Consider the following 71,541-nt stretch of genomic DNA (forward strand, 5'->3'; position numbering starts at 1 on the left):
GTTTCGGGGTGCGGTGGTGATTTTCGTTGAAATCATAGCAGTTTTCCCGGAAAGCTCCACGGGATCTCAGTCAACCTTAAGCAAATTTTCTTTTCAACCTAAATCAAAATGATTAGTAAAAAGAATAGTGTCCTTATTTCTGACCCAAAAATTGTTGTAGAAAATACATTAACAGACCAGGAATGAGAGGAACTGCAAAATTTAATTGGAGGGAACTAATGGATTAGTTGGACATGGGAACAAGCATTATTTCTTTCCCAGTCCCCCCTTGACAATCAAACAATATGACTGTCAAACAATGTTTGCGTTTGTCAGAAGTACACGAAAAACACGGAATTTTACCCTGGTACGGTGGATCCTCTATTTCTCGTCAAAATGAATCTCGTCGAATCAGGTTACTGGAAAATTCCTGCGTGACACTTCAAAAACAGCTTGTGACGCTTGGTTAGCCTGTGCGTTATAGTGCTCTGCGGGCCGCCATTTTGGATTGGTGTTGAGACAACTATCTTCGGTAAGTTTTTGTTTTCTTGGTGAATCTGGACACTTTTGCAGGCTGTGTAATTCTAAATTGCTGCGTAATAACACATGCCGTGGTTACTCAATTGCGAATGTTTGTTTCTTTGGAACTATTTTGACGCAGTTTTACAAAAATATCAAATTCTTGATCCATGAGCTTTAGTCTGGCAATTCACCGAGTAGTAGTTTTGTATTATGGAGGGTGAAAATCACCCCACGCGAGAAACGGCGACACGCGGCGGGGAGAGAGAAAAATGAGGGACTACAGACAAAGCCCAAGCTTTTGAACTAATGTGTTGCTCTCACAATGCAAAACTCTGATTGGCTCTTCCATGGAAATCTGTCAACATCTGTCAAAAACGCGCCAGCCGCTATCAACACTCGACATAATCTCAATTTTCAGAACAAATAACTAGAGCAGAACTAATGACAGCAAAGAACAAATAACTAGTCAGAGTTGCTCTTGTAGAAGCAACTAAGAAGAAAGCCAACCCGGCAACTGATGAGGTTCACGTGGAGAACCGAAACCATGGTCTTGTCTGATCACAAAGTGGGAATTGAATAACAGAACAGTCGCAAGGCTGTTAAGCTTATTCAAAAGCTATCACCAAGGGAGGAACTACGCACTCCGGTCCAAATACTCACATTGTCTCCAGAAAAACAAGCGGTAGTTAAAATTCATGAGCAGTCATGACTGAGTCACATCGCAGTTCTCCATAGTTGATGTAGTTTTAGTTTAAGCTGCAATCCATTCTTCGAGATTTGGATATCGCTATCTGTCCTGCTAAAAACGCTAACGAGCTGGGCCCAGCGTGACAAAACATTGAAGGAAACCGTCACATTCATGGCCAAAAAGAAAATCGCTTAAAATTATTCAGATCCAGGAGGCAATCGCCGGAGAAATTAAACAACCCCAAACCCTTATTTAGCCGCATTGAAGAGCTTTACTTTTCAAAAAAGGTGAAATAAAATGCTCTTGCATTAGTGGGCAAATCATGCCGACCATAAACAATAACTGCAGAAAATTAATATGCGTGTCACGACCGCTCAGTATGAAATAAGGGGCAAAAATCACATTTGCTCAGTCAGAACGTTTTCCTCCAAAGCATAATCTATCCGTCAAAGAAAAAAAATTCATTAGAACAAGCAGCATTTTGGCATGAGTAAAAGTCGTGTGTTGCCTACACTATCCAGTTCTTCACGCGAAAAAACCGTGAAGAAAATTAGTATCTGGGTTTTCTTTTGCTTGCAATAAGTATCTTCCGCAGTTTACCGATGACAAGAGCAACGACAGCTCAATGAGGGAAGGAATCCCATTGGATGCGCTTAATTGATTTGGAAGGGGATACGAACTTCACACTCCGAAATCAGTCGGCCGTGAAGGGTCAAAAGATTGGGCTTTGTCTGTAGTCCCTTATTTTTCTCTCTCCCCGCCGCGTGCCGCCTTTTATCGCGTGGGTTGATTTTCACGCGTGCTCGCGTTTTGCTCACTCTACTATCCCTGAGGAAAAATGGGGGACTACTCGTAGTCTACGCCCATGAGGTCTTTCAAGGCAACATTTCCTCAAAAAGTGGCAACAAACTCTCAGAAAGCAGCAACAATCAACATAACAGGAGAAAATGATTGTGACAGCAACAGTCCATTTTGTAGGTAGTGAAAGCAGGGCTGTCAACCCCCCAAATCTTCAAATATTGAGAATTAATAGGAAAGGAATGATAAATCAGATAAATGACATCTTAATGGGTTATTCCAGAAAAAAATCCACACCCCCATGACGGAAGGCATGCTGGAAAATCTCACTGGAGGGGGAGTTAATGGCTCTGGAAATCCAGATGGGAGGGGGGCTCTGAACCTAAACATATGTCCTCCAGAGTAACTTTTGATTTCATTGATGTTTCAATCACTTCAATCGATAAGTTTTCAAGAAATATATTGCTTTGCCTTTTAATATTTTATTGTTCTTTCAAACTACAGACCTCTTACCACATTTATTTTAAGTTTCCATCCATAGGCTCACTCTTGTTACTAAGTAGTAGAAACGACATGCGATAACTTGAAGATTTCAAGAAAAATTGCATAATTCATAAAGAAGTGCTCCATTCAAGGAAAGCAAACAATGATTTTACCTTGAATTAAACATTTTTCCAAGGTCAATGCTTTTTCAGGGTGATTTACCGCTAGACACACCTTACAAATAAGCGTGCATATGGTGATTGTTCAGCGGCCATTTTGAAAAGCAAGAGTTTAGGCAAGCGGTATAGCGCGTGATGTAATATCCCACTAAGTGTCCTTTTTCTTTCTTTCGCAGTCACTTTTTATCGACAAAGAAGACAACCATTTGTTCGAGAACATAGTTAGTTTTGAGCTTTATTTATTTATATTTATTGTATATATTGCTTTATATTTTGCCTGTTCTAGAAAAAAAGAGAAGTTCCCTCAAATACGAGATAATTTGCAAAAGTGTAAGCCTGTTTAAGAAGACACGGAAAATTGAGACTTATTTATTAAAAAGATCATCTAAGTACCTAAAAGGATTCTTCTACATTGAGTGTAAATTAAAATTACGGTGTCTAACAATTTTATGGAAATCCAGAGGGGAGGGGGGCTCAAGCAGTTTTAGAAATCCAGGTGGAATGGGGGGGGGGGGTAGGGCAAAGAACCTGCCTTCTTTCGCGGGGATGTGGATTTTTTCTGGAAAATAACCTGAAGCACAATGCCATTTGTGCAAAAAATAGTCATTGACTCCTATTGTCACAAATTTGTGATGATATAGAATGCACGTAAAAGATGTTGTTTGCATTGTGTTTGACCCGATTGGTTTACTTACCACCAATCACATTATTGCTTATATTACAATGGCTGGAGTTTATGCTGAAACGTTTGATGTTAACATTAAAATACTTCAAACAATGCAAAATAGTTGATATTTTATTGTCAGAAAGTTGAGTCCTCTGAAGAAATGGCAAACTTTGGTGATTATCCAGGAGATTTCGTACTCTAACTGGAGAACAGGAGAAACGGTCCAAAATCTGGAGTCTCTCTGGATTATCCTGGAAAGTTGACAGCTCTGTGAAAGTGAAAATCTGTTTACTTTTGCATAGCACAAATAATAAACCTTCTAATTTATTTGCAAGCATAATATTTTCCTCTTATTTAATTTGTTTGAAATGTTTTCTTATTATGGTATTGTTCAAGAACGGTCCCCCAAGGGAGATTCTTAATTCTTGTCAGCACTGTAAATTACTGTGAACCAGTGGTGAGGTTTTCTTCCTAGCTAAAATGCCACAGTGCCCTTTTTTTTTACTTACCAGGCAACAGGCAGTCTCAGAAATGACCAACAATGCAACAGCATACCTACCGTACCATACCTACAGCATACCTACCCCCCTTCCTCCCCTTGGAAAATCTTTTATATGTACAATTTTTGACAGAAAAGGCACCCCTTTTGTGTAGCTTCTATTTACAAATGGTTCCCCTTTCTTATAGCAAGTTTAGAATGTTGCATCCCTTTTAACTGCTTAAAATGTGTCTGATTGACGGCAGAACCAAGATGTTTTCATGACTTTTTCACAGCTACAAAATGCATCTGTTAGCCCTTTTGGGGCTTTTTACAGACCAAAATGACAGATTTCCCAAGTCCTAGGATTTCAAATTCCATGGATAACAATTTTTCGGTTCTGTGCCCAGAGATCATGGGAAACTGTCAGTAACAATTTTTTGGTTCCATGAAATCTCAATGGGAACGTACTTTTATTTCTTTTAATGTACAGAAACATGTTGTTAAACATACTTTTAAATTAAAGAACATCAGTGTGTACTATAATGAACAAAAAACTTCAATGTCCATTACAATGTCAGAAGAATAAGGTCAATTTAAGTGTTAAATGTGTGTGCAGACTCGAGCCTGTATCATTGTCAGTTTCAACAGTGAAATTGTCACAATCGCTGGTGTTAATTGCTAAACATCTTTCATGCGAGTCATCAGTAACACGCAATGCACTTTGGGAATGCTTCAAGATGGTGGACGGTAGAAAAACGGTAGTTTTAAAAGTTTGTAAATACACAAGCTGAGTCATAAAGAATTGCTCTACAAGTTAAGAATCCGAGTGGAAAAATAATATATTTTTGTATTTTGATCCAGTTTAAATATATCAGGATATGTCACTGGGAAACTATTTTTTGGTTCCGTTTCTTTTAAGATTGCGGTAACGACGTGGTACACTGCAGAAACAATTTATATTGTTACTGTGAAATTCCCGGGGAAATTCCCTACCCTTTCATATACAGTTGAACCTGTCTACAACAGCCATTTTTGGGACAGAAGAAAGTGGGCATTTTAAAGAGGTGGCATATTGTAGAGAGGTTAAAACAAGAGTGAATGTATGGGCTGTCCTACAAAAAAAAAAAAATGGCCGTTCTAGAGAGGTGGCCATGGTGGAGAGGTCACCATTAGTGGAGGTTTGACTGCACTTCAACTAGTGAAATCACTACCCTTTTGTATACCTGAAGCTTGGTACATGCGCCTCTTTTGTGCAAAGCCTCCCTGGCCTGTATAGGCTATTATGGGGAGGTCCTCCCAGACCACAGACAGCCCAAGCTCAGTATGAGAGCAGACGCATTGGTGCGTCAGCCTGATGCATGGACTCGTTTTTCCAGACGTGTATTATGCATATATTTTGGTTTGCTTAATTCTGGCCTACACTGTACATGTAAGAACCTAGTGGTTTAAGAACCTACATGCTGAAATTTGGCATTTAAATACCCAAAAACATAAGAACCTGTTGAGCCTGGCAAAGAAAAGTAGGTTCTTATATACAAAAAAAGCATCCCAATTTTGATGGTTAAAATTCTCTATTTAATTGTGTGAGAAACTTCTGACAAAAGCTATAATGTGTATGTTTTCTTTGGGTATATTTGTTTGGATTTTCACCAGAAATATGTTTCCATAAACCATAGTTACCGGTATGCATTAGAAGTACAATATTTCTGCCAATGGTTACACTGTGACAATCTCTGAAGAATTAGAACCTATTAAGAACCTAATCAGCCTGAATAGTGAAAATCTACCATAAAATAAGAACCTGTTCAGCCTGACCTTGATTAGGTTCTTATATGCGGGTTTTTACTGTACTAATATGCATGGAATGTGGCACTGCGAAGGTCCTGGTGTTGAGTTTAAGGTCAGTCTGATGTCACGGTAATCATGTGAACGAATGCACATTCAAGTCATGCAACGATCATTATTTGTAATTCAGTAATGAAGTCCAGAAACTGCCGTAAATTAAGTTTATTCAGGTTTCACTTCAGTGCATGGTTTTTATATTTTTTACGTTTCCAAGCATCTTATGTTGCTTATCATCCGCAAGCTCCAATAAGCTTTAAAATCCACCGGCTGTTTCTTACCAATGGTTACTGCTAGTTGTTAATAAAGCTTTTTTTTAAAAAAATAATACCAGTAAGTTTCAAGAGAAGAAAAGCTAGAGGGAGGCTTATATCCCAGAGGGTGTGTTAATAATCTGCTGTATTTTGCTTTGTTTACAGGTAGATGGGCTTATAGCTTTGAGGGTTCTTATAAGTAGGGAAGCATATAAGCAGCAGTTTGTGGTATGATATGACACATATTTTTTCATATATTATTAATGAATGAGGCTGAGTATCTTATGAGGAATTATGGAGATCGAGAAGGGTGTTACAGCCTCGACGGATAACACCCTTCGAGATTTCCATGATTCTTCATATGAAACGAAAGCTGAATTCAATAATTTATTGCTGTATTAGTCATTCAAAATAATTCCTAGTTTAAAAACAGGTAAAACAGTCCTATACCTCCACTGATGTTAAGTTCATCCTCGATAGTGCACGTTTAGGGTTGTTCAGCTCCGCAAATACTCTCCAAATAGCAGATGTCGCCCTTCGAGTTGTCTTCTTGCTGTTCTTGCCATGTTTTTAGCTATTATCTCGCCTAGTTCTTACTCTTGAAATGGGTGAAATGTCTGCCATTTTTGTTTTCACCACCAAAATAAACTCAACCTTGTCCCCAGGTATTCTCAATTAACGGTGCATTAACCTGCAAGGAAGCTGCACTTTTGAGGTCACCCGTTGATTAATTGCAAAATTCTTTCAAATTTGGTGAGCAGTAGCTGGTTATGGTGAATTAAGTGTGTGCTTTTAACCAATCAGAATATAGGAAATATTTTGAATGAACAATAATAATGATTAAACTCTCATACTGAACTTGGGTTGCCTGTGCCCATAAAAACTCTTATATTGTATTCCCTTATATGCTGAACTTAGTAATTTTAGCAAGAAAATGACTATTATGTGTAAATATACACAAAAATATAATTATGACATTCGAAGAAACAGGTCTTTCATGTAACACCATATGACATTGATTGCTAAAAGATAATATACAAGTTAAGGAGAAGTTTCAAATTTCTTCCCTTTCAAAAGACAAATTTTCCGTGGTTCAGTGTAATTGATTATTATTGGGATGCCTGTGGCTAAATAGCCCAATTAAAAAGTGGGCTTTGTTGTTTTGGGGGTCACAAAAGACAAAATGTCAGGTGGGTCTCCCAGAAGGTGTTGCATGTCTTCCTCCCCCACTTCCTCCCACTGCCATGGGGCCGGTCTTTTGACTATTGAGAGGAAGGGTTGGGTCATTCTTGATATAAACAAGAAAATGGCTACCATCAATTCTACCAAGGATGAACATAAGATAAAGGAGAAACCAAAAAAAAAAAGGAAAAGATAAATTAGACTGTGAGCAGTCTTTCTTTTTCTTCAGATTCAGTAAGGGGAGTGCATGCGCACGCGAGTGGTGAAGCCGCGAGACGCGCGAAACAAGGGCGGCTGCCATCATCATCTCGCGCCATCAGTCAGCGCGTGGCCATTGGCTTGGCTTTGCTTGTCTCGCGTTTTGCTCGACGGACTACAGAAAAAAGAGAGACTGCTCATAGTCTAAAGATAGGTACATTTTGTATTATTTTTAACTGGGACATTTCCGCAATGCACTCTCTTTCCCCAATCTCTCTGCCCCCAAAAATATAACATGGCAGTATAGCATGACAAATTTAAATGTAACCAGAAATTCTCAAAATTTTTTCTGTTCAATCACAGGTAGCCCAAGCTCTACAAAGTTCAGTAGACTTATAGAGCTTGGGCTGACTGTAGTTCTATGCTTATAAAAAATGTCAGGGTCAACTCTTGGTGTTTGAAATACTGGTACTCATTATACTGTCATATAAAGGTAATATTTTTGTTTCTTAGAACTTGTTTTGTCTGATATTGCATTGAAAGCTCTCCTAGCTATCCTGGTGAATATGTGTCTGTACAACAGGTCAGGTCAGGTCAACTTTAGGAAAATGCAGCTAAATATGCTACTTCCCTAGAGGCATCTTAAAAGTGTAGAATTTCATGCCTACCATTGAAATATCTCTACGCGTAAATTTCAACCATTGGAATCCGGCAGTCCTGGGTTTAATTTCTGCTCTGGCCACTTGTTGGATCTATTCTCGGACATCCTGAGAATAGTAACTTTTTCGGGTGGAGAGAAGGGACAACCAGAAATACGCCTGAGTTCACAGGAACTGAGTAACGTAGCCAAGAATTTCCCAGAGGACGCACAGTTTTCCAAATTCACACCCTTCACCATCTCCCGAATTAATTTTCTCCCGGATATTTGAATTATTACCTTTCTGGTTGTTGGACAGTGTCCTGCAGAGTCACTGCCCGTTTGTGGCAAAATCTGGGAAAACACTTCATTATGTGTTTGGTTTTCTTAACCGTAAGATTTTATTAGGTACGCTCGTGCGTACTGGCCATTGGAAATGCGCCTCTTCTGTACAAGTTTTTTATTTATATATTTATTTTTATTTTTTTATTGGATTTCAAGACTTCTTATGACAATAGTTACATAGAAACAAAATTAAAAAATAGAAACAATTTACATTAACAAGCCAAGAGAAAAAGGCAAAATATAAAATTACAGCATATACAGCTACTTCTGTACAAGTTGTTCTTAGCGTGGATTCTACTTTTCAGGCCTATCAATCATGGCGACCGCACATGGGCGTCATATTTTGTTCACGCCAACACCTTTCCTAGGCTCTCCCGCTCCCGCCACAATTCTTCCAAGCCCCTCCTCTGCAACTGGACCAGGTAATTTTGACAGTTTTACAGTAGTTTTGTCTCCAGTAATGTAAAAACAAATGAACAAAAATGGAGACATTCCATGGCCACAGTTGTGGATAAATAAAATTCTACCGTAAACGCTGTACGTTTAATCACATATTCTAAAAGCATTTTATCAGCATTTCGCTGGTACCGTACTCTAATTACATATGAATGGGTATTTACACTCAGCATCTTATACAAGGTAACCCCAAAACTCGTTTTAACCCCGAAAAAGCTAAAATAACGCCTTGGGGACTGCTTTTCGCACGCCAGCTGAGACTGACTAAACGGGCAGTATCAACTGATCGATTTCACTTTTAAGCTTATATTGGATCCTCTTTGGATTTGAACTCGGCCCTTACTGTAGCAGGTACAATAAGATTGATAATACTTTTAAATGAGCCAGATCAGATTATCGCAAATTACACAGGTCGATCACAAGTAATAAGTTAATGATGATGATGATGATGATGATGATGATGATGATGATGATGACGATGACAAGTATAACAGAAATACAGTGGAAGCCCTCCCTCGTGAGCGGAAACCCTCGGGACGCGAGAAGGGTGTACGTAACTTGAGCTGGCCGCTTACGGGAACGAAAAATGCGGAGTTTGTATAAGAGTTAAGAAAATCGGGTTTTTGGGAAGGCGGCCGTAAGTAGAGCTGTCCGCTCACGAGAGTTTCCGTTAGGAGAGTTTCCTCTGAAATTTTAATCAGATCTCCAAGTCAAACCAATCAATCAATAAGATCAAGCAATGTTCATTAGTGCTCTTGGTACTTACAGAGAAGTATATTACAGGCTGACAATTAGCAAAAAAGAGAGCACAGCCAGTTAGAATTAGCAAATGCTAGCGGCGCTAAGTGCCGCTGATGAGCCCTGTTATCATATGTAAGCCAGGTCATCATTTGGACCCTTAACCACCGCGTTAGACATCATACCATAAGCATTTTGGACGAGATCATATTCGTGCTATACCTGTTATTAGTATCAGTTACACTGTACATGGAAGCCATGTGTTTTGGTGGCAAACCACTCTATGAAGGCTATAAACAGTTAGTTGTGTTACTTTATTTCCACTTTCATTATGCAATGAGATACTGGGCAAATTTGGTAACGACAGAGCTTGTCCTGCCCCGATAAAATGGCTCTAGTCATGCTTAATTTTGATCAGTCCAGTCTATCTAATTTAATCTTTTTGATGTTAATGCTGGTTAGCTTCCGAGAGGGTCTTCTAAGACCTTTCCTTTCTTTAACTTTCCAGTCAGCAGTTTTGACCTTGGTGAGAACCAGAAGAGATGGGTTGTGATTGGGATTTGTTTGAACAGACTTTTGTTGCCAGTTCTCCGAACTTTTGTGGCTCAAGAAATTCCCAAACACTACGCAACCCTGAAAAGTGCACATGGAATTGACACTCAAGTCTTTGGACATTTTTTCGATAAAGATGGCTCATTTCTGCTGAATTATGGAAGTATAAACAACAACTGGGGAAAATTTAAGAGAAAAGTTCGTTCGTATGATTATAAGGTTAACACAGCTGAAGACCTGGCCAAACTTTATCTAGAGCCACACATAGCCAAGTTTACAGGTATGAGAATGTCAGGTTCCTGCCTTTCCCACACAAAAATTCGGTCGTCCTTTTAAAAAAGTGAAGAAGAAAGGATTGATCGTATGCAGAATTTTTACTTACTGCAATATGATATCTTAAACGAGTGATAGGGAAAAAAATTGGCACCAAATGAGCAACGCATTTTTACTTTCGCGTGATATAAAATTCAAATGTCACAGATATAAAATTCAAAATTTTTTGCGTGATATAAAATTTAAATGTCACCGCCCCATTTTTGTTGGTTTTCTGCCAAGTTGGCTTTCGGTTACCGTGAACACTTTTGGTGGTTTCGAGCCCTATCTAGTGCAAAAATAGGACAAATAGTACTGAAATTTCTTCAAAACGTTTCTTCAAAATTTGAGAAATAATGGAGAAAAGTTAAATGCAACGGAAAATTCAGAGGGGATTTTTCCATTTTTTTTTCCATTCGATAAATGGGACGTTTTTAAGCTAGAATGTTTTGTCGAATATATCGCATAAAATGTCCTCGTATTACTGTAATAATTATTGCCGAGATTTATAATCACGCACACGGCAAACGGCAAACGTAAGGTGCAAGTTGACAAGTTCTCAAATTGGGAAATTTGCAGGTAAAAACTGTCCAATATAATCTAATGGAGGAACATTTTTGTCTAGAATGAATGAACTCGTGTGGTAAACGACAAGTAAAGGGTCACTTGGTCACGTGGTAGAAACTAACGTTTTCCGTTTGCCCTTTTCCGTAAACCAGATTCTAAAAACTCTTTATTGCCAATTATAGAGTTTTAAGACGACACTTGTAAAAACAGTCACCGTAAAAACGACTCCAGCCGATAAATAACAATTTCCTAGTCATGTACCCTTTAAGTCAAGACGACGATAAAGTCGAAGTTTTTACCCAGAGATTTAGAATTTTTGCATGTTGGAGGTGCCATTTACTGCAGCGAAATACTAACATCAAAGTGAAGAAACATTGGAGATTGCATAATTATCTTTTTTTAGGGTTTGATAACACATGTGACCTGTCCGCAGTGTTAGGAATTCTTGAGAGAGCATCAATTTTTCACGCTCGTATCCAAACCAACGCTAAAAACGTGCGCGCTGAGGTGAGAAATGAATGGGGACATTGCAACTTTGACCATTGGACTGCCGCAGAATTTAACAACGGTTTTCAGCTCATTGAAACGTTACTTCGTTCACTGGGATTACCAAAAGCCGATGTGGATAAGCATCTAGATGACCTTCAGGAGTGGGAGACCAAAGGCAAGTTTTAATATATTAGTTATTCGTAAGAATTCTAACCTAGCCGTAACATTCATAAATAGAACGAAACCTGAGAAGAACTCGAATTTCCTCCAATATTTCTGTCATAGAAAGGGAAGTGCAACCACAATATATGAAATTTCTCTTTGGTTATCTGGCATTAGAAGAACACGCTACCGTATCAGTTGTCGATTATTGTTTTGGGTCTTAGTTCCTACCCATGTTTCCCCTTTTTGAGGTTTTGTATGGCAGGGGTTTTTCGTTGCTTCTGCAGCGGCCTACTACGGCATAATCGACCAGAAATGTTGGTTGTTATTTGTGTGCCATTGTAGGGAAGCTCGTTGTTATAAACAGAAGGAATTTTCATGGCAGAATTCTACAGAATGTTAAATTGATCATTTCTTCTACATCTTTGCACCAAAATCACCGTGAGCTCTTGCACCAGCAAGCAATTGTCTATTCAGTTAAGTCCAAAATCAGACAATGCAAATATCAGGTTTACTTGAAGGTTCCCCCTGCAAAATTGCCTATTTCTTATGCACACGAGTAAAGTACAGATGATAGTGAAACCTCGCAGTCTCACGATTTAGTCACCTAATGATCAGGGGCTGGGAAATCTATTGCTCCCTATAATTTGCTGTACAGGGCAGTTATATTGTCGATAGACCTATTCGGCTACCTCAGTGTTGTACCCAATTCAAATCTCCCGGGGTTAAGATTCTTTCTGTGCTGTATTTTCATTATAATGTGGCATTCACATTTAAATGATATGGAAATTCCTGAAATAAAACATTTTATTCCCAAAGGGTATGAATTGGGTACAACATGAGTTAGCCGAATTGGTCTATTGGGCGCGAAGAATGTCCCGCAGAGTCAAAACTGTAAATTATAGAGCGGCGGTTAACTCTCGAGTTTTTACCACACTTCTGCAGGGAGATCTTACCATTTCTTACTTTTCATGAAAGAAACGTTTTTGTTAGCATTTCCGATCAGAGTCAGATTAACAAACACATGCAAATTTCCACAATGTCTTGAGGTAACTCATCTATGATACATAGAAGACTCTCTAAAACATCTTGCGAATGGCTTTTAAGGATAAAATTTTGTTTTGGTAGGTTTGACGCTGTGTATGGGCTGTCCCGTAGATAAAGATCTGATGAATCTTATTAGTGTGGAGGTTACCAACCTTGAAAAACAAGTGGAAAATATAAAGAAATCAAGCACCGATGAAGCCAAAAGGATTAGTGATGCCCTTCAGATTACCACAGAGGAGGTTCAAAACTTTTATACACGAATTCGCGACATTGAGAGTCGACTGGACGCGGAGCAAATGGAACGTTTAAAAGAATACGAAGCTTTGTCTGGTACAATTGAAGGAAGTTCGAAAGACTTAACAATCACTAAGAAGCGAGTAGTTGCCAATGAGGAAAATATTTCACTCTTAGAGGGAAAGCAAAATGACTTAGAGGCAACACTATCGTCCGTAAAGGAAGAACAAGAAAATCTTACCTCAAAGGTCGGTGCTTTGCAAATCGAGCGGTCTCAATTGGATGCACGAGTAACAGCGCTGGAGGAGGGAAACCTTAATACAATATCGACTACCAGTATTTTCCATGTGCCCAGTCGCAACCCTTGCTTTTGCGGCCGTAATAGCGAGCTAGAAGCCATTGCAGAGCACCTAAAAATTGCCGGCAAAGGCTGCGTTCACTCAGCCATTTGTGGTCTTGGGGGAGTGGGAAAAACATCTCTCGCTGTTGAGTTTCTATGGCGACACGAGGAAGAATATCCAGGGGGTATTTTTTGGATTTCAGGCGAGAATAACAATCTTTTTCAAAGGACCCTCAGTGAAATGGCACGGCAAATTGGAACTTCTGAAAAAGACTGGTATAACTCCTTGTCGAGAACCCTTGATTGGCTGGGAAAACGCGAAGAGTTGTGGTGTCTGGTCGTCGATAATCTTGATGAGTTAGAAATGTCCACAGAAATGTGTAAGCTTCTTACTGGTCACTGGAAGTATGCAGCTCGAGGCCATATTATCGTCACCACGAGAAGGGAATTAGTAGAGTTGGAAGAGGAAATAGGTGTCGAAGAATCGTATTGCATAGAGTTAAAGTGCTTAACAGAAGGTGAAGGAGTTCAGTTTTTACGAATGCGAACTGGAAAAGATTGGAAAGACTATGAGACACGCGAACTGGTCAAAGAACTAGGCGGACTTCCCTTAGCTCTTGATCAAGCTGGCGCTTACATTCGTTGCCTGGACCAAACAATACAACAGTACGTTAACAAATACAGAGCGCAAAAACTGCGTCTCTTGAGAAACAAAAAAGCCCGACAGTTTGTGGAAAATACTCCTCCTGAGCGCTTGGCTGTCAACACTACGTGGAAGTTAAACTTTGATCACATCAGCCATTTCTCAAAGGAAATGGAACTGGGCGAAGTCCCCACTCTTTTCATGCAGGTGTGTGCATTTCTCGGTCCAGATGATATCCCTTACGAGTTGATCAATGAAGCTCTAAATAAGGAGGGCAGTCCTGTAAGGGATAGTGGTTTGTGGGATCAAGCTGACATAGCATCGCTTCTCACCAAGTTTTCCTTGTTTCAAAGATATGGGGCAAATTCCTTCAGTGTTCATCGTCTTGTACAAGAAGTGATCCGAAACCAGTTGGAGAAGGAAACTGAGTTTACTGTTCTTTCTTATGCAATTGATGTCCTTCACTACGCGCTAACAAATACACTCTCGCCGGCGGAAGTGTGCGAAACTGTTGTTGAAGACGCTGTTTTTAGTGTTCAAAATCCTCCTTCTCTGCATCTATGGGGCAAGTTGGCTTCACACACCACCTACTTGCAGGAGCATTTGCAAAATTTCTCAGCAACACATAAGGAATCGGTCGGCACTTTGCTGTATACAGAAAAAACCATGCGTATTTTTAACGAAGCAGGTATATTTTTCAGTGTATCACAAGAGAAAGTCAAGGCACAAGAGATGCAGGAATTGAAACTGAAGTTTCTTGTGAACCTTCAAACGTTGTCACCAGAAGATGGTGCCAGAATGCCTGATTACTTCATCGACATCCCTCTAAAGGATAGGCACTACAAGCTTATTTCCCATTGTTTGAGGCAGCCTGATTGTGATTGCGATCCCTTGGATGAAGCAACGACAGCACAAGAAAAAGCTAACCAACTCAGAGAACAAGGCAACCTTGCCGTTAAAAATAGAAAGTTTAAAAACGCCTTAGAACTGTATTCAAGTGCCATTGATTTGTCCGCTAATGACTTTCGACTCTTCTCTAACCGAGCTCTATGCTACTTAAAACTTGGGCAACCGCAGGAAGCACTAGATGACTGTGAAAAGTGTCTTTCATTAAATCCCTGTTACAACAAGGCTCTACAGCGCAAGGCTTGGGCTCTCCGTGATCTTGTTCAAATTGGCTGTAGTCACCTAACTGGTCAAAAAGAGGCGGCACTTCAAATAGCCTTTCACTTTGATCCCAGCCTTCGCAATGACAAAGTGTTTTGTGGTATGTTTTCAGAAGCTGGTGAGAAAATGGCCAAAGAAATAAAAAATGAAACACAACTTAATTTTGCTCTAATGACGACTCGTGGAAATGAAACCATACTACTACATGATGGAGAGTATAACTTAGCAGAATTTTTGGCCTTCGTCAATCTTCAAATTGTAGGTATTGGACGAAAAGTAGTCTTGACATGTGTGGACAGGTGTACGATTTTCGGCTCCAAATGTTATTTTGAAAACATTGTTTTCCCTAAAGGGAACATTCAGATAACTTGTGAAGGCAAGGAAGCAGCTCTGCACCTGAAACACTGTGAAGTTTCTGGAGGATCGGCTAGTTGTGATGACTTTCCAGATTGTAACGGAGGTGTAGGTTGCGTATCCGCCTCCCTAGGAAAACCGGTTTGTGACCGCACTGGCAAATTTGGAGATCCTAGATCAATTTCCGGTTTTGTTGGATATGCTGGAATCCAGATTTTGCATGGCAGCTTTGGACTTATTGAAGCCTGTGTTATTCACGACTGTGGAGGTGGAGGCGCGCTAGTTTCAGGCGAAGGTTCCCGCCTGGAGGTCAGAAACTGCAAAGTGTATAGGAACCATCAAGCTGGTCTAGAAGCAAGAGAAGGTGGACAACTTTTGGCTTTTGGGAACTGGGTATTCAACAGTGGATATCATGGTGTGCTTATTGGTCCAAATGCTGGAGAATGTGTTGTTAGTGGTAACAAGATATTCGAAAATAGAAAAGAGGGCATTTTCGTCTGCAACAACACTGACAAGATAATTCTACGTAACAATGATGTTCATCATAACAGACCTTTTGGCCTTTCGCTAGACCAGAATTCCTGTCTTTTGGTAAATAACAACAGAATTTTTGAGAACGGATTCTACGGAATTCAAGCCCAGTTACGAACATCAGCAACTATAAAAGAGAATGTCATCTCTGGAAATAAATGTGGTGGAATACTGATCGGATTTAACTATTCCGGACGAATTGTTCTGGATTCAAACATGGTGCGAGACCACAGTGGTCCATGGCTTGTGCATCAAGGAATGAAAGATCTTGACTTTACTATTGAGAATGAGGAGCTTGCTGCTTTCTTTAACCTTCCAAAAGGAGAAAGGGGCGTTTATTCCAAACCGCCTCTTCTCAGTGGGAACAAAGAATTTAACAACAAAGAGGGTATCTGTCATCCCCGCGAGGTGGGACAGCGACTAGTCACTGGTTGCACGTTTTGTCGTCGCTTAAATCTGCGCCTCATGAAATGCCTAACATGCAACGTTGCATCCTATTGTAGCAAAGAATGCCAGCGCCGGCACTGGTCCACCCATAAAACGTTATGTTTGGCCCTAAAAAACCGTTACTCCGTTACAGTTGACCTTATTCCGATTGAAAAGTCAAAGGAAGCGCTAGCCTCGGTGCAGACATTCGGCGCCGAGTCAAAAGGTATTGGAACCGGATCTGCGCCCCGAACAAACAGCCGCCAAAAATTTATTGTTAAAATTAAAACCCATTCTCAGAACACTCACCCACTGCAGTTGCTTGCCGTGTGTGATAGAAGTCACACCATCGTTTCCCATATTCAAAGCCCAGACATCTTCAACGTGATAATGGAGTGTGGTGTGCTTGTGGATTTGCTCGATGGCACAAGCAAGAAGGCATTTTTCTGGGCCACGTTTACTGGGATCGAAGAAAAACTGGTCATATTCCTCGATCACTTAGCTCCTTATCAGGCGTGGTAGCAGTTTTTTTTTTTTTTTTTTTTTTTTTTTTTTTTTTTTTTCATCTCTACAGCCGAATTCGCGAAATTCTCGTTAAGACATGAAAGAATAACAAATTTGTTAAAATTTAATAACGCTATGTGTGCATTTTTTACGATGACTAACGTCGACTTACTAACTGTTGAGATCACTTGGTGCACATCTACTAGAACAAGTATTATTTTCAATTTCGGTGAACAATTGCTTTAGAAATATTTACCTCGCCTCTTTGCTTCTCCTTAAAGTCTGTCACAATTGTTCACATATCTTTTGGTTGCGGTAAATCAGTATGACCGTGTACTAAAATATACTAAACAAGTTTCTATTACCTGATTGATTTATAATTTAAAAGGCAGCGAGTCGTTTTAACGTTGAAATGACTCCCTCGATTTATGGATGGACTAGTGCTTGCCAAGTGGTTTCGGTAGTGGTCTGGTTACCTACGTTATATTTAAATTAGCGTTATATTTAACAATTGAGTATGTTGTGAATGTTCATACAGATCAATAGGGGTTTTATCAGGCTCTGCGATCTGCATAATTCTTCAAATCACAGGCGGCTGATATCATAAGGAAGCCGCATTCAATAACAGTTTTATAATTCATTCAAAACATTTCTAAGTTTTTAACAGCCTTACTTCCTCGTTGTCTTTCTTTTTCGGCACGGTTTTGGGATAGCTGACATCCATCGAGCAATATTTTTTTCGTATTCTTGCATACATACGTACATACAACCTTTATTTATACACGATGAAAGTCAAAGCTTACAGCTTGTGGGGTCTTCAGTTCAGTTTTAGTCAGCAATTGGGCTATTCTGTTTTCGGATACCCGTGAACTCTTTCGCCATTTGTTTCAGTTTACATTTTATTAGGGTTCCACGCCACTGCCTGGAAACGAGGTTGCTATTTTGTATTGCGGCAATATACCATCGTATCGATTATATAGTGGTGACTCTTCCAAATGTGATAAGTGCCGGCTGGTTATGAAAATTAGTCGGGAGATTGGAGCCAATCAGAAATGGCGAATTCCGAAATATGTTAAATGAATAGTCAATATAATTGTACGCAAATAGATGCCTTGAATAAGACAAAACTAATCAGTATTTATATTTAGGCGAACAATAAATGGGATTGTTATTCAGGCCCTATTTTAAAGTCCATTCCAAGTTTGGGGGGAGCTTGTAGACTTTCCTTCTAATGTCACCCACCCATGATACCAGATTCACGTATCATGATATGATTGGTCAGATCGCTGACTGTTGACAAGTGAGCGATGAATACCCACGTGCGCACCAGGCGTGCGTAGGAATATTATTAAGCCAATGCATTCAAGCGTAAAAAAAGAAACATCATAATTTGAAGGGACTTATTATCTTATTGACATGTTAGTGGCATAAATTGTGCAAGGGTTATTTACCTGGAACTAGGGGACATGTGATATATCCATCAGGTGCCGCCCCGAGGGCGCAACAGGTAAATAACTTAAATGCTTATTTTTCACTCGTGAGGTTTCCTAAAGCAAAACGCTTTTGAAAAAGCTTTCAGTTAATTCTCTAGAGATGCTTATTCCCAAGATCCTCGAATTGTTTGAGGTTGAATTCTAAAATATGGAAATTGGTCAATTTCTTTGGAGTAGTCAAACAGTAGTTTTATCAGAAAGAGATGAGTAACTCAGAGGAAGAAGTATTCATAACGTCAAGCCAGAGCAGTTTGGGAAACTCTTGTGGACCTTCCACCGCGGCAGATTTTTGTGTCAGTCGTCCGACGAGTCACATTGCAAGCCAGGATGTTCGCAGGTAGACGTTGGAGATGTTTTGTCAAATTCATTTGAAAGTGGCGCGGCCGCTGATGCGAATTTCTAGTTTAAAGGACGTTGCGCTATGACAGCTGCCGACGACGGAAATGAACAGGGGCACCCAACGGCAATTTTCGGAAGAATATCTATTCGGAAGACGATTTGAGCTCTAGAATTTTCGAAACATTTGTTGTAAAATTTCTTGCTTGCCTGCCTCTCCTAGGATTTTCGAACATCTAAAAAATGATATAATTGCCTATTTTTAACGGATTTTTACCCTAAAAAGGTCACCTAGAATTTTTGGGAGCCTTTTTTCTGGCTAAAATTTTCGAAAAGGTAAGTTTTGATCCCTATAATTTTTGGATCACTAGACTTTCAGCTAGGAAATCCCAACAGATGAAAAAATTTTTAGGGGATAAAAATATGCCTATATCTACCGTTTAAATACTAAAATACGTTTAAAAATGCTGTGTTTAAGTGGTTTTGAACTAAATTCTCGTTGGGTGCCCCTGAAATGAAGTTCAGAAATTGTGGTAAGTTCGTTGAATCGAAATTCAAAATTGTGACTTGTGTTGTTTTATGGGATAGTGTGACATGTTGAGGGGAATATGAGAAAGGGAACGAGAAGGGGAAATATATATTGCATTGTTTTGTTATTGTTATCATTGTTTCAGCCCCGCACTCCCCTGTTACAATCAATGTTACAATCGAAGCCGCTACCAAACTTTTCAGACAGTGAATAATAATGAGGGGTTATGTAATACATTCCCCTAAAAAGAACAAAGGAAACCGAGCAAAGTGAAAAATAAGTGTTAAAGGATATTAAGGGTGTATTCATTTGCAACATACGCGTATAGCTGTCGCATTTTTTGTTTTTACGCCGGAAAATGATAAAAAGATTCCAGCGGGCAAATGCGACAGCTATACGCGTATGTTGTAAATGAATCCACCCTAAATTGCAAGTGGGCGGATGGGCGGCATCAAAACAAAGTCTACTGGCTCTCCCGCATTTATCTCTCTCAAAGGCCACAAGTAGGAGTTGCTCGAGGCGCAGCCGGGAGCAACTGTAGCCTCTTGAGTAACAGTCGTTTGCTTTTCGTCAAACATTCCACTGTAAATGAGCCACCATGTTTGGCTTTGCAGAAGCCTTTTGTTATCTTCTGTGTGAAGAAAAAAGGCTTTGAACAATCTTACGTCGAGATTCCCGTTACAGCGACCCTTAAACTGATGTCCTTATCGTTTCATCATTTATGTTATCTTTTGATGGACCATAACAATCCTAGGTACCGTCCTTTAGCTTGGCTTCTTTAGAAGCAGTACACGTAGCTTTGTGCTCCTTCCAATCTGATGTTTGACAGGCTCTGCAAGTTAAAGAAACTAGCTCACAATGTTTTCTGTCGTGTGCTTCAGTTAATTATGGATGCGTTCTTAACTTCAAATTCGTAAAGAAATAGTCTTTTGTATAAGATACATCAGAAAGTGAAAAATGATGGAATATTGCATTCTTTTCCGTCTCCTGCACTTACAGGATCACGCGTGGGGCGACGCTCCTACCCTCTCCCCCATATATTGTAAGTGGTTCAACTACAATTTCACCTTTATTCGTAATGGTAGCGGAACTGAGAGGTGAACAATTCAGGGAGAAGCCAGGCGTAAATATTAAATCAGCCGTGTTTTGCGCATAGCGCAGTTGACGTTACTCCGAATTGTCCGATTACCAATTATTTATGGCAACGATAAAATGCGAGAAACCCAATAATGGAATACTCAAGTGAAGACACAAACTTGTCACCACAGCTTATGCACAACTTTTGAAGCCAAAGCGTCGCTTACAATGTTCGGTGATGCTATTGTAAACTTTAGCTACTGTATCGTTTGCTTCTTTGATTTCAAATTCTAAAAGCAATACAACTTGTCAATGGACCCATTCTTTTTCTAAATTTTTGTTTTCAAGCTTAAAGTGGACATCTTACAGAAAAAAGATTTGGATTCATTTTGGTTGCCATGGGCTTAGCTATTGAGATTTCACTAACAAGTAACATTTGCTAAATTTTTCCTCTCTGGACAATTTTTTTTAAAACAGTTAAGTTGTGCACAAAAGCCAATAAGAATCTATCATTTGGTAATGACAAAGTTAAACCCATTGTATAGGCGACGTTATGCAATAAAAACTGAGCGATTAAGAACCTGCATTTCCCCAATTAGCGTACACAGGTTCTTACATAGGGCATAGTTAGCACAAATTTAGGTTATTTACAGTAGGTTTTTATAAAGGTTCTTATTTTCTGAAGAAAAAATACGTAATAGCAAAGAGTATTTAGTGATATTCAGCTCGGTCCTCAGGTAAAAATTGTTTACCGTTACAATTGCAGTTGGAGTGATAAGGCACCTATGTCTGTAAAGAGGATCGTGCCACGATGTTGTCTGTTATTTGCCTAATTATACAAAATGAAACCTGTTTTAAATTTTAGGCTTATTAATAATAATAATAATAATAAAACAGGTTCTTGTATGAAGGGGGCCTAACTGGCAAATTTTGCCCTAGCAGGGTCTTAATCGCGGGTTTTTACTGTGTACAATGCACTAAAAAAATCCAGAATCGCGTCAGTTATAATAATACTTAATCAAAGCAAATATACTACGGCTGAGGATAATTTTTGGCGAGGTAAAGATTGCTGGGTGTTTTATTTTTGTGTTTAAATTTGCTACTCACTTGCTGCAGTATTTTTTCGTCCTACAGCCACCGCAGGACTTTAGATCAGTTTCCTTGATATTTTTAGTGCAAGCTTTATTGCCACATCGGGGGCGGTCTGGTAAATGAACAAGTAGCTGATAGAATGAGGAGAGCACATCCTTCCAAGGCAGATCAACAGCGTCTAAGAAAGGCAACCTTTTTTCCTCAGCATCTTGGCCAAGTTCATAATACCTTTTTAACTCCTTCATGTCACAGTTCACAAAAGCAAGCTGGGCAAGGTAATAGCAAACATTTGGGTATGTTTTCCAACACGAAGGTGCTTCCGCCCGAAATTCTTCCAATATTTTTCTGGCGGTGTCTCCTAGCTTTTTAGTGGTCCAGGATCTGTATTTAGAAACTTGTCTTTCCTCTACGACTCGTTCGACACTCGGATAGTACTTGCGCAATTCCGGGGGTGCGGAGTCCTCTCTTTCAGCGCAAACTCTGGAGGAATACAGAGATACCAAACAAAGCCCAAGGCCTCTTTTGCTTGGAAAGTAGGTTGGACAGCACTTCAGGGAACTTTCAAAAGCTTCAGCCGCTGCTTCATAGTTTTCTGCACCGACATAGAGGCATCCCAAGAACTCATACAAAACGTGAAGCCAACTGCGGTAGCTTTGGTCAAACCTAAAACAGTCTTCAATTGGAAGGTTGTTGGGTTCGGCTTTTTCGATGAAACGAATCAAATTTCTCATACACATCACCTTTTTAAGATCAATTTTCCTCGTCTCTTGTGTCTGTTTCAACTCGTAAAAGTGGAAACCAAAAGCTACGATGAGGCCTTCAAAGAAACTTGGTTTATTTTCCATACTTTTCTCACAAAGTTGATAAAGTTTAGGCAAAAAAGGCATTATAAGAGGAAAAGCTTGAAGTATAGAATTTTCAGTCAAATACCCACGAGCTAAAAGAGAAATCCCTCTTTCGTCAGCGAAGTTACTCTTGATCAGAATTTCAAGCCCCTGGTTTACCAGTCTGAAAGCCTGAAGATAAATCCGTGCCGTTGGGGACCACTGAAACGCACTAAGCATTTCCTCTGAAAATGCAACAGGCTCGGTAATCACTAATGGGTGTTGCTGTGCCTCTGATCTTTGCTTTAGTTTCTCGCCCATGATTTCAAATGACTGAGCCAAGGCCTCTTTTTTAGGTTTTGATGCAGTATGCTGCTTATCTTCCGCTTTTTCGCATTTATTAAGAAGCTGAAAAAAAAAAACATAAAAAACACACATATAAAGGCTCGCTTACATTTACCAAATAAGCACGAGTGGAGCCATAAATACAACTGTCACAACTAACACAGTGAGATAAACGTTTAGCGGAAATACCTTTTGGGGTCACGTGTATATCCGACATGAGGTATGAGAATCATATATTTGTCATAATTATTCATTCTTCAATTTCTGTGTAACCAACTGGCAGATTTCACAGCGTTATTGTAAGAGTTAGACAGCTATAATATGTTTTTACACAAAATTATACTATAGAGCGTTTTCATATGACGTCACGGCGGCCATAATGGTGTTCGCAACAACGAAACGGCGGTCACGTTGGTGTTCCTAACCAATCCTGCGGGAGTTGAACTCTTTATATGTAAACACTTTTTTTTGTTCCGATAAATTTGCATAGATGCTAGCCAAGTGAGTGAAAACGCTCTATACCAGATAGTATGCATTACAAAAATATAACCCTGGAAATCCAATTCGGTGTCTAGCAGTACACTGTCCTCATTAAACATATGCCACTCTTCTGAAACTAGCAAGGAAGTTTGGATCTCCAGCACCGATACAGATTTATGTACAAACATTCACAATGTCTACAAGTAAAGCCCGGTATGGCATCATATGCTACCAACCAGCTTCCAACAAAGTGCACTACACTTGCCAGTGTCATTGACATTTATCAGAAAATACATGGTAAAGATGTACCTGCTACTACCCTGGCTCCAGAGGTCCGTTCTCGAAATACCTTTGCCTAGTCTCTGTACGGCGTTTTCCCAGTGCCTATCGGTCAATTCATTTCGGTGACGTATCCGAGGCGAACGGGCGGGAAACGGCCTCACATTTTCGCTTGGACCACGTGACCCGAAACGCTTTGGCCGCGCGGAATAATGAGGCCTAGGGACTAGGCAAGTAAAACCTAAGATGAAATAAACCGTGCTCACGTTTTGATAAAGCTCCCAAGACGCTGTTGAGGCTTCGCCGAGAACTATCAGGAATTAGATAATTAGATAAGAAAAAAATAACCTCTGGAACCCAGGGTAACCTGTGTAACGTGTTCCTCTTAAAAATTTAAAACATGCATGAATATAATGACTTAATGAAAAGTGTGAACACCTAAAATATTTCAGGAATGCTGATTGTGTTGTGACAAACTACAATAAAGTTCAGGACACAGAAGCAAACCTCAAAACACCACATGTTTGGCTTCTTTCTGGCAACACAATAGCATTCCATAAACATTTCTAGTGTTTTTATAGTTAAATAATTATTTCCAGGTAATAAATGTGCTGGAAAAAAACACCAACATGCCTGGGACGTGGAACTTTAGTGAACTATACAGGCATGTGGGCAGTAAAGACCTGGGATGGTTCCTGTTGTTGGAGGCATAAGGTTCCCATAATATTTCAAAACAGTGTCCCAGATCACAGAGCAGGAATCTATGTTCCAGGTAGGTTGTTTGTAGCATATGAGAACCAGTATTGAGCACAGCTTTAAAGATAAACAAGACTTAAATTCAAGATTGTCATTGGTAAAGCAGCTCTGAAATTTTGCTTGCCTATGGCCATTTCACCATTGTCTTTTTAGAGTTAAATAAACCCAAAGGTGATTTGTTTTGGCCCTTGGCTATTGAAAAGTGATCTGTTTTGCAGGAAAATATTCTTGTTCTGGATGACCGGGTAGCACTGATAATGTGTGATTTAGAATTCAAGTTGCCAATTTGACAATTAATTTTCACTATTTGGTAGGCCTGTGATAGGCCCCCGTAAGGTAATAGAGGCAAACACGAGCCAAAGAGGCCTACATGGGAGGCATGCCAGATTCTGTGGCATATAGCACCCAGAAGTATTACCTATTCTTCCCTACATGGTATAGAACTCCATTGCGGGGTAGCCCAGCAGTGTGTCATGGTTATTTTATTTTGGTGTCAGATGAAGAAGGACATAGTAGGGCAAAGTTTCTTGTCTAAGGAAACAGTGCAGAAGTAAGGCTTGAACACAGTCCTCCAGCATTGGTGCCTACATAAAGTGAAATTCCAATGATGCCATGCTGCTTGTTGAATCAATAATGAAATGGTAAAAGGGAGATGTTTGGATCAAAAGCCCTTGTACCTTGTGCCATTGTGTCAGGGAGCCCTTGGAGTTATGAAATCCATAGCAGTTACAGTTTTTGCCTTGTTAGTGTTGTTGCTACCAATAAATCAGTGACAAAATTGTTGACACATTGTACTCAAATAAGGTAACTTTTGAGAGCAAAAGAATCCACACCCCTCCTCTCTCCCCTCCACTCAAAGTTGGGGTGTCTGTTGTTTTCTACAGGTAGCTCGATAAGTCCCCCATCCCCTCCATGCAATTTTGTGCCAGGAGAAGCTTTATTTTTCCCTTTTTAAGTCAATGCCTTAACTAATTTTGTGGTCTATTGAAAATTATAATCCTTGATGCATAATAAATCCCTTAGTGTCCACAATGTGAGTAATATATAATCAACTTTTAAGTTACTTAGAAGAATCGGCTTACATTTAAGGTCATTCCCTTGAAAATGATGCACTATCCAGATTTCTTTCCAACTTGGCACAAATGTCAGACCTATATAGGCTATTCAAATTGCAATAAAAATATGGGGTCACCCTGCTTGTTTGTGCCTTGCATTCCCATAATTCTGAGTGTTTTTTCCTCGCTGCGCGGGAAACAACTTAAACAACCGTCAAAAAATTTTATAGAAAGAACTATGAATCTTACTAAAACCTTAAGCCCTTTTGTTTGTCTGGGCTGTGCTCTTTCGGTAAAGTGACCTCAAATTACCTGATTTTGAAAAAATGTAGAGAAAATGGACAGTTTTAAGATCTTCTTGTACCTCTCTGTTGCTGTAAATCTGGAAATTCACGTCATTTATACCTAAAAAATATAACTTCTATAATCCAGATTTTTTTTCTTCTTGATATATAATTTTTCTTGTGTGTTGCCATAACAAGTAAAAAACACAAATAAAAAGGGGGGACACCATTCTTGTTTCATCGCAAACGACAACAAAGGGACAATTTTGGCTTCAAATGATCATTTTGCACAAGTGGACTGGGGCAAGTTTCAAGAAAAACACCTTTTTAGCTGGGTAGAATTATCAAAATCACTATAACCTCTTTTTAGGCGACCAGTGAAGTTTGCCGCCACCACTGAAGTCACAATGTTATGCACACTAGGTGATGTGCAGTGCAAAATAAGAGAATTACCATAAGCCGCTCTCCAAAAATCCGTCTACAGCTGTATGAGTAGGTTCGACTACCAGCTGTTGTTTGGGAAAATGGGCCTGCACTCCTCCACCAAAAAGACTATTCTCTCAGTGGAGGGAGAGAGAGTGGCAGAGGTCAAGCCTAGTCTCGGAGGTTTATCATGATTTTCCTGCCCTTGGGAGAGAACAAGCCACAAAGCAGTTAAAATGAGTTGCTGCTTGTTCCCTATCATGGAAAAGCACAAAAAAACCTCTGGGACCAGGGTAAAGTAGAAACCATCCACTGAAAAATTAAAATTCCTGAAATGGCTTCTTTTAGCATAATCTTATTCATCTTGTCTTTTGTCATTACAGCCAAAGAAACAAAAGTCCAGCAAATCAATGTTCAGTAAACTGAAAAAACACAAACTATTTGGGAGTTGTGGCCAATTAAGTCAAGTCAAGTAGTCAATTGTGAGATGATGGTGGTGTAGGTAATTGCCTTAGCAATGAGGTATGCTAGAGATGGTAGGTGGTGCAATAAACAGGGTAGTGCCAAAGAGAACATCCCCAAGTACTTACAGCTGTATCTGCAGAGGTTAGCACCTTTGCCATTTCATATAAATTGACATTGTTTGCAATGACAATCAGTGTGATAGACTTCTATTCTGTCAAGACTGGTACCCATACCAATCATAAAGATCAACTCTTTTTTCCAATAAGTGTAACAATAATTTGGCTCAATTTTAATAAAACTTCTACAGGTGCAATTTACAAGACAGTGTGAGTTCCAGTTGAAAACGTTTTTTGAAAACTGACCCATTCCCTTGTAAGATCTATAATTATTTATAGACCCACCTGTTTTGCCACAACATCACCATTTGCAGAAGCTTTGTTGAGCCACCTTCTTGCTCTTGAAACGTCTTTGATTTGCTCACAACTTCCGTTTAAGTATATCTGCCCCAAGGTACATTGAGCCTCAGTATCACCTATTTCAGCTGCTCTTGTCAAATAATAAATTGCTTTAGTTGGCTGTGGACGGCCTTCCGGACATTCACCCTCAAGATAATACTTGTACAAAAATTTCAGAGCCCTTGGCTTTGAGGCGTTGTCGAGTTTTTTCACCGTACCAGACAATAATTTATGCATTGGCCCCAGTTCATAATCACTCTCACTTTCACCAGCGGCCATTTTATACCATTTAAAAGCCTCTTTTAGGTCTTCGTTCACGACTCCTTCAACTCCACATCTATACATTTCTGCAAGATTGAGTTGTGAACTTCTGCACCCCAGTTTCGCTGCCCTGTGGTACATCTCATAAGCCTTCTGCTGATGTCGTATCGTTCCTTTCCGATCTAATAACTCCCCAAGTTTTCCTAGGGCGTTAGGCAATTCATAACCTTTATCTATAGCAGTGCTAAGCCATCCGATTGCTTTGTCGTTATCTTGCGGCAAGAGATTGCCAAAACCCTCCGAGTAAGCCCATCCCAAATCTGCTTGGGCATGGATTTCTCCATTTTTGGCTTTATCGATTAGTTTTTCGATTGATCCATATGTGGCAATACAGTATTTCTGGGAAGCAAGATCATCATTTTTTGGAATAAGGAAATTCATGATTCAAAATGCAGGAAGATCCTTTCCTTGGGCTCTATGGTCAGCGGGTGTTGTCCAAAAACGGGTAGGTACGTCATGTTTTATTATTGTAATGTACCTACCAGGTACTTGGGCTTACGCTGGAGGTTCGAGACAGACGACACCGGGACATTCTGGACATTGTTGTACAGTATTACACGCAAGTATGAAATGCGAAATAAAACTTCCCAGTTTTGTCGCGCGTTCGGAGATTTCCAATCCAGAATGTAAATGAAACTTAATGTACCGCAGGCTTCATGCACTGTTCTGTTTCAGGGAGCGAGTGGGAGAATGGAGAGAGAACGGGAAGTGACATTTTTTTTCCTCTTTTTCTCGTTCTCAGACTCCTCATTGTCGATGTAACCGTTACAATAACGGTTGCTTGCGAAGAAGGCTAGTGTAAACCTAGCCTTGCATGTACTGTGTAGAATTATAATTACTTAGTACAGGCCCGTTTCTCGAAAGTCCAAGTAATTACCTAGCCCCGAAAAGCTATTTTGTTTGCATTTAAGATCGAGTTTTTAATAGCTTTGAAGATAAAACATCTAGGCAGGTAACAAATAGAAACAAGTAATATTTGGTTTCAGGCCAGAATACGTTACCAGGGCTTTCCAGAAACGGCCCCGAAGTACCAGTTGTTCAAAATAGGCACTTATTGAAGGAACTTCATTATGTGACCATCAAAGCTCTCCATAAAAGCATTCACGGGCTACTAAGCCATTCATTTTTTAAAAAATTTCATTTATTTGCTTCTTACACACGTTACACAAACATAGATACTTAAATGCAAAAGAAATACTCTTAATACAACAGAAACAAAATTCATCAACAAATTGATTTCAAGGTTGCTAGACAGGATATAGCGTAGAAGAAATATTTTCTTTTATCTTTTGGAATCTGTTCATATTGGATTTACTCAAACAAATGCCTTTTCTCAATAATTGATTTTCCCCTTTTCTTCAAAATTTTCCCCGTTCCTTTAATAATTGTTTTTTTTTTTTTTCAATTTATATAAAGTTGCCTTTAACATGATAAATTGATTCTACAATAGATGGTTTTGAATGTTTTTATTGCAACTAAAGATATAAAACCTGGCGCCAAGAGTACATGTAGAAAATGACCAACTAAGATTTCTCCTTCTTTCCCTGTAAGACCTAAAACGCCAGAGGCTTCCATCAAATCAATTGAAACCAAGAAATCTTTGACATCATTTCAAAAAGGTCTTGTCACGGTTTTAGTGCAAATGATTTTTAAAACCTTGAGTAATCCTCGGGCGAATCAAATTTTAAGACACTCAAATCCACTATAGCTAATTGTTTTTGTTGCTAAAAACATCAATAAGCTTCCGAGTCACTGTTCCTGGATTCCTTCTCTTGTCTCGCTCGTTCATTGGCCATCGCTAGCTGTCGCATGTTTAACAAACATCCAGCCGCAGCCTCCTGTAGTCCAGCATCATCAGAACCAACCATCTCCAACAAGAGCTGCAAATCAAAACAGGATCATGCAATTGGTCTTGGTAACGCTACAGTAAAAAGGGCAACAGAAACGTTCAACTTGGTTTACAAAACGAGTTTAAAAGCTGTGTTGCGCCTTTTACTACCCGTTTTCTGTATGGACCCTTTTTAGACCTTTGCTTTGCCTTAGGCCTTAGCAGTCAGAGAAAGCATGTACTTTGTAGATATTTGGCTCAGCAAGGGAAAAGTCATGATACTTTGAAAAGAGGCTCGTTACCTTGACGACTCCACTCCGGTGCATTATGATACAGCTTTCTGGATTCTTGCCTAGTTGTTCAAGAGCCCGCATTGCTGACCGCTGTACAATGATGTCATGTGATCCCAGGTACTCTACCATAGGCTTGACAGCACCTTCGTCACAGAAGCGTTTGGCATTGTTGCCCCATTTGCTGCACATGGCGATAGCTTCAGCCAAGTGACGCCTCAGACGTATGTCAGTCTAAAACATGAAAAAAAATGGACTCTGATAATAGACATATTGACGCGCAGGCAGCCCAAGCTCGGTGCATATTTGCCGCGGGTTTTGATGTTGTTTTGCATATTACGAACGATTTAATAAAGACTTTGTATGAGAAATTCAATATAGATGTTAAAACGTATAAATGTAAGCATAACTATAGAAATAAAACGTAAACTTGGGCCTGTTGGTGCTATTTCTGTGTAAACTGGTCTCAATTGATGGCCATTTTTTACGGTTTTGCGGCTCTTTTTTTTTCGGAGTTGTTTTCCTACATAAAGCGACGCAAAGCAGGTGCCTGTGTGCAGTCTATAATCAGGGTGTCGAAATCCCTGACGCAACAACAATAACAACGATTACGAAGACGACGATAACTAGGAATAACTACAGCTTTTACAGTTTAGTATTGATAGTCATGGCGATCGGCGATAGTAAAGGAGAGACACTGATGGTATAAATAGGGGTTATGATTATGAGGATAACGATGACGATGACAATGATAGTGATGATGATGTGAAGTATTGATAATGCAAACGATGATTATGATGCTGATGAAGTCTATTGATGATAACAACCTTGCTAATCGCTAAAAGTAAACAAACCCTTTATTCATCTCAGAGAATGTGCTGCTCGAGCAGTTTTAAATTAGTACAGCGGATTATCCTCTTACCATATGCGTAAGATGAGCCAAGTGAGGAACAACGCCATAATCTGTGATGACGCCCAGGTTCTCTCGATCACAGGCCACTATAGATATCACTGCGCATGCGCTTGTAAGAACCTGAAATAGTTGAAAAGATATTTTATACCTTCGCGATGTGCAACGTAAAATGGTAACGGAAGTAAATTATTTGGGTGGCTGTTATGGTTTCTGTTCGAATACAATGTATGATGAATTGGTTGGAAGGATGCAGGATAACCACTTCAATTCTCTTAGTTGTCTTCAGTTTGGCAACCTTTTTTCAGTGAACAGTTGCAACTTACCTCCAAGTCATGTGACTTAAGCAGACGAACACTCAGATCCAGTCCTCCAACAAAAGATCGGGCTGTTTCCCAGGCCTCCTACGGATAAAGTTGAATTTGATCTCATTACTGAAATCAATTTAACCCTGATGTAAGCGAGAAGGGACGTAATTGAACGTTGTGTTTGAGTAAACGTTTCCGCACGCGACCTCACGTAGCTAGTGAACCGGAAACTCTGAAACTCTCCTCAATTTAATTTTTTGGACTATTACATTTCCAGGATAAAACTTTCTTGTTAACTCTAAGCGCATTATAACAAGGCTTAAACGGAAGTCAAGACAGTTTCTTGGGCGAAATCGCCCGCTATGCAATGATCACATTTGTGCATATGGTTCGAATTTCTTGTATACCGTACCGGTGTGTCCTGCATTAGTCTGTACACTGCCCACGCTGCGCCGGAAACTACCTGAAAAATCAGCAGCATCAAGCAAAACCTTTAGTTTTCTTTAAATCTACTGTAATAATCTACTAGTATTAAAGGGACTGACCTGACAAATCAGTGCTATATGATCGTTTGCGAAAAGTAACTTAAAGTCATTTTAGCACAATATATCGTGAATATATACTCATATACTACTCGCCTTGTTGTTTCTTGACTTCATAACGGACCACAGAAGTCTTAGTCCTTCCAATCTATTGAATACTCTGAAATAAAATATACTTAGATGTAACTGAGCTAGTCCAGATCAAAAGACACTTGTAAGTTTAAAAGCTGTGCGATGTAACATTAAACATGGAAACTGCTTTTGTTTCACTTAACAAACCTGTTTGGTGCTACCTTTTGTAAATTTGACTATTTTCTATGGAAAAAGGCTAATTCCAAACAAATTGGTAACTTTCTAAATCGATTGTAACCCAAGAGTTGAGTGCTTGGACTATTATAAACGATTTTTTATTTCCAAAGATTGATTTCCAAACATTGAAAATTTTTCTGAGTCTTTTCTGTGGGACGGAGGAAACCACAGCATAATCGTTTTTAAAAACAAAACACCAAGGACATGAACATATATTTTTTAAAAAATTAGAATAGCACCATCACCACTTACGATCGACAGCCAACTTCTACCGCGCATTCAGCAATGGCTCTTGCCGCTGTACTGGTGAGTTCCTCATTTGGTATGTTGAGAATGTCAACTAAAGTCCTGCAGCCTTTGCATCGTAACATTTCCAGCGGAGCTCTGGGATCTTTGGCAAGTTCTGCGATGGCTCCGACAATGTGAAGTTGAACCTTAATCGGGTCATGAGAACGATAGAAAGTCAAATTTGCGCGTATGAGTAGGGGTTGAGTAAACTCAGTACGTGTTTCAACTTACAAGTGTTATCGCTAGTTTTACCAAATGATAGATTAGGAAGCAGTGCAATACTTCTAGCCCTCATAACAATAGGAGATGCAGGTCAAAGGGGGCAATGAACATAGCGGAAGTCTAGAGGAGATGCAAACCATGCCATGGATTTCTGGTTAAAACTGGACATTGTACAGGTACAGCGCACGATAGTTAATATAATTTCAAGAAACAAGTTTAAAAGAGAGTATGACTTTAATTTCTGTAGCATCATCTTACAATATATCGTTTGAAAGCTTTCAAGAATAAGAAGGTAATTACTTTTTGCATTTCTATTTTGTTAACATTTAAGTCAAGGTAGTTAAGAGTGACTTTGGACAATCTGCGCAACTAACCTGTTCCGGAAGTTCCTCTGTTTCTTCTTCTGCTTGAAGAAGTTTAACAAGTGTCTCCACAACGTTGACTTCCATCAATCTAAGTGAGAGAATAACGGTTAGTCTTTGAGCTTATGACGTAAGGTTTAAGACTAGGCATGAATAAGTGAAATACTGAACATGAAAATGAAAAAGAAAGAGAATAAGGGAAAGGAAAGACAAAGAGGGTCCCTACAAGTACATCCGCCCCACCTGCACGGAACATGAGAACCGCCCGAAATCAACTTATTTCCTCTAGCAAGCGGGTGGTGACGACGACTTTGCATTTCTTTGAAACTGGTAAAACACTACCCAAATTTACAAGTTGAACTCTGAAAGTTAAATCTTATCTTAACGTTCGTAATGAAATTAATTTTTCCGTTTAAGCGCGGTAATAGATCCACTGCACTAGAATAAGAGGATGAGGGCAGGCATCTGGTTACCTCTCTAGTGGAATTCGGTTTACTAATTCAGTTCTGACATAAATAAGTCGTTTTGCCTGTGGACATGCTATTCTCGGAAGCCCGCTTAACTTGAAAAAACACCAGTTCAAGTCCTGAATAATATGCTCCCTTTTCTTCTCGCTTGGCCTCTTTCAGTGTATCAGTACAGCATTAATACCTTTTTACATTGTATTCACTTATTGCACATTTCCAAATAGCTCCTGTCACTGCGGCCAACAGCCTCTTGTTATCTTGGCGGGAGAGGAGTGAAACGAGTGTGTCCAGTCCTTCGCAGTCATACACAGCTTTCCTCGTGCCTTCGTCCTCTGCACACTGCGATAAAAAGGCGGGAAAATTATCGACAAGGGTCTAACATTATCTTCTTGCAGCCCTTTGAAGACTATTAGTGATCAGCATCTAATATCTCTCTACGATATGATTAGTTACTTAAGCAAAATGTCATGAGGATATCGGAATTGTGCACCAAACATAGTTCTAAAATAGTACAAAAAAATCTCCCAAGATTCTTCTACATGACCGTAAAAGTGTTGGGACAATAATCTCGTTTAGAATCATTAATGTTATAGGGGAGGGGAAGGAAGAGTAGTGGTCAAACCTGACTCAGTCAATGTAGTGGTCGCCAACTCACCTTAAATATTGCATTAGCACAGTAACCTTGAAGCTCTTCATTATCTGTTTGCAGCCGACGAACAATAGCTGTTATTATATTCTCCTTGTAAAAGGCTTCCCTGAACCGGGACTATAGAACAAAAAGAGCGGATGATACAATGTAGCTCGGGTATCAATTGCAATTCGTCCCCCACGCCTCACCACGCCCACTGGGCTTATTTATTATTATCATCTGCTTCCTTATATACAATTAATAATACGATGCGATCTGCGTATGCAAGTAGGGTATTTAAGAAATAGGTGTTGAATTGTTAGATATCTGTCTTTGCTAACTCGGGTCACTTGATATCTAAAACAGAGCTAAAGTAGGGGCGCATCCAGAAAATTCGGAAAGGGGTGGCCGGGACACTTAAAAGCTCTATTTTGGATACTTGTTATTTTTCTGAGACGGAATTCTATAAAAATAATACAAAATTTAAAAGGTAAAGGGGTGGCCGCGGCCCCCTCAGCCCACCCGTAAATCCGCTCGTGCAAAGCAAGCAAAGAGAACAATAAACGCTGACCTCCCTGGCGTCAAAAATAACAACAGGAAGTTGTTCTTTGTGTCTAAACGAATCGTTACACCAAGCGAAACACCAAACTTAATTCCAGACGGAGCTGTCTTAGGACTACTCTACAGTCCATTTACTTTATAATTTACCTCCACAGCGCACTCTTGTGCTAAGCCTACTATAGGAATAAGAAATTCCTCTTTGTCCAGCTTGATGAGTTTAGCGAGTAAAGGCACGCTGCCAGCCTTGTAAATTGCCGACCTGCATCAGAAGCAATTCGAGATCCTCATATAAGAGTACGGTACACTTCTACATTGTGCATCTTAGACGGTTTGAGTGATCGTGAGCAGTCGCCGCTCTTTCTTCAGAGCCAAGCGTACCGAGTGAAAAAGTAAAATTGTGGAAGGGCTTCTGCCTTCGTTCCTCGCTGCTTTACCGCTTAACTTGCCCTCACGCTTGCTCTCGATCTACTGTGACTCAAAATAAAAATAAGATGCTTGTCGCAGTCTCGGTAAAGATAAGGGCCACTGATTGCAGTTACAATAACAAGGATAAGGTTCAATCACTCTTTGTCGTGAGAAAATAGTAAAGAGAATACTATGAAACCACGACAGCGACGTCAGACAAAATGTTACCGGAACTGAAAGGGAGACAATTGCTAAATATTATCGGCGCTCTGTCGTTGTGGGTTTTGCTAAAATGATCGACTACTGGTAGTGTGATAGAAGATCCTGAAGAACTTAAAGTGCAACAATCATCATCAATGTGTTCGAATACGGCCGTCATTAAAAAAATTATTGAACTTATACTCATTTTCAGAATCGCTCGACCAGATTTACTTCGTTTTGGTTTTGGCCTAAACCAATCACAACGCACGAAACCGATATCCAAAAATGGTAATGGCTAGTTACGTCACAAACCTACTGCGAGTGCTCTTGCTACAACTCCACAGCGCAAGCGCAGCATTACGGGCAACTTCTAGTTTTGCCCCGTCTTGGCCTGGTGACTGGTTGTCTGGGCGGCGTCCCTTTCCATCTTCGTAGTTTAGTAAATCCACCTACGACAACAAAAGAGAGAAGGAAACAGAAACAGTGTGCTGATGAACATTCATCGGTTACATGTGTCTAAGCAGTCTCCCTCGCAGCCGTTTTTTGGGTGTCACGCAACGCTTTTGGGGGAGCGTTGCGTGACATCCAAAAAACAGCTGCGAGGGAGACTAGTGTGTAAGGGGCCCTAAGCAAAATCTCCGAAGCTGTTGAATACTCCAGTCATGTCTAATACTGTACTGCCGCACTGTTATGAACCGTTAAAAGCAGTTGACCGCTGATCGTACCCTCTGTACAAACTCTCAGCATTGCTTGCAGTCTATATTCTGAGCACTTACGAAGCGTGCATCTCATGCGTCATTACATCAGGGCACAATGTGATATGGTTCGTGCAGTCCATATGGAGTGCTTGATTGATACAGATCGTAAATTCCTCGTTATATGAAGCGAATCAAGCACATTCCAAATGTAATATTCCTTGTTCTATAACCCATAAAGTGTAAAAATCACGCTCTAACAGAATTTCTCAGTCCATACGAGCACGGATCGTAACATGGTTTATACGGACCTTTATTACAAAACAGGTGTATTGGACAGCCCTCGGAATACTTGGTCGGAAAGAATAACACGTGTGTAAAAGGTAACATAAATCTTTTTTAAACCTTCGGTTAGGCAAATTTCTGGCAAAAGGTTTCTCACATCCTCAAATACTCACGAGTTTTTGTATCCCGTCATGTCGCTTTAGAATATTTCGTCCCAAACTCGACTTGGCCATGTTCGACAGATTAGCTGCAGCTAAACCTTGGACTCCCTGTGCACGAGCATCGTCGATGAGATCAATCAAAATCTGGACAACTTAAGGGTGATGAAATTCGAATTAGAATTATATTAAGACATGCAATAAAAAGAAGGAAGGTAGGAATGCAGAACGGAGGAGAAGAGTACAGTCGAATCTCCATGTGCTACCACTTCTCGTAAGCGACCACCTACTATAATCGACCGCCTATCCAAAACACCGAAACTTTCCCAGTCAAAGCCTTACAGTTGAACTTCTAGGAAACGACCACCTTCGAATTCTGTAAGCGACCGCGACCACTTTTTGGGCCTGAAAGGTTAATGATTTTCTATGGTTTTTAACCTCTTGTAAGCGATAACTTGACGCATTATCTGATGTCTATGTTCGCTGTGTGCACTGTACTACTTTGAATATACGAAGAATTTTAGTAACAAAATGGAACTACACATGGCGTAACTTAGAAATTGCATGCAATAAATTATCTTCCATAAAGATGTGCCCAGACCACTTCTCGGAAGAGGTTCCCTGTGATTCGATTCTTGTAAGCGACCACCTCCCGTAAACGACCACTAAGTCTTTGCATTTTGTGCGGTCACTTATGGGAGGTTCGACTGTATAAGGAAAACTGCGGGATATAGGAGAACGGATAGGAAGAAGGGAAATTGAAGGAAAGATGGAAGTGAATGAAGGGAAGGATGGAAAAATAAACACGAAAGGGGCTGAGAAAAAGGGAAGACAGAATTGGAAAAGGAAAGGACTGAAAGAGAAAAAGAAATTTTGGAAAGAAGAAGAAGAAAAGGAGAAAGGGAGGAAAATTAAAGGAAAAAAAGGACGGGAAGGATCAATCTCGTCCCTGAAGGAAGAAATGAAATTTATGGAAGGGAAATTGGAGGAAGGAAAGGGGAATATCAAGACCGAGACTGTAAATTATAATTACCTCCTATGTTAATTACTGCTCGCCTGTTGTATTTACTGTTTAATGTTAACTGTCGAAGAACCTTTAACGCACCAATCTATTGAGCAAAAACAAAAGAGCTGAATTAAACCCTGATAAACACTCAGTTGTTTTATTCTCGACCTCCTTTGCGGACTATGTGCTTATTAACAATCGCGATGTCTTTAAAACAGTCTGCCGGGACTATGATAAGAGGAAATAAGCCTTTAGTACCTACCATAAAAAGTCTCAGCACAGATATTTTTTTATTATCTAGATGATTGTTACATAAGTAAAATGTAGGGAGACATAACCAAGCAAACGATGGAAGTATCCGGTCATCAGGGGGGTCGGGGGAGAGGGGCGGGGCGGGGTATAGGTATTATATAGATGATGGTTATATTGCTAAAATGTAGGGACACATAACCAAGCAAACCATGGAAGTATCTGGTCATCAGGGGGGAAGGGGCGTGGCGGGGTAGACAACAAATTGTTGTCCGAATGTACTCCATCACAGGTCAGTGTCCACACTTCTCTATATAACAATTTCTCCTGAAGGGAGCCATTTTATATCCCTTCCATAGAATTGGTAATCTTTTCCTTTTCCTGCACCTTGACAATTTTGTATACCTTTTCTACCCTGAGGAAGCGTTGAGAAACTAGCCTCAATTGATCAGCGTTTAGGGGGGGTTTATTCCAGACACCTTGAAAGGTCCTTATTGAATGCCTAAATGGCAGGGTTTTTCTTGCCCTTGTCTATACCTCATCTCTTGTAATCCCCCCCGCAACTCTTGAGTGAAAACCTCTTCGGGAGGAGCCCCACCTTGAAGCCTGTTAGAGGAAGTCCCTCTTTGTTTACCTGGCAATTAATGTGATCAGTTCTAAGAATATTAACAAGAACTGCTAGTCCATTAACATCTCTGATGGCCATCTGCGTCATCTCCTGAGTTAGGTTAAAGTCAGTCAGAGAACACAGTGTAATCACCGTGGCGACTTGGTTACCAATCTAAAAAAAAAAACAGCATTTAAATAGGTTTTACTTGAGTGGGTCTTTCAAGTTACTCTCGCCACTGCTTTGTCCCCAGTAGATCGCTTATCCGGGGATATTTAGTCATCTGTTCAGGAAAGCGAGAGCGAAGGGAGAGATCCGAAGAGGGGAATTTTGCCTTCCCATAACCCTTTCGCTCAGCACTCGTCTCCAACATCCGTACGACCCTGAAAAAGCAAGCAGCCTTTTTCATGCTTCACTTCCACGCCATTATGCCGTACTGTTTTCCCCTGTTTGTGACCTTTTCTTGCTTTGAGTTGTCAATTAGTTCCCTTATTCACTGTTTCAACAGCGATGACACTCTCACCTTCAAAAACTTGATGAGCCTTTGTATTTGCCAATACTCCGAAGGAAGGTCAGCCACACTCTGCACAAACCAAAAATAAAATCATCAGTTCACTCTGCAAGGAAATATAGTAATCATCACATATCCATGTATTCTTTTGAGCAGTTTTCCCCATGAAGGCGCAATCGGAGTTGGCAACGTCGGTCTGACCTTGTTAGATTTCATTCAACTCTTTGCGCACCCATTCTTCAACAGGGAAATTTTTAACTCATGTTTTTTACTTGTATAGCAGCGCTTACTAAGTCTAGTGTATCCCAATACGCTTTTTCTGTATACAAACACCTCTTTAAAAAAATTATTTATAATAGGTCTCAATAATATTGTCCTTTATATACCTACTGCCTTTCCAATTACAAATAGCAGTCTTAAAATTCGAGGCAAGTACTATAAATACCGAAAGTTGAAAGTGAAGCTCCCGTTGATTGATTTATAATAGACTTCAAACAACAAACTTGGGCGGGTGGGCGGACGTACAGTCACGTGACTCCCAAAATTTGTCGGAGGGATAGATAACCATATTGCCTCGATTAGCCTATGCTATTAGAAATTAGCCGATTGAAGATGTCTTTTTAATTTCAACACTACGCTCGGCGGCGCTCAAGCGCACGTGAGCTCCTCTGAAAAACGACTCTGAATGCTGGTCTTATCTATAGCGGACTCACCACTTTGCCGTCTAGCACTCGGTCATCTTCCTCCTCGCTCTCTGTGGAGCTCTCTGCCTGAGCGGTTGGAATTCTGGAAACTGTGGACCGTCTGTGTAGGTTTTGCCTATTATTTTGACTTTATGTAAAACACAACAATGTCATCAGAGCAGTTAGAATACTGAATGTGCGGTTTAACATAATGTGGGTTCAGCCTTTAATTAAAATCAACTCAACTTTTGTTGATATATCACTTCTTGAACTTTTCACTGTATGGATCTGAGGGTTTTATCGAAGAATCATCTAGATGGCGGTTATTTTGACTTAAAAATGCAGTTGTAGATACTATAGTATCCATCCCCCAGAGATCACCAACCCCCGCCCCCCCCGCCCTCTTCCGCCTCCATGGTGTTTAGTTTCGAACATCAGCTTGCCGATCTGTTAAGAGCAAATAAAAGGTTATGAACAGACTGATATGCCCAATTTCTTTGTAAACCTTTCGACAAAGCATACACGTTACCTTTCCTTGCGAGTTGGCTTTACTTTAAGTGGAGGTTTTATGACTTGTTTCTCCTCATCGTCACTGCAATAGCGTCAAATATAATAAGTTACCAGTGCTGACGTTCTACGGTACTTTATTTAGATTATTCCCTTTCATTGTATTAGGGCCTGGTAGTACAGGCGGACAAGGCTAAATCTGCCAATTTGGAATTATCTTTATAAGTGTTCATCCTGGGGGACGGACTCCGCATATAAAAGGGGTGGGGATGCTCGTCGTCTCGCTTAGGGGTGTAAATTTCGGATTTTGGTCTCACTTAGGGTGTTCTGGGCAAAACGCCATCATATTAAGCCGTGAAGGTCTCGTTTAGGGTTGCACGTGAAAAAATATAAAAATATGTGTATTGTCAGTGTTTTAACATGGTCTCTTTTAGGGGTCAAAAAAAGCTTGGGCTACGCCCGGATCGGTCTCTTTTAGGGGTTTAATTCAAAATTTCCGACCAGCACCACCGACCACCCGACCACCCCCCCCCCCCCGGGGTGTTCATACCTGTCATGTCCAACAACAAGTCTTAAGTTTTTCCACCTCTGAGAAGGCTTTCGTTGAGCGGGTGGTTTTGAGTTCTTAGTTTTCTTTTTTGCTTTCTTTTTATCAGGCTTCCTGCTAAAGCAAAAAAAAAAAGTTGATGGAAACAAATTTAATCTAGGATTGATTTTTCCCCTATAGAGCGTTTTCACATGACGTCACAGCGGCCATGTTGGTGTTCCAAAACAATGGAATGGCGTCCATATTGGTTTTCGAAACCAATCCTGTGGGAGATGAACTCTTTTCTTATGTAAATGCTTTCCTTTGTTCCAGTGCATTTGCATAGACGCTGGTCAGGTGAGTAAAAACGCTCTATACTCTTAATACGCTTGTTTGGATCACACGGTCTTGCATAACTAAGCCCATAGTCTATCATTTCCTAGGGAGCGATCCCTTGTCTGGTCTAACATTTATGTGATACCTGAAAGTGTAGTTAAAGGGGTCGCCAGTCGCATACAGGGTGCATAATTCTACTATTTAGCGTCTTGAACTGGCGGTATCTTTTCTGGACTGGCAGTCTTGCCTCAATTTCCGCTGCTCTCTCGGTCCTCCCCGAGCTGTTCGGGAGCGCAGGCTCATTTCCCTAACAACGGCTGGTAATCGAGCCTATTGGCAGTCTTGACCAAGGTATGTGAAATATGGTAAAAAAAAGCCTGGTCAAGGCCAAACATCGACTTTTTCATGTGACGAACCAAACACTCAGACGTTGAGACGTCCTCTCTTTGTCTAAAGCAGACGGATATAGACGGTCCAAACTCATTCAGACGAACTTACCTTAATATAACTAAGTTTGTTTCGTCTCATGAAAAGTTCGACATTTGGCCTCGGCCTCTCATGTGTTAAACAGGATACAGCTGAGGAGAGTAAAACGAACAGCTTTTTTCTTATTTTTCTTAAAAAGGTCAGGGATCGAAGGCCTCACTGACATATCTTGCCAACAACGTTCCAAACTTCCCTTAAATCGCCTCCTGGCTCCTTCCACCAATCAAGCATCGACACTCACGACGGTTCACATTTGCACAAGGCGATTTTTAGCATTATAAAGTGTTTTAAACCACGCCAATGACAAATAAACAAATTGAAGTAAAGCTAAATTCCAATGCTTAGGCAAAGGTAAAGATGTCAAATCTTTTGTTTCTTAAAATACTTAGACAGCTCGATGAGATATCTATTGTGAGAGAAGTTATTTCTACGGGTACCATTTTTATCTGAGGTTCTACTCCGGAAGTCAAGGGTTGTACCTTTCTGCTTGCTTTTCATTTTTCTTTTTCTCAGGTTCTTGCAGTATTTCCTCGTCTTCTGATTCACTTTCACTCAAATACTTGTTGAGGAACGAATTCTACAAAGAAATACATTCCATTCAGGACTCCGTCACAAACTAATGACTTGACCAAGTGAGGGTGTTGCGAAAGACGTTGTTGGCTAGGTATTGCTTTTTTTTTTGTTGGGTCAGTGTATTTTCGATCTTTTTTACGATATCATTTGGTTTGCACAATGCCCAACACCAAGAAACAACCAACAAGCGCATGTTATTGTTTTCGCCCCCACCAGACGACATACTTACTTTTTCATTTTCTTTCTCTGTTATTTTTTGTTGGCTTGGAGGGTCGTCATTCGAAGAGTCTGCTGTTTTCTGAAAAACAGATAACTTTTTAACATTAACGTAGGATAATTATTATCTCGAGTGATGAAGAATTCGGAAAGGTAACAAGTATTAAGGTTCATTATTTGCATTTAGCTTTTAAGGATGTTTTGTTTAAATAAGTAGAATTCTACCGAAAACGCTGGGGAGTTTTTCAAGCTGAAAGGCCAACAGGCTGTTATTGAAAATTCTATTAAAGACAGGCCATGCGCATGGTATTAATCCGAACAATGAGCCAGAGTAATTCAATGACATACTTCGTCTGCGTCCTTGGTTGGTTCTTTATGACTTTCACTTTCATTTTGATTATAACTTGTTTTATTTCCCTGTGGTATATATAAAGAAAAGAAAAATGAAATAAAGTCAAACCTATACTAAGCAGACCCTATATTGGGAGCGGGGGAAAGGAAAAATTTTATTCATTAGCTATTTGGTGGCTGAGGGAGAGACTGGGTCATGTGGTGTCGTATTGCACTATGGGACTGTTTTATGGACGCCATGGCTTCTTTGATTGGCTTTTACAAAGTTGCGCACCAAACTGGGTCGAAATCTGTCAGGCAAACCTTCCCAAAGTGCAATTCAACACACAATGACCCTGTCTTTCAACTTAAAGATGCCCAATTGCCCAATTGCAAAAGTTTATCCTTTAGACATGCATTGATAAAGAAATGTATCATTCACTTGAATCTTACAACGTCTTCGTTGGCTTCGTTTCTATTTTCTGCAGCAGGTCTTGTGTTCTTGAGTGTTTCTGGTTCCTGAAAATTAAAATATCAATGTAAAAAAGTGAGTACGAGGGTTGGAATAGAAGAAAAGAACCAACCAATGAGCTTCTAAGGAGAACACAGCTTCAGAAAATGGGAGACTAGCTTTGACGCTTTTTATTTTCCATGCATTAATTCTTCTGTCGTAGCTATTTCGTTTGCTGAAGCATGCAAGATACGGCTTGGCCAAACAAAAAAAATTACTTGGTTATGGGGCTTGAAAGTTTGCTCTTACAAAGTTATGATCGGTTTGTCCATACTGAAGCTATTTACGTGCCTTGGACTTTTCCTCTTTATCATTTCTACGTTTTGATGAATTCTTTCGAGTTCCTGGCTTGCTTTCGTTCTTTATAATTTCTGCCAACTCCTAATGAAACAATTATAAAGGAAACAATGACGAAGTTCTTGAGGAAATGAATTTACTCAAAAATTTAAATTTGTGGGAGATTTTCTGAACATTGAATAGGTTTGGTTAAAAAAAAAAACAAATGAAAAGGATCGTTTAAGAAGGACAACTTACTATACCTCAAACCGCGCATCCATTTCATTTTCAATGTCTGACATTCTTACTTTGTTATCTGGAAGAGGAGAGATAGCAAACGGGGTATGAAGCGAAATTTCGCTGGCAATGGACGCGAGGACGGTCCGTGAAAATGCAAAAAAAAAAAATTTGGTAAAAATCCAGCATCACGCTTAATCAATGACACATATACGTACGGTTTTGAACTTGCTAAATTGAAAAACTAGACTAAGTAAGTGACATTTTAAGTAGTCATGGATGTTTTGAGCTCTTTCGTTAGCGCGAGTTCTGCACGGTTGATAAAATCCAAGTGATCGTGTTCATGCAATCATATCTCAAGTCACTACGAGATATCTTCGCATCAATGCAGAATTCAAGCCTTCTAATTTACTCCCCTCTTTTCTGCTAACGTTGCACTTACCTTAGTGGTAAACTTAGTTCGAATCTCATAGACTTCATGACAAATATTTAAAAAAACAATTTGTCATCTAGTTGACATGAATTTAGACAATCGAATCAACGGTCAGCATTAAGCAAATACGAGACTTAATAAATTGAAGGCAAATTAGAAGCCGACTTATATTTTTGTGTGAAAGTCAAATAATAGTAAAATTGAAACGTTTGCACTTGTTAAAGAAAATCTATAAACTACGAATAAAGAATTTGAATAAGGATAGTTCCCTCTTTTTGGTTCCATTGCAAAAAAAGAAATGTTTAAAACAGATTTTCATCGAGCTCAAAATACTGTTTAACTTTTTCTTTTCTTCTTTTATTACGAAGATCAAAATGCAAAAATAAAACATTATTTATAGGGTGAATTCACTCGATGAAGAGGTTTGCACGATAAAACGTGAAGCTAAGACAGTCTTCGTAATATCGCAGTCGGTTATTTAAACTTAAGAGTTGACCAATTCAAGATTTGTGTAAATGATTTTGTTGGTTGTAAACTAGAGACGTTTGAAAAATATGTATATTTTATGCAAACTATAGTCTTGTACACAAGCTTAAACACTGTTTATCGAAATCTGGGAAGAAACGATTCTTTGCAAATACTTATATACGGTACACATTATCTATCATTATCCGTACAAAGATAAGTATCTTTTTTGATATTTTATGTAGCGATGTACACTAAGAAAAACTCACCGTGCAATAACTTGTGATATTAACGGTGTAAATAGAGAAGACGACGTATCACTAGTCCCAAATGTTGAAAAAATTGTTCAAATGCTTCGTTTGGCCTTGTTCCCCTAGTAAAACAAAATTAAATGTAAAAAATCCTTTTTTGTAAAGTTGAAAGTCTGGTTAAGGTGTGGAGGAGGAGAATTTAACTTTTGAAATTGAGAACCACAAATACAGACAATTTTGGCAGCGGTAAAAATATACCCGCACTTTGTTGCTAATAACCACTTCCATGGCAACAAATGGCAGTCGTTAGCAGGTGCTTTGAACAAATCTAACCGTAAAATAATACTTCAGAATTTGAAGCGTGTAATATTTAACAGCTGCTCTCCGTTATAACAGCTCAACAGAGTTAATTGAACGTAACGGTGGTTTTGTTCAGGATCACGTTTATTAGTTACTACAAGAGGCCGGCACTTTTTAAAATACTACTCCAGCCGTAAGCGAGTTATTTTTTCTCAACTAAATTGATGTTATATGCTCAGATTCAAGCTATCTTGTCATAATGTAAGTCACCCGGGCTAAACTTAGTCGACTGGAAAAAAATTGTTCGTCAAACCGGCTGAAAATACCTTCAAAGCAAAAACCTATAAGCGTGCTGATTACAGGCTATCAGGTTGGTAACGACGAAGACCTCTGTGAGCCATAAATTGAATTTACAAAGTTGCGGGAGGAAAAGCCCTAGCAACCGACCATCGTGCTGCCTCGAAAGAAAGTTGGAATTGACCAAAATCTTAGGTTGGCCCCGGTGGATAAATGCAATTTTTTCGACTATGTGCAAGAGACATTTTTATAGTCTAAAAGCCTTCCTTTTTTATAAACAACATCATAAAGATACATATCTAGGCCCTTTTCAAAGAAAAGCAGACTCCAAAGAAATTTTGAATTTTTGACGAAAATCATGCGTTAACCCTTTGGAAAAATGCCAATTTTTTCGACTATGTCGAAATGACATTTTTATAGTCTAAAAAGCCTTCTTTTTTTAGAATCAACATCATAAAAATACGTACCTAAACCTTTTTCAAAGAAAAGCAGACTTAAGAGAAATTTCTAATTTTTGACCAAAATCATGGGTTAACCCCTTTTGAAAAATTTTTCGACTGTGCCAAAATGACTTTTTTATATTGGCCGACTGTTGGTCGAGAGTCAGTCATGTAGAGCGCAGTGTTCGGATGGTGGGGAGCGAGTTGAATCTTATGCACAGGAAATAAGGATAAAAAAAGCGAGCTGGGAATTGGGCTAGAGGGAGGAAACGCCTGTAAACGTTCTCAAAAGGTCGATCGTTCCGGTATACTGGATTTCAAGTGTACCCTCTCATTGGTTGATTATGACACAGCTTCTGTTAACACTCAAGTGCCTGTGATGTTGATGAGAAATGCAATAGACATCATCTGTTATCGAATCACTTAGACATCGAAGCTATTATAAACGAGGCATTCGAACATTTTCTGCGAGATGAGCGAAATTTGCTAGAAGAATCTCGATTAAAGCAAGGACGTTTTTGCGATTCTTCCAAGGGGCGTTGGGAAGAGCGTGATTTTCAACGCTTTCCACAATAAATAATGAATGTAATAAAAGGAAAAGATGGCTTGTCAGTTTTATAGATCATCATCGTCTCGCTTCTCGCAGCCATGACGACAGACAAGTTGAGCAGCTCAAGCGATTTCGAATAACAGCAACCGCCCGCCGTTTGACATTGGTGTAGAGGCTTAAGAGAAGTCGGCAGCAGGGAGTTTCATTCTACCCAACTTTCTGGAGTTACTAAATGGAGTCGTAACGGGACATCAGATGGTGGAAGCAGTTACCTCAGGCAGCTGCAGAACAATAAATAAAGTAGTTGTTAACACAAGAGATACGTTTATGCAAGTCATGTAGAATTGTAAAGCACAATGAAAGATAAGATTTATAAAGGCTAGAGGGAACGAAAGGCTAATAGTACTAATAATGGAGCAGATCATATCAATTTTTTGCTTCTGGGACATCTCACTGTCTATCATGAAATTAATAATTTTGGCTAGTGCACACGAACCAATGATGTCTTTCGTAAGAAATTGATCAAGAAGAGCTAAATACTTAGTAACATCCATCAGGACATGATGCCGTTTGCGGTGATTTAATTATTTCTTTGCTGCATTACAAATCATATTTAGTAGACTGTACACAGTCCTCTATTTTTCCGTAATCATCGAGATCGAGAGCTTTGCGTTACGGTCTGCCATATTGCATGAGTGTCAAAACTACTAAGGGGGCGGGGGGCGGTTTCTCGCCCCGCCTCCCCCGCCCCTTCGAGCTTTGCGTTACTTCCTATTGCCTCCAAATTTGGCGTAGATTTGGCTAGTCCCAGCCCCCGGTGGGTTATTAGCTTCACGCCACGATATGCTTGAAAACTGAGAAATGCTGCAAGGATTTTGTTGCGGGTTTTGCGAAGAATGAAAGCTTGTATCGACGAATTTTGACCAAATACAAGTGGAGCAAATTAATTTGAAGGATTCTGGAGGATAACAAGCAAAATAAACGCGAAAATCGAGGTAAGAATTAATCTTTGCGTGCAAACCACACATACTCTCCGTTACTCTTCAAACGCAGCGAATTCCTTCCCGCTTAGCTTTTTGCCTTTAAAGCCTTTCATATTTGATGAATTCTATCAGTAAATTAATGTTTGCTTGTTTTTAACCCGATATTTCGATGGAAACCTGAAAAATAAAGCGTCTTTTTAAGGTATTTATAAACAGCAAGCCACGAGGTGACGCCATGTGTTAAATTATCCTTCATCATTAGCATAATGTAACAGCGTCAGAAAATAAGCTTGTAGAAAATTCCTAGTCGCTCTATTAATATTTTCGAACCACCTTGGGGCTGTTTTGCTTAGATATTATACATCACACAAAATTGACATCTTTCCTGGCAAAATAACATTCTTTATTAAATGTTTAAAATAATTATGCCGAAATAATTTATGCCTTGTTCATAAATATTTTTTGCAGAATATTTAACAATTATTGGACGAGGTTGAGCAAAATATCGTGATTTGTAAGTAATTTGTAAATAATAATTGATGTGCGAGACACTGGCAAATCTTGATATTTTGCAATAATCGAGTTCAATAATATTGTTTTATCATTTGATCAGCAAGTCTGTTTTTTTAATGAATATCCTTGGGAGGTGAAGAGATCTGCCATTTTCACGCAAGAGCGATTGCAAGAAGGAGAAAAGCACAGTTTCCTTTACGTATGAGCAGAATATTATTTGCAGCCAAACACAGTTGGACAGCATTGGGCATGAGCAGACCATTATTTGTAGGCAGTTATTTGCAGGTGATGTGGTAGGCTCATGGCCAATGAAGAGAAATAAAAATTGGCTTCGAATGATAATAGGGGTTTCTTGAGGCCAAAATAATTTTTTGGCAAGGGTAGTTTTTGCCCTTTCCAATGAGTTATAGCTTTATACAGGGTTTTCCAGAAAATAGATGGTTGTGGGTCTGGGGGACCCGTACGATGGGCTTTAGCCCATCGTTTCTAGGGGGTCTGGTGGCATGCTCCCCCGAAAATCTTTGAAAATCAAAAGCTGGAAAATGCATTTCCTGGCATTTTGGGCCTTGAAACTTTGAAATTAGAGGGATGAATTAAGCTGCAATTATACTGTGAATATCTCGTTACTTAAAGAAAGACAAAGCAACATTTCAATAATACAACTTTTCAACTAAAAGTGGAATGATATTTTTTGTATCTCTCTGGTAGTTTTGCTGGAGCCAACGAGCCTGGCAAATATTACCACTTGACAACTTGTAAACTTGGGTAGGCACACATTTAAAGGACTTGACCAGCGAACAGGGATTACCTCAGTAACGCGAACTAGCCTAGTCCAAAATTCTTGTTGACTCAACAAAGTGCTAGGGGTACAATGTCTAGTTTCTCAGTTCGTCCCAGCAACCCTCCTAGCTGCGACCACCTTAGACGCCACGGCGACTAAAATTTTGGTTCTGGTGACTTGTTTTGGAGAATATTCGCCAAGTTGGTAACCAGAGAATACTGATACTTTAAGAAACGTCATGGATGTTACTCGACATGGATTATAAGTTACAGTATGCACTTACGGGTGGGCCCAGGCCCCCCCTTCCCCCCTTTTTTGGTTAGCGGTAGTTAAATATTTCAGAATTACATGTTCAAAATGGAATCCAGGCATTACTAGATTGCATCTCAGAGAACTTCAATCTCAATAATTTTCACAGAGGAGCATGCATCCAAACCTCCCTAGAAGAGTGCCCCCCTCGAAGTCCTGATGGGCGCTATTGTGCCCATAATACCACTGTATACTATATCTCTAGGCCCCCTCTATCACAAAATCCTCTGTCCACCCCTGGAGGTGGTTGCCAAATGGCTTCCAAAGGAAAAATTTAACTTGAGGGCTGCCCAGAACATAAGAAGATAGCAAGAAAAACTTGACTTCTTTTGGAGACACAGCAACTTTCTTTATTTTTGAAGTAAACCTCATGGAAACTTTGAACACATCTAGTTCTTTCACACTCTGCTCAATTTGCTTATTTTCTCTGACATTTTTTCAAAAGTTCTTTTTCGTTTGTCTCGACAAAGAAAATCTAAACTTAATTGCTTTCGTTTCACTTGACCTTGCTGGTCAGACATTTTTGCAATTTCATGCTGATAGTCATGTACGAAAACTCCTCTTTCCAAGTTCCCTGCTCGAAATCCAATATGGTGGACAATAAATTATATTGTACGTACTTTCCTGCCAGCGACAAGATTTGTTCAGAAAGACTTTCTCCAACATATTGTTTCTAAACTGTCCTGGTATAAGAAATCTTTTATGTGTTTTCAGAAAAAATAGGCACTGCAAATTTATATCTTTATTGAGCCTAAGTTTAGACCTCCTCACCATATCTTGACTCTTGAAGTAGCTGGCGAAACCCTGCAGAGAAGCCGGCAAACTTCGCTGGCTGCTGGCTCTTATATACAACCATGTTTATATGGAAATTTAATACTGGCACAGATATAATTTTTTACATAAAATTTGCATAAGAACCTAAGGGAATATTATTGTGTTACAAGAAAAAAGCCAAACCAAAGAATTGTGCTACTAGTTAAGAATGCAAGTGGGAAAGTACTATATTTGTGTATTTTGATTTCTTAGTCTCGAAATGTCACTAGGAAACTATTTTTCAGATCCATTATAATTTTAAGATCATGGTAATGACACAGTACTTACCAGAAATGATTGTTACCGTGAAATCCTAGGGGTTATAGTCTGATAATAATGAAACACATTTATTTTTCCAGAAAAATGTCTGTGCATGGCAAATTGAACATGAAGCACACATTGTAATCCTCAGAGGCCACCAACATGCAAACCTGAACCAAAAGTTTGCCGTAATCAGCAGAACTGGTAGGTAACATTGCAAGACCCTGGCTGCTACTAGATAGTGTTATCTTGAAAACAACTTTGCTGTTGATGCCTTGATACCAAGCAGAATGCATGATGCAAATGTAAAACCATTCACTGCATGATAAACAGTGAAACAGACCATTTTTTTAAATATCTGTGTATGTTCTAGTTAATTTTTTATCTCAGGTAATTTTTGTTTTTCTTTTGTTTTTGGGTATGACTATGTTTGCTAATAAAGTTGAAACAAGAAGGAAAAATAAAAATTACAAGAGAGATTAAAAATTAGCGACTAGGAACCTTGCAAGAAGCATATGTTTTATTTTGTAGTTCCAGAAATTATCCATACCCCCATGGAGGGCGCATTTACGTTAAACTCCCCCACCCCTTGGAATTTCCTTTATACACTGTAGGGGGTGCTTGTGATAGCCCCCCAGCCCCTGGAATTTGTGTAAATTTTCAGCTTGTTTGGGTACCCTCTGGAAAGTACATTTGTGTCAAAAATATTGTTGCACTTTATTATTGTCTGCAAAAGATAATTTTTCTGAGATAAAGTGTCTAATAATCTCAAGGACTTCGTTAGCTTAATAATTAACCATATATAGATTCGATACCTTACACTACTGACTACATGAATAATTCCATTTCCAAAAGAACCAGTTTCATTCAAAATAAACACCAGGGCCCAGTTGTTCGAAGGCTGATTAGCGCTTAACCCAGGGTTAAATTTAACACCGGTATCTTTTTCTTTTGTTCAAAAGCATTTACTTGGACAATTTTCTCTGATATTCATAGAGCATCGAATCATCAGCTTGTTGACAAAAAGAATTAAACTGAATTTACTTTATAAACTTTCATATTTTAATTGAAATTTTGCCCTAACCCTGGGTTATCTTAACCCAGCTTTGAACAACCCGGCCCAGGTGAACTTTCATTACGTCATTTCAGCTACAACATGTTACAAAAGGTGAACATGACCAAATTACAGTGCATCAAAATAATTTTGTAATAAAGTTACGGCTAGATAACTGGAAGTTTATCCATGAGCCGATGACAATTGTATTAAAGAATACGAGGTACTAGAATCAATTTAGGTTTCTGGCAGCCCACCTACCCCTCCCCAAAGCCATCATTATCACTTACTTCTTGCTTAAGCCAAAATGTTGCCTCAGGGGAGGGGTAGGTGGGCAGTTTCCCAGAAACCTATTATTGATCGAAATAATGTTGAAAAAATCATTTAGCTGACCATAGATAAAAGTTGATCAATGGAAACAAATAATACTTGTTTTGAAACACTGGTGACAGTGAGATAACTGGTAACAGTAAATAACTATCCAACTAGTTGGTAAAAAATATCGAGACAAAACAACTTTATTTAGCAAAACGCGATTCAGTCGCTATTGAGTTGGTTTTCAAAGCCGGTGCTTTTCGCTACTAGTGGGCTATAACATGCAGCCTAGTAGTAGCTCAACCAATCAGAATGCAGCATTGATAATAGACCACTAGTTGGATTTTACTAATTATTAATAACTCACCAATCTCACTCAGACCACCTGGAAAAAGACCTTTGTAACAACCCCCCATTCCCTCGGAAATTGCCTCCTTTTGGACCCCCCCCCCCCCCCCCCCCACATCACCTTGGAATTTCTTGTTTATTGGTTCCATTTATTGGTGGCGGGGGGCGGGGGGGTATAATACATGTTACACTTACCAAAGGGAACAAAAAGAGTTAAAATTCTGCAGGCAAATCAAGTTTCTTACAGGACAGAAATTATACAAAATACAAATGCAAAGTCAGGGTGTCTCCCCTCAGGGTGCTCATTATCTACTGATTCAGTTACTGTATATTGAAGTTCATTTATTGTTTGTAAACATTATTTCCCCAGAGTAACGTTTATATTATACATCTTCGTCCTTTTGTAGGAATAAAATGCTGGTAAAAGGGAAATAATACATGTCCAGTTGAAAGTTGTATAAAAATCAGATTTCAACATGTCCACATAAGAAAGCTTGACAGGAGTAGAAAGAACAGTACTATCTGGTATGTTCAACCCATAAAACCCAATGAGCATTAGCCCAAGTAAAAGGAATCTGGGGACCACATGAGGTAGAGAGCACATCTTTTTAACCTCGGCCTTGCACCCACATAATGATCTCCAAGTTGGATCTGCTGTTGCTCTACTGATTATGCTGTGAACCCTGCGTGGAGTGAGTCGTGGGTAATTTGTGTGGCGGATCGCGTAGAGAGTAGAAAGTGTAACCATACATATCTAATAATCTATTTTTTGCCATGTACATTGTTAGCACTGTGTAGAAAATGATCGACAGACAATTATCTGTCCAGAGTGAAAATTCATCGAGTACTACAAAACTACATTAAACCCCAATCAGCAGTACCACTACTTTATAAATGTAACCTATTTTAATAAAAAGACTAGTACAACATGTATTTCAACTTTTCGTTATTGTTTCAGGGTTTCTGTCGCTGCCTTACTGTGTAAATGTTCATGGGCGTTCTTAGCAGGGATTTCACTCTCGGCATTTCAGCAGGTGAGTGCTTTGAGTTTATGGGAAACCTAGTTTCTTTGTGAGCTGATTTTTTCCAAATTGGAAACTTGTACTAACTTCTTAGTTTCATCCTATCCCTACAGGTGATGATAGCAGGCTTTGGGATTGCCAAGTAAACTTTATTGATCATGATTCATATTTTTCCGCTTTCTTTTTTAAAGGGAAGGCGGTCCACATTACTCCAATCAATAATTATCAACTCGGGAATCCTGGTTTCTTTGGAAACTGATTTGTTGTGGAATTTCGACGGGGTGTATAGGCGTTGAAACGCATTTTGCGTAAACCGCTGACACTCAAACCGATATTACACAATAAATCAGGGAACAGCGAAACGTAGGAATACCAATCTAAGATTATTAACGTGGACAACGGGAATGCTGGTTTATTTGGAAACTGATTTGTTGTGGAATTTCGACGGGGTGTATAGGCGTTGAAACGCATTTTGCGTAAACCGCTGACACTCAAACCGATATTACACAATAAATCAGGGAACAGCGAAACGTAGGAATACCAATCTAAGATTATTAACGTGGACAACGGCAATCCTGGTTTCTTTGGAAACCGATTTGTTGTGGAATTTCGACGGGGTGTATAGGCATTGAAACGCATTTTGCGTAAACCGCTGACACTCAAACCGATATTACACAATAAATCAGGAAACAGCGAAACGTAGGAATACCAATCTAAGATTATTGACGTGGACAACGGGAATTCTGGTTTCTTTGGGAACTGATTTTTTGTGGAATTTCGGCGGGGTGTATAGGCGTTGAACGTATTTTGCGTAAACCGCTGACACTCAAACCGATATTACACAATAAATCAGGGAACAGCGAAACGTAGGAATACCAATCTAAGATAATTAACGTGGACAACGGGAATCCTGGTTTCTTTGGAAACCGATTTGTTGTGGAATTTCGACGGGGTGTATAGGCGTTGAAACGCATTTTGCGTAAACCGCTGACACTCAAACCGATATTACACAATAAATCAGGAAACAGCGAAACGTAGGAATACCAATCTAAGATTATTGACGTGGACAACGGGAATTCTGGTTTCTTTGGGAACTGATTTTTTGTGGAATTTCGGCGGGGTGTATAGGCGTTGAACGTATTTTGCGTAAACCGCTGACACTCAAACCGATATTACACAATAAATCAGGGAACAGGGAAACGTAGGGATATCACTCTAATTCATCAGGTATTTTTAAATTGGAAACTCATACTGGAAATAAAAATAAAATAACCATAAGATACCTCTCTCACCTAAGGTTCTTCCAAAGCGAAAACTTATTCTAACTTTTTAGTTGCTTTTTATTTCTACAGGTAATGGTTGAGAGAATTTTCTTTGTAGATTTCTTACGTTTTTCCTTCATTGTCTATAGTGTTGTTGTTTTAGATTGGCCACAACACTGGGCTTTGTAGGCTTTGAATTTTATTCAGTCTTTCTAGGTTAAAGCGACGATGTGCATAATTCGAGCTTAAAATTATTAGGTGGAGATTTGGAATCCTGAATCCTGACTGACCACAAGGCTACTTTTGGTTGAACTGTTGTATCTTCGAATTTTATAGTTTGGCTGGTAGGAGTTGATCACGTTATGAATTTCTTTTTTTTCTGTTCTTTTGTCATCGTTTTTAACTTCCAGCAGATTGTTGTGTATCATTTTATCTGAATAACCTCTCATATTGAGTCTTGTCATCCTCTTAAATGTCTGAGTGCACTACATACATACATACATACATATGCTTTATTTATGCTCAAAATTTACAGAGTAGCTCTTGAGCTAATGTATTCGAGAAAATAAGTTAAAAACAAAAAAAAAATGCTATATTACAATTCCAATATTGTTTATAAACTATATACATCATTATGCATGCAAAGGGAAATATAACTTGTAAATCTACTGTGGAAAAGCTTCATATCTGAGGATCTCCTGCTTGAATTCTAGAAAATTTAATGTTTTGTAAGTGTCTGGGAGAGAGTTCCATATTTTGCTAGCTAAGTATGAAAAAGAGTGCAGACCATAAGTCGTTGTTTTTGGGTTGGGAAGGGCCAGGATATGATTTCCGCGCAAATTGTAGGATGAACACCTTACAGTGAACATATCTTTTAAATAACCTGGATAATTCGTAAAGAACAGACTCTTTTCTTTTCTTTTTTCTAAGAAAGTTGTTTTTCTGGCCATTATGAATATTCTTATTGTTCTCCAAAGTGTAGGCTAAAAAAATATTCTGTTACTCTTAAATTGAAGCTTAATGTCATTTCCGGTTTAGCATGTATTGGGGTATGAATGTACCGTTCACTGAACTGTTATTAGCATTGAACATTTGGCTTTTTTAGTTAGTGCATTTTTTAAAGTTTGCTTGCTAGTTTTTTGTTTAGAGAAAGGATTAATTATATTGGAGAAGCTTAAAACATATAGTTGTATTTTATTAACAGATTTTCAGCCTCGGGTTTATTCTTATAATATTCTTAAAATTCGCAGATTTCAGCAGCAATACTTTTATAAAATCTATCCAGGTAAAAAAAGAAAGAGTATAGTCTTAGGGCCTCACCCTTAAAGAAATGTTTGTATTGGAAAATCTCCTTTGGTTTAGTGATTTTTAGATGTGTGTGCACATAAAGGATTGATTCTATTTTAATCCTTTCTCCTTTGTTTTTCTGTCGCTGTTTTCTAACAGGTACAAGTATTGCCATTTTGAATTTATTGCTTGCCCTGCTCGTGAAGTCTACCTGTTACAATGCGGTACTTTTAGAGGTGGATGAACAGGTACGTTTTTGCTACCTTCTACTTGCTTTTATCCTCAAAGAAAATCAACTTATTTGTCTTTAAATTGAAATGTGTAATTTTAGGCGGAAAAAATCGTTTAAACATTCTTGTTTGCTAGGGCTGTAGTCGTGTTCTCGCTTTATTGATAAGATGATTAAACGGCTTGGTGGATATTTTATATACGTCAGCAAACTTTAGTTACACAGTAAGCCAAACTGATGGTTACAATCCTGTTTTCGGTTTAAGCAGAGAAAATTAATCAAACTGATATTTTTTCTTTCAATTTGTTTTCACACACTGTTTACAGTGGAAACAGGCTGAGAGCCCTAAGCCCACAGACCCCAGTAAGGAACATTTTGAATTTATGTTAATCAGTTACTACTGCAGCTCTGAGAAAGTATGTTTACACTTGTTTTCCTGGCTTTGTTACAATGAATGTCAAATTACTTTGCTTTTCTTACAAATTTACCCTTCTATGAGAGTGTACCAAATAACAGTTACTGCAAGAGGCTACTACTCTCAAGGTGGTGAAATGTATCAAATAACATTAGATTTGGAACAAAAACTTGCCATGATAGAACATTTTTTCTCTTAAAAAAAACAATTATTCCCTGCACTGTACATTTTGGAAAAATTATGCGATATCAGCCAGGACGCACAAAACTCTCATTCTCACCTTAGAATTCTCCTTTTTTCAAATAAGCTCACTGTATGGTACAGATACTTATATTATTGACATTACAGCTAATCAAATGATTTGTATTGGTTAGTGATAACGCCCAGGGGCCCCACTCACATATTTTAATGACGGGGGGGTCCGACAGAGGTTCATATTTTATACCCAAAAAAATCCCAACTTCAGAATTTGTCTACCCAAAAAAATCCCTACTTTTTTTAGCATACCCAGAAAAATCCCTCAGTGTTTTTGCATCAGCAAATTTTCTTATTTATCTTCTGGAAAGCTAAAACATGCCAACTTCATTTTTTGTTTTGGTCAAAAACAAAACTATAAATTGCGCTTATGTTATTTTTGATTTGAGCTGATGAAAAATACAGTACCCAAAAAAATCCCTCTGTTGTTTTCGCGACCCAAAAAAATCCCGGCGTCTTTCATAGACCCAAAAAAATCCCATTTGGCCAAAATGTCAGACCCAAAAAAATCCTTCGGACGCCCCCGTCATTAAAATATGTGAGTGGGGCCCCTGGGTGATAACGTCTTAGATCTAAGACAGAATCATAACAGGTAATTTATCATGCTTCCAGCTATCTGTCAAAGCAAAAGAACAAGAGTAAGAAAGTGGAAGAGGAAGGTCAGGAAAACTGGACAAGAACATCATGGATAAAACATCGGCAGCACTGAAGCGAAGTACATTTAAGAGCCTTTAGCCAAGAAAAAAAACGGGAAAAGCTTACTCACTCAGTAAAATGTCCCTCAAAAGAAGAGGCTTTTTTCCAGTCACTTTGGAAGGTGAAAGACCATGGAGAGGGGAGGTCATTGGAGAGGAGTACTTAATAAATTGGGTTAACCCCTTTGGAAAAATGCTATTTATTGAACTTTGAAAAATTTTGTTTTTATAGTCAAAAAATGTTTCTTTTCTTTCTAGAACATTATTAAACCTTATTTCAAGTCTTATTTTAAACAAAAACAAATAAAGAAAAAAATTGAATATTTTTGACCATAAGCATGGGTTAACCCATGAGAATTTGAAAAATTTTGCTTTTATAGAAAAAAAAGTTTCTTTTCTTTCTAGAACATTATTAAACCTTATTTCTAGTCCTATTTCAACCGAAAAGAAATAAAGACATAAATTGCATTTTTTAATCAAAAAATTAAGATTTTTCCAAAGGGGTTAAATTGAGATTTTTCCAAAGGGGTAAGTCCATGGTTTTGGTCCAAAATTGGCCATTTTCCATGGTTTTTTTAGGCAATCTAGGCCTAGTCTGCTACACAGCCGTTTTTAGAGTCGTCACGCTACGCTCCTCCCCACTAACGGCTGCTGAAAACCGAACTACATTCCTTTCCCGTGATTAGCCAATTATAATTCAGGTCTCATTTTCTGGAAGGTGTTCGCGCCACGTTTGTGGTACTGTGACTCCTCCAATCACAGCTTTGCTTTTATCAGTGCCCCATGTGTGAATGACAGAATAATCAAAACCGTCGCGTGAAAACAAGCAAGTAACTACAGTAGTGTTGTCGTAGTCGAGTCCTATTCAAAATTTAGGAGATAAGCAGCAGTACAAGCAAGTCGAGCAAATTGCGATGCACAACATGGATGTGCTCATAAGTTGGCAGGTGTAGTTTCGGGAAATCGCTCATCGATAATTTATAAGATTCTTTTTTGAATCAGTACCCTTGAGAGTTTAGTCTTCACAGAAACACAATGAGCACATCCGGTACATTAAATTCTTCATTACATACCAGTACATATGCACGTTAAATGAAGAACCAACCGATCCTGGTAAAAGTCTTCTTGGCCTATCAAACCTTTTTTTCGCTTGGAACTTTCTTGACCACTTAAAACAAACTTTTTTGAAAATTAACCTTTTCGTTGCTTGAAAACATAGAGCCCGTCTAAATTCAGCGACGATTGATTGATTTGTCGAAAACTGAGAAGCGTGCTCGCTTCCTAGCGCCCTGCGGCTCACGTATTGTCAAATTTCTTATACATGATTGGCTTGTTCGTTAGACCACAAACACAAAGGGAAAGGAATGTAGTTCGGTTTTCAGCAGCCGTTTGTGGGAGGAGCGTTGCGTGACGACATTAAAAACGGCTGGAAATGTGTTTTATGATATTGTAGAGCAAAACAACGCCCTTGTAGGCTTTAAAAACATTAAGTTGAAAAAGACGAAAACTTGATATGTTTTCAAAGGGGTTAGTCCATGGTTTTGGTCCAAAATTGGCCATTTGTCCTTCTTTTTTTTTAGGCAATCTAGGCCAGGAAAATGTGTTTTATGATATTCTAGAGCGAAAAAACGCCTTTCTATGCTATAAAAACAAGGAGTTGAAAAAATCGGAAAATTGATATGTTTAGAAAGAGGTTAGTCCATGGTTTTGGTCCAAAATTGGCCTTTTTTCCATCTTCTTTTATTTAAGCAATCTAGGTCAGGAAAATGTGTTTTATGATATTCTAGAGCGAAAAAACTCCTTTCTATGCTATAAAAAAAGGAATTTAAAAAGTTGAAAAATTGAGATTTTTCCGAAGGGAGTGAAGGGGTTAGTCCATGGTTTTGGTCCAAAATTGGCCATTTTTCAATCTTCTCTCTTTAAGGCAATCTAGGGCAGGAAAATGTGTTTTATAATATTCTAGAGCGAAAAAGCGCCGTTGTAGGCTTTAAAAACAAGTTGTTGAAAAAGACGAAAAATTGATATGTTTTTAAAGGGGTTCATGGTTTAGGTCCAGAAAGGGTCATTATTTCATTTTCTTTTTTTTAGGCAATCTAGGCCAGGAAAATGTGTTTTATGGTATTCTATAGCGATAAAACGCCTTTCTAGGCTATAAAAACAAGATTTTGAGAAAAGTCAAAAATTGAGTTTTTTCCAAAGGGGTTAGTCCATGGTTTTGGTCCAAAATTGGCCATTTTTCCATCTTCCTTTTTTAAGGCAATGTAGGCCAGGAAAATGTGTTTTATGGTATTCTATAGCGATAAAACGCCTTTCTAGGCTATAAAAACAAGAAGTTGAGAAAGTCGAAAAATTGAGTTTTTTCCAAAGGGGTTAGTCCATGGTTTAGGTCCAATATTGGCCATTTATTTATCTTCTGTTTTTGGCAATCTAGGCCAGGAAAATGTGTTTTATGATATTCTCCAGCAAAAAAAAGCCTTTTTAGGCTATGAAAACAAGATGTTGAGAAAGTCGAAAAATTGAGTTTTTTCCAAAGGGGTTAGTCCATGGTTTTGGTCCAAAATTGGCCATTTTTCCATGTTCTTTTTTTAAGGCAATGTAGGCCAGGAAAATGTGTTTTACGGTATTCTATAGCGTTAAAACGCCTTTTTTGGCTAAAAAAACAAGATGTTGAGACAGTCAAAAAATTGAGTTTTTGCTAAAGGGGTTAGTCCATGGCTTTGGTCCACAATTGGCAATTTTTCCATCCTCTTTTTTTAAAGCAGTGTAGGCCAAGAAAATGTGTTTTTTGGTATTCTATAGTGATAAAACGCCTTTCTAGGCTATAAAAACAAGATGTTGAGAAAGTCGAAAAATTCAGTTTTTTCCAAAGGGGTTGGTCCATGGTTTTGGTCCAAAATTGGCCATTTTTCCATGTTCTTTTTTTAAGGCAATGTAGGCCAGGAAAATGTGTTTTACGGTATTCTATAGCGTTAAAACGCCTTTTTTGGCTAAAAAAACAAGATGTTGAGACAGTCAAAAAATTGAGTCTTTTCCAAGGGGGTTAGTCCATGGTTTTGGTCCAAAATTGGCCATTTTTCCATGTTCTTTTGTTAAGGCAATGTAGGCCAGAAAAATGTGTTTTATGGTATTCTATACCGATAAAACGCCTTTTTAGGCTATAAAAAGAAGATGTTGAGACAGTCGAAATATTGAGTTTTTTTCAAAGGGGTTAGTCCATGGTTTTGGTCCAAAATTGGCCATTTTTCCATGTTCTTTTTTTAAGACAATGTAGGCCAGAAAAATGTGTTTTATGGTATTCTATACCGATAAAACGCCTTTTTAGGCTATAAAAACAAGATTTTGAGAAAGTCGAAAAATTGAATTTTTGCTAAAGGGGTTAGTCCATGGCTTTGGTCCACAATTGGCAATTTTTCCATCTTCTTTTTTTAAAGCAGTGTAGGCCAAGAAAATGTGTTTTTTGGTATTCTATAGTGATAAAACGCCTTTCTAGGCTATAAAAACAAGATGTTGAGAAAGTCGAAAAATTCAGTTTTTTCCAAAGGGGTTGGTCCATGGTTTTGGTCCAAAATTGGCCATTTTTCCATGTTCTTTTTTTAAGGCAATGTAGGCCAGGAAAATGTGTTTTACGGTATTCTATAGCGTTAAAACGCCTTTTTTGGCTAAAAAAACAAGATGTTGAGACAGTCAAAAAATTGAGTCTTTTCCAAGGGGGTTAGTCCATGGTTTTGGTCCAAAATTGGCCATTTTTCCATGTTCTTTTGTTAAGGCAATGTAGGCCAGAAAAATGTGTTTTATGGTATTCTATACCGATAAAACGCCTTTTTAGGCTATAAAAAGAAGATGTTGAGACAGTCGAAATATTGAGTTTTTTTCAAAGGGGTTAGTCCATGGTTTTGGTCCAAAATTGGCCATTTTTCCATGTTCTTTTTTTAAGACAATGTAGGCCAGAAAAATGTGTTTTATGGTATTCTATACCGATAAAACGCCTTTTTAGGCTATAAAAACAAGATTTTGAGAAAGTCGAAAAATTGAATTTTTGCTAAAGGGGTTAGTCCATGGCTTTGGTCCACAATTGGCAATTTTTCCATCTTCTTTTTTTAAAGCAGTGTAGGCCAAGAAAATGTGTTTTTTGGTATTCTATAGTGATAAAACGCCTTTCTAGGCTATAAAAACAAGATGTTGAGAAAGTCGAAAAATTGAGTTTTTTCGAAAGGGGTTGGTCCATGGTTTTGGTCCAAAACTGGCCATTTTTCCATCTTCTTTTTTTAAGGCAATGTAGGCCAGGAAAATGTGTTTTATGGTATTCTATAGCGATAAAACGCCTTTCTAGGCTATAAAAACAAGATGTTGAGAAAGTCGAAAAACTCAGTTTTTTCCAAAGGGGTTAGTCCATGGTTTTGGTCCAAAATTGGCCATTTTTGTTTCTTCTTTTTTTAAGGCAATGTAGGGCAGGAAAATGTGTTTTATGGTATTCTATAGCGATAAAACGCCTTTCAAGGCTACAAAAACAAGATGTTGAGAAAGTCGAAAAATTGAGTTTTTGCTAAAGGGGTTAGTCCATGGCTTTGGTCCACAATTGACAATTTTTCCATCTTCTTTTTTTAAAGCAGTGTAGGCCAAGAAAATGTGTTTTTTGGTATTCTATAGTGATAAAACGCCTTTCTAGGCTATAAAAACAAGATGTTGAGAAAGTCGAAAAATTGAATTTTTTCGAAAGGGGTTGGTCCATGGTTTTGGTCCAACACTGGCCATTTTTCCATCTTCTTTTTTTAAGGCAATGTAGGCCAGGAAAATGTGTTTTATGGTATTCTATAGCGATAAAACGCCTTTCTAGGCTATAAAAACAAGATGTTGAGAAAGTCGAAAAACTCAGTTTTTTCCAAAGGGGTTAGTCCATGGTTTTGGTCCAAAATTGGCCATTTTTCCATCTTCTTTTTTTAAAGCATTGTAGGCCAAGAAAATGTGTTTTTTTTCGTATTCTATAGTGATAAGAGGCCTTACTTGGCTATAAAAACAAGATGTTGAGAAAGGCGCAAATTTGAGTTTTTTCCGAAGGGGTTAGTCGATGGTTTTGGTCCAAAATTGGCCATTTTTCCATCTTCTTTTTTTAAGGCAATGTAGGCCAGGAAAATGTGTTTCATGGTACTCTATAGCGATAAAACGCCTTTCTAGGCTATAAAAACAAGATGTTGTGAAAGTCGAAAAATTGAGTTTTTTCCAAAGGGGTTAGTCCATGGTTTTGCTCCAATATTGGCCATTTTTTTATTTTCTTTTTTTTGGTAATGTAGGCCAGGAAAATGTGTTTTATGATATTCTCCAGCGAAAAATGCCTTTTTAAGCTATAAAAACAAGAAGTTGAAAAAGTCGAAAAATTAAGTTTTTTCCAAAGGGGTTAGTCCATGGTTTTGGTCCAAAATTGGCCATTTTTCCATTTTCTTTTCTTAAGGCAATGTAGGCCAAGAAAATGTGTTTTATAGTATTCTATAGCGATTAAACGCCTTTCTAGGCTATAAAAACAAGATGTTGATTCAGTCGAAAAATTGAGTTTTTTCCAAAGGGGTTAGTCAATGGTTTTGGTCCAAAATTTGCCATTTTTCAATCTTCTTTTTTTAAAGCAATGTAGGCCAGGAAAATGTGTTTCATGGTATTTTATAGCGTTTAAACGCCTTTCTGAGCTAAAAAAAACAGGTTTTGAGAGAGTCGAAAAATTGAGTTTATTCCAAAGGGGTTAGTCCATGGTCTTGGTCCAAAATTGGCCATTTTTCCATCTTTTTTTAAGGCAATGTAGGCCAGGAATATGTGTTTTATAATATTTTCCAGCGTAAAAATACCTCTTTAGGCTATGAAAACAAGAAGTTAAAAATTTCGAAATATTGAATTTTTTCCAGAGGGGTTAGTCCATGGTTTTGGTCCAAAATTGGCCATTTTTCCATCTTCTTTTTTTAAGGCAATGTAGGCCAGAAAAATGTGTTTTATGGTATTCTATAGCGTTTAAACGCCTTTCTGGGCAAAAAAAACAAGATGTTGAGACAGTCGAAAAATTGAGTTTTTTCCAAAGGGGTTAGTCCATGGTTTTGGTCAAATATTGGCCATTTTTCCATCTTCTTTTTTTAAGGCAATGTAGGCCAGGAATATGTGTTTTATGGTATTCTATAGCGTTTAAACGCCTTTCTGGGCTATAAAAACAAGATGTTGGGAAAGTCGAAAAATTGAGTTTTGTTCAAAGGGGTTAGTCCATGGTTGTGGTCCAAAATTGGCCATTTTTCCATGTTCTTTTTTTAAGGCAATGTCGGCCAGGAAAATGTGTTTTATGGTATTCTATAGCGATAAAACGCCTTTCTAGGCTATAAAAACAAGATGTTGAGAAAGTCGAAAAATTGAGTTTTTTCCAAAGGGGTTAGTCCATGGTTTTCGTCCAAAATTGGCCATTTTTCCATCTTCTTTTTTTAAGGCAATGTCGGCCAGGAAAATGTGTTTTATGGTATTCTATAGCGATAAAACGCCTTTCTAGGCTATAAAAACAAGATGTTGAGAAAGTCGAAAAATTGAGTTTTTTCCAAAGGGGTTAGTCCATGGTTTTGGTCCAAAATTGGCCATTTTTCCATCTTCTTTAGCAGTGTAGGCCAGGAAAATGTGTTTTATCGTATTCTATAGCGATAAAACGTCTTTCTAGGCTATAAGAACAAGATGTTAATTGAGTCGAAAAATTGATTTTTTTCCAAAGCGGTTAGTCCATGGTTTTGGTCCAAAATTGGCCATTTTTCCATCTTCTTTTTTTAAGGCAATGTAGGCGAGGAAAATGTGTTTTAAGGTATTCTATAGCGTTTAAAACGCCTTTCTGGGCAATAAAAAAAGATGTTGAGAAAGTCGAAAAATTAAGTTTTTTCCAAAGGGGTTAGTCCATGGTTTTGGTCCAATATTGGCCATTTTTCCATCTTCTTTTTTTAAGGAAATGTAGGCCAGGACAATATGTTTTATGATATTCTATAGCGATAAAACGCCTTTCTAGGCTATAAAAAGAAAATTTTGAGAAAGTCGAAAAATTGAGTTTTGCCAAAGGGGTTAGTCCATGGTTTTGGTCCAAAATTGGCCATTTTTCCATCTTCTTTTTTTAAGGCAATATAGGCCAAGAAAATGTGTTTTATGGTATTCTATAGCGATTAAACGCCTTTCTAGGCTATAAAAACCAGATGTTGAAACAGTCGATAAATTGAATTTTTTTGAAAGGGGTTAGTCCATGGTTTTGGTCCAAAATTGGCCATTTTTCCATCGTCTTTTTTTAAAGCAGTGTAGGTCAGGAAAATGTGTTTTATGGTATTCTATAGCGATAAAACGTCTTTCTAGGCTATAAAAACAAGATGTTGATTCAGTCGAAAAATTTTTTTTTTTGTCAAAGGGGTTAGTCCATGGTTTTGGTCCAAAATTGGCCATTTTTCCATCTTCTTTTTTTAAGGGAATGTAGGCCAGGAAAATGTGTTTTATGGTATTCTATAGCGTTTAAACGCCTTTCTGGGCAATAAAAACAAGATGTTGAGAAAGTCGAAAAATTAGGTTTTTTCCAAAGGGGTTAGTCCATGGTTTTGGGCCAATCTTGGCCATTTTTCCATCTTCTTTTTTTAAGGCAATGTAGGCCAGGAATATGTGTTTTATGGTATTCTATAGCGTTTAAACGCCTTTCTGGGCTATAAAAACAAGATGTTGGGAAAGTCGAAAAATTGAGTTTTGTTCAAAGGGGTTAGTCCATGGTTTTGGTCCAAAATTGGCCATTTTTCAATTTTCGTTTTTTAAGGCAATGTAGGCCAGGAAAATATTTTTTATTGTATTCTATAGCGATAAAACGCCTTTTTAGGCTATAAAAACAAAATTTTGGGAAAGTCGAAAAATTGAGTTTTTTCCAAAGGGGTTAGTCCATGGTTTTGGTCCAAAATTGGCCATTTTTCCATCTCTTTTTTTTAAGGTAATGTAGGCTAGGAAAATGTGTTTTATGGTATTCTATAGCGATAAAACGCCTTTCTAGGCTATAAATACAAGATGTTGAGAAAGTCGAAAAATTGAGTTTTTTCCAAAGGGGTTAGTCCATGGTTTTGGTCCAAAATTGGCGATTTTTTGATCTTTTTTTGGGGGGGGAATATAGGTCAGGAAAATGTGTTTTATGATATTCTCCAGCGAAAAATGCCTTTTTAAGCTATAAAAACAAGAAGTTGAATAAGTTAAAAAATTGAGTTTTTTCCAAAGGGGTTGGTCCATGGTTTTGGTCCAAAATTGGCCATTTGTCCATGTTCTTTTTTTAAAGCAGTGTAGGCCAGGAAAATGTGTTTGATGGTATTCTATAGCAATAAAACGTCTTTCTAGGCTATAAAAACAAGATGTTGAGAAAGTCGAAAAATTGAGTTTTTTCCATAAGGGTTAGTCCATGGTTTTGGTCCAAAATTAGCCATTTCTCAATCTTCTTTTTTTAAGGCAATGTGGGGCAGGAAAATATGTTTTATGGTATTCTATAGCGTTTAAACGCCTTTTTTTTATTTTCTTTTTTTTTTTTGTAATGTAGGCCAGGAAAATGTGTTTTATGATATTCTCCAGCGAAAAATGCCTTTTTAAGCTATAAAAACAAGAAGTTGAAAAAGTCGAAAAATTGAGTTTTTTCCATAGGGGTTAGTCAATGGTTTTGGTCCAAAATTGGCCATTTTTCCATTTTCTTTTCTTAAGGCAATGTAGGCCAAGAAAATGTGTTTTATGGTATTCTATAGCGATTAAACGCCTTTCTAGGCTATAAAAACAAGATGTTGAAACAGTCGATAAATTGAATTTTTTTGAAAGGGGTTAGTCCATGGTTTTGGTCCAAAATTGGCCATTTTTCCATCGTCTTTTTTTAAAGCAGTGTAGGTCAGGAAAATGAGTTTTATGGTATTCTATAGCGATAAAACGCCTTTCTAGGCTATAAAAACAAGATGTTGATTCAGTCGAAAAATTATTTTTTTTGTCAAAGGGGTTAGTCCATGGTTTTGGTCCAAAATTGGCCATTTTTCTATCTTCTTTTTTTAAGGGAATGTAGGCCAGGAAAATGTGTTTTATGGTATTCTATAGCGTTTAAACGCCTTTCTGGGCAATAAAAACAAGATGTTGAGAAAGTCGAAAAATTAGGTTTTTTCCAAAGGGGTTAGTCCATGGTTTTGGTCCAATATTGGCCATTTTTCCATCTTCTTTTTTTAAGGAAATGTAGGCCAGGACAATATGTTTTATGATATTCTATAGCGATAAAACGCCTTTCTAGGCTATAAAAAGAAAATTTTGAGAAAGTCGAAAAATTGAGTTTTGCCAAAGGGGTTAGTCCATGGTTTTGGTCCAAAATTGGCCATTTTTCCATCTTCTTTTTTTAAGGCAATATAGGCCAAGAAAATGTGTTTTATGGTATTCTATAGCGATTAAACGCCTTTCTAGGCTATAAAAACCAGATGTTGAAACAGTCGATAAATTGAATTTTTTTGAAAGGGGTTAGTCCATGGTTTTGGTCCAAAATTGGCCATTTTTCCATCGTCTTTTTTTAAAGCAGTGTAGGTCAGGAAAATGTGTTTTATGGTATTCTATAGCGATAAAACGTCTTTCTAGGCTATAAAAACAAGATGTTGATTCAGTCGAAAAATTATTTTTTTTGTCAAAGGGGTTAGTCCATGGTTTTGGTCCAAAATTGGCCATTTTTCCATCTTCTTTTTTTAAGGGAATGTAGGCCAGGAAAATGTGTTTTATGGTATTCTATAGCGTTTAAACGCCTTTCTGGGCAATAAAAACAAGATGTTGAGAAAGTCGAAAAATTAGGTTTTTTCCAAAGGGGTTAGTCCATGGTTTTGGTCCAATCTTGGCCATTTTTCCATCTTCTTTTTTTAAGGCAATGTAGGCCAGGAATATGTGTTTTATGGTATTCTATAGCGTTTAAACGCCTTTCTGGGCTATAAAAACAAGATGTTGGGAAAGTCGAAAAATTGAGTTTTGTTCAAAGGGGTTAGTCCATGGTTTTGGTCCAAAATTGGCCATTTTTCAATTTTCGTTTTTTAAGGCAATGTAGGCCAGGAAAATATTTTTTATTGTATTCTATAGCGATAAAACGCCTTTTTAGGCTATAAAAACAAAATTTTGGGAAAGTCGAAAAATTGAGTTTTTTCCAAAGGGGTTAGTCCATGGTTTTGGTCCAAAATTGGCCATTTTTCCATCTCTTTTTTTTAAGGTAATGTAGGCTAGGAAAATGTGTTTTATGGTATTCTATAGCGATAAAACGCCTTTCTAGGCTATAAATACAAGATGTTGAGAAAGTCGAAAAATTGAGTTTTTTCCAAAGGGGTTAGTCCATGGTTTTGGTCCAAAATTGGCGATTTTTTGATCTTTTTTTGGGGGGGGAATATAGGTCAGGAAAATGTGTTTTATGATATTCTCCAGCGAAAAATGCCTTTTTAAGCTATAAAAACAAGAAGTTGAATAAGTTAAAAAATTGAGTTTTTTCCAAAGGGGTTGGTCCATGGTTTTGGTCCAAAATTGGCCATTTGTCCATGTTCTTTTTTTAAAGCAGTGTAGGCCAGGAAAATGTGTTTGATGGTATTCTATAGCAATAAAACGTCTTTCTAGGCTATAAAAACAAGATGTTGAGAAAGTCGAAAAATTGAGTTTTTTCCATAAGGGTTAGTCCATGGTTTTGGTCCAAAATTAGCCATTTCTCAATCTTCTTTTTTTAAGGCAATGTGGGGCAGGAAAATATGTTTTATGGTATTCTATAGCGTTTAAACGCCTTTTTTTTATTTTCTTTTTTTTTTTTGTAATGTAGGCCAGGAAAATGTGTTTTATGATATTCTCCAGCGAAAAATGCCTTTTTAAGCTATAAAAACAAGAAGTTGAAAAAGTCGAAAAATTGAGTTTTTGCCATAGGGGTTAGTCCATGGTTTTGGTCCAAAATTGGCCATTTTTCCATTTTCTTTTCTTAAGGCAATGTAGGCCAAGAAAATGTGTTTTATGGTATTCTATAGCGATTAAACGCCTTTCTAGGCTATAAAAACAAGATGTTGAAACAGTCGATAAATTGAATTTTTTTGAAAGGGGTTAGTCCATGGTTTTGGTCCAAAATTGGCCATTTTTCCATCGTCTTTTTTTTAAGGTAATGTAGGCTAGGAAAATGTGTTTTATGGTATTCTATAGCGATAAAACGCCTTTCTAGGCTATAAATACAAGATGTTGAGAAAGTCGAAAAATTTAGTTTTTTCCAAAGGGGTTAGTCCATGGTTTTGGTCCAAAATTGGCGATTTTTTGATCTTTTTTTGGGGGGGGAATATAGGTCAGGAAAATGTGTTTTATGATATTCTCCAGCGAAAAATGCCTTTTTAAGCTATAAAAACAAGAAGTTGAATAAGTTAAAAAATTGAGTTTTTTCCAAAGGGGTTGGTCCATGGTTTTGGTCCAAAATTGGCCATTTGTCCATGTTCTTTTTTTAAAGCAGTGTAGGCCAGGAAAATGTGTTTGATGGTATTCTATAGCAATAAAACGTCTTTCTAGGCTATAAAAACAAGATGTTGAGAAAGTCGAAAAATTGAGTTTTTTCCATAAGGGTTAGTCCATGGTTTTGGTCCAAAATTAGCCATTTCTCAATCTTCTTTTTTTAAGGCAATGTGGGGCAGGAAAATATGTTTTATGGTATTCTATAGCGTTTAAACGCCTTTTTTTTATTTTCTTTTTTTTTTTTGTAATGTAGGCCAGGAAAATGTGTTTTATGATATTCTCCAGCGAAAAATGCCTTTTTAAGCTATAAAAACAAGAAGTTGAAAAAGTCGAAAAATTGAGTTTTTTCCATAGGGGTTAGTCCATGGTTTTGGTCCAAAATTGGCCATTTTTCCATTTTCTTTTCTTAAGGCAATGTAGGCCAAGAAAATGTGTTTTATGGTATTCTATAGCGATTAAACGCCTTTCTAGGCTATAAAAACAAGATGTTGAAACAGTCGATAAATTGAATTTTTTTGAAAGGGGTTAGTCCATGGTTTTGGTCCAAAATTGGCCATTTTTCCATCGTCTTTTTTTAAAGCAGTGTAGGTCAGGAAAATGAGTTTTATGGTATTCTATAGCGATAAAACGCCTTTCTAGGCTATAAAAACAAGATGTTGATTCAGTCGAAAAATTATTTTTTTTGTCAAAGGGGTTAGTCCATGGTTTTGGTCCAAAATTGGCCATTTTTCCATCTTCTTTTTTTAAGGGAATGTAGGCCAGGAAAATGTGTTTTATGGTATTCTATAGCGTTTAAACGCCTTTCTGGGCAATAAAAACAAGATGTTGAGAAAGTCGAAAAATTAGGTTTTTTCCAAAGGGGTTAGTCCATGGTTTTGGTCCAATATTGGCCATTTTTCCATCTTCTTTTTTTAAGGAAATGTAGGCCAGGACAATATGTTTTATGATATTCTATAGCGATAAAACGCCTTTCTAGGCTATAAAAAGAAAATTTTGAGAAAGTCGAAAAATTGAGTTTTGCCAAAGGGGTTAGTCCATGGTTTTGGTCCAAAATTGGCCATTTTTCCATCTTCTTTTTTTAAGGCAATATAGGCCAAGAAAATGTGTTTTATGGTATTCTATAGCGATTAAACGCCTTTCTAGGCTATAAAAACCAGATGTTGAAACAGTCGATAAATTGAATTTTTTTGAAAGGGGTTAGTCCATGGTTTTGGTCCAAAATTGGCCATTTTTCCATCGTCTTTTTTTAAAGCAGTGTAGGTCAGGAAAATGTGTTTTATGGTATTCTATAGCGATAAAACGTCTTTCTAGGCTATAAAAACAAGATGTTGATTCAGTCGAAAAATTATTTTTTTTGTCAAAGGGGTTAGTCCATGGTTTTGGTCCAAAATTGGCCATTTTTCCATCTTCTTTTTTTAAGGGAATGTAGGCCAGGAAAATGTGTTTTATGGTATTCTATAGCGTTTAAACGCCTTTCTGGGCAATAAAAACAAGATGTTGAGAAAGTCGAAAAATTAGGTTTTTTCCAAAGGGGTTAGTCCATGGTTTTGGTCCAATCTTGGCCATTTTTCCATCTTCTTTTTTTAAGGCAATGTAGGCCAGGAATATGTGTTTTATGGTATTCTATAGCGTTTAAACGCCTTTCTGGGCTATAAAAACAAGATGTTGGGAAAGTCGAAAAATTGAGTTTTGTTCAAAGGGGTTAGTCCATGGTTTTGGTCCAAAATTGGCCATTTTTCAATTTTCGTTTTTTAAGGCAATGTAGGCCAGGAAAATATTTTTTATTGTATTCTATAGCGATAAAACGCCTTTTTAGGCTATAAAAACAAAATTTTGGGAAAGTCGAAAAATTGAGTTTTTTCCAAAGGGGTTAGTCCATGGTTTTGGTCCAAAATTGGCCATTTTTCCATCTCTTTTTTTTAAGGTAATGTAGGCTAGGAAAATGTGTTTTATGGTAATCTATAGCGTTTAAACGCCTTTCTGGGCAATAAAAACAAGATGTTGAGACAGTCGAAAAATTGAGTTTTTTCCAAAGGGGTTAGTCCATGGTTTTGGTCCAATATTGGCCATTTTTCCATCTTCTTTTTTTAAGGCAATGTAGGCCAGGAAAATGTGTTTTATGGTAATCTATAGCGATAAATCGCCTTTCTAGGCTATAAAAACAAGATGTTGACAGAGTCGAAAAATTGAGTTTTGTTCAAAGGGGTTAGTCCATGGTTTTGGTCCAAAATTGGCCATTTTTCCATCTTCTTTTTTTAAGGCAATATAGGCCAGGAATATGTGTTTTATGGTATTCTATAGCGTTTAAACGCCTTTCTGGGCAATAAAAACAAGTTGTTGAGACAGTCGAAAAATTGAGTTTTTTCCAAAGGGCTTAGTCCATGGTTTTGGTTCAAAATTGGCCATTTTTCCATTTTCTTTTCTTTAGGCAATGTAGGCCTCGAAAATGTGTTTTATGGTATTCTATCGCGTTTAAACGCCTTTCTGGGGAAAAAAAACAAGATGATGAGAAAGTCGAAAAATTAGGTTTTTTCCAAAGGGGTTAGTCCATGGTTTTGGGGAAATCTTGGCCATTTTTCCATCTTCTTTTTTTAAGGCAATATAGGCCAGGAATATGTGTTTTATAGTATTCTATAGCGTTTAAACGCCTTTCTGGGCTATAAAAACAAGATGTTGGGAAAATCGAAAAATTGAGTTTTGTTCAAAGGGGTTAGTCCATGGTTTTGTTCCAAAATTGGCCATTTTTCAATTTTCTTTTTTTAAGGCAATGTAGGCCAGGAAAATATTTTTTATTGTATTCTATAGCGATAAAACGCCTTTTTAGGCTATAAAAACAAAATTTTGGGAAAGTCGAAAAATTGAGTTTTTTCCAAAGGGGTTAGACCATGGTTTTGGTCCAAAATTGGCCGTTTTTCCATCTCTTTTTTTTAAGGCAATGTAGGCTAGGAAAATGTGTTTTATCGTATTCTATAGCGATAAAACGCCTTTCTAGGCTATAAATACAAGATGTTGAGAAAGTGGAAAAATTGAGTTTTTTCCAAAGGGGTTAATCCATGGTTTTGGTCGAAATTGGCGATTTTTTGATCTTTTTTTGGGGGGGGAATATAGGTCAGGAAAATGTGTTTTATGATATTCTCCAGCGAAAAATGCCTTTTTAAGCTATAAAAACAAGAAGTTGAATAAGTTAAAAAATTGAGTTTTTTCCAAAGGGGTTAGTCCATGGTTTTGGTCCAAAATTGGCCATTTGTCCATGTTCTTTTTTTAAAGCAGTGTAGGCCAGGAAAATGTGTTTGATGGTATTCTATAGCAATAAAACGTCTTTCTAGGCTATAAAAACAAGATGTTGAGAAAGTCGAAAAATTGAGTTTTTTTTCAAAGGGGTTAGTCCATGGTTTTGGTCCAAAATTAGCCATTTCTCAATCTTCTTTTTTTAAGGCAATGTAGGGCAGGAAAATATGTTTTATGGTATTCTATAGCGTTTAAACGCCTATCTGGGCTATAAAAACAAGATGTTGAGAAAGTCGAAAAATTGAGTTTTGTTCAAAGGGGTTAGTCCATGGTTTTGGTCCAAAATTGGCCATTTTTCCATCTTCTTTTTTTAAGGCAATGTAGGCCAGGAATATTTGTTTTATGGTATTCAACAGCGATAAAACGCCTTTCTAGGCTATAAAAACAAGAAGTTGAGAAAGTCGAAAAATTGAGTTTTTTCCAAAGGGGTTAGTCCATGGTTTAGGTCCAATATTGGCCATTTATTTATCTTCTGTTTTTGGCAATCTAGGCCAGGAAAATGTGTTTTATGATATTCTCCAGCAAAAAAAAGCCTTTTTAGGCTATGAAAACAAGATGTTGAGAAAGTCGAAAAATTGAGTTTTTTCCAAAGGGGTTAGTCCATGGTTTTGGTCCAAAATTGGCCATTTTTCCATGTTCTTTTTTTAAGGCAATGTAGGCCAGGAGAATGTGTTTTACGGTATTCTATAGCGTTAAAACGCCTTTTTTGGCTAAAAAAACAAGATGTTGAGACAGTCAAAAAATTGAGTTTTTGCTAAAGGGGTTAGTCCATGGCTTTGGTCCACAATTGGCAATTTTTCCATCCTCTTTTTTTAAAGCAGTGTAGGCCAAGAAAATGTGTTTTTTGGTATTCTATAGTGATAAAACGCCTTTCTAGGCTATAAAAACAAGATGTTGAGAAAGTCGAAAAATTCAGTTTTTTCCAAAGGGGTTTGTCCATGGTTTTGGTCCAAAATTGGCCATTTTTCCATGTTCTTTTTTTAAGGCAATGTAGGC

The 71,541-nt window shown here is 38.2% G+C and overlaps 3 protein-coding genes across 3 annotated transcripts; 1 reads left to right on the top strand and 2 right to left on the bottom strand.

Moving 5' to 3' along the window:
- Positions 1–8,565: 8,565 nt before the first annotated feature.
- Positions 8,566–17,674, top strand: LOC140924583 (uncharacterized). Its single transcript, XM_073374601.1, has 4 exons — positions 8,566–8,677; positions 9,958–10,281; positions 11,284–11,544; positions 12,660–17,674. The coding sequence occupies exons 1-4, from the start codon at positions 8,572–8,574 to the stop codon at positions 16,793–16,795; spliced, it is 4,827 nt and encodes a 1,608-aa protein (XP_073230702.1). The 5' UTR covers positions 8,566–8,571; the 3' UTR covers positions 16,796–17,674.
- A 1,787-nt stretch (positions 17,675–19,461) lies between these two features.
- LOC140925033 (uncharacterized) lies at positions 19,462–27,372 on the bottom strand. The gene is made up of 3 exons (XM_073374992.1): positions 26,617–27,372; positions 21,320–22,536; positions 19,462–19,967 (listed from the first exon to the last, which is right to left on the bottom strand). Exons 1-3 carry the CDS (start codon positions 27,370–27,372, stop codon positions 19,886–19,888), a joined length of 2,055 nt encoding a protein of 684 aa, XP_073231093.1. The 3' UTR covers positions 19,462–19,885.
- Positions 27,373–28,239: 867 nt separating this feature from the next.
- LOC140924349 (outer dynein arm-docking complex subunit 2-like) lies at positions 28,240–42,603 on the bottom strand. Its single transcript, XM_073374387.1, has 24 exons — positions 42,531–42,603; positions 41,934–41,999; positions 41,499–41,567; positions 41,164–41,232; positions 40,841–40,938; positions 39,564–39,677; positions 39,036–39,098; positions 38,537–38,654; positions 37,836–37,895; positions 37,340–37,486; positions 36,484–36,559; positions 35,466–35,605; positions 34,625–34,761; positions 33,854–33,965; positions 33,173–33,283; positions 32,702–32,856; positions 32,063–32,141; positions 31,431–31,612; positions 30,962–31,029; positions 30,740–30,786; positions 30,346–30,423; positions 30,032–30,142; positions 29,122–29,343; positions 28,240–28,871 (listed from the first exon to the last, which is right to left on the bottom strand). The coding sequence occupies exons 1-24, from the start codon at positions 42,567–42,569 to the stop codon at positions 28,725–28,727; spliced, it is 2,508 nt and encodes an 835-aa protein (XP_073230488.1). The 5' UTR covers positions 42,570–42,603; the 3' UTR covers positions 28,240–28,724.
- Positions 42,604–71,541: the final 28,938 nt, after the last annotated feature.

Source organism: Porites lutea, chromosome 14 (genome assembly GCF_958299795.1).
Source record: "Porites lutea chromosome 14, jaPorLute2.1, whole genome shotgun sequence".
In the NCBI taxonomy this organism is placed as follows: Eukaryota; Metazoa; Cnidaria; class Anthozoa; order Scleractinia; family Poritidae; genus Porites; species Porites lutea.

Bases quoted from the DNA above. Each gene is read 5' to 3' on its own strand.
- LOC140924583 (XM_073374601.1), top strand. From the start codon at position 8,572: ATGGCGACCGCACATGGGCGTCATATTTTGTTCACGCCAACACCTTTC. The intron at 10,282-11,283 runs GTATGAGAATGT...ATCTTTTTTTAG, and splicing joins ACACATAGCCAAGTTTACAG to GGTTTGATAACACATGTGAC. The intron at 11,545-12,659 runs GCAAGTTTTAAT...TTGTTTTGGTAG, and splicing joins TCAGGAGTGGGAGACCAAAG to GTTTGACGCTGTGTATGGGC.
- LOC140925033 (XM_073374992.1), bottom strand. From the start codon at position 27,372: ATGAATTTCCTTATTCCAAAAAATGATGATCTTGCTTCCCAGAAATAC. The intron at 22,537-26,616 runs GTGGGTCTATAA...TTTTTTTTTCAG, and splicing joins GTGATGTTGTGGCAAAACAG to CTTCTTAATAAATGCGAAAA. The intron at 19,968-21,319 runs GTGAGTAGCAAA...TTTAACTTGCAG, and splicing joins ACGAAAAAATACTGCAGCAA to AGCCTGTCAAACATCAGATT.
- LOC140924349 (XM_073374387.1), bottom strand. From the start codon at position 42,569: ATGTCAGACATTGAAAATGAAATGGATGCGCGGTTTGAG. The intron at 42,000-42,530 runs GTATAGTAAGTT...TTTAATTTTCAG, and splicing joins AAATGGATGCGCGGTTTGAG to GAACCAGAAACACTCAAGAA. The intron at 32,857-33,172 runs GTGAGTTGGCGA...TTTTTATCGCAG, and splicing joins GTGCTAATGCAATATTTAAG to TGTGCAGAGGACGAAGGCAC.